At 47.5% G+C, this 70,737-nt stretch overlaps 3 protein-coding genes across 5 annotated transcripts; 2 read left to right on the top strand and 1 right to left on the bottom strand.

Moving 5' to 3' along the window:
* Positions 1-23,414: 23,414 nt before the first annotated feature.
* Positions 23,415-34,645, top strand: CST7 (cystatin F). Of its 2 annotated transcripts, none has more exons than XM_019544033.1 (4): positions 23,415-23,574; positions 31,778-31,950; positions 32,664-32,780; positions 34,267-34,645. In XM_019544033.1, exons 1-4 carry the CDS (start codon positions 23,505-23,507, stop codon positions 34,276-34,278), a joined length of 372 nt encoding a protein of 123 aa, XP_019399578.1. In that variant the 5' UTR covers positions 23,415-23,504; the 3' UTR covers positions 34,279-34,645. The 2 variants fall into 2 exon arrangements, with proteins under 2 accessions (XP_019399578.1, XP_019399577.1); XM_019544032.1 differs by having other exon boundaries at positions 23,437-23,574; positions 34,006-34,645.
* Positions 34,646-40,958: 6,313 nt separating this feature from the next.
* APMAP (adipocyte plasma membrane associated protein) lies at positions 40,959-63,462 on the bottom strand. The gene is made up of 9 exons (XM_019544031.1): positions 63,334-63,462; positions 59,007-59,123; positions 54,057-54,172; positions 51,836-51,928; positions 49,725-49,841; positions 47,218-47,392; positions 45,607-45,741; positions 42,912-43,104; positions 40,959-41,961 (listed from the first exon to the last, which is right to left on the bottom strand). The coding sequence occupies exons 1-9, from the start codon at positions 63,423-63,425 to the stop codon at positions 41,752-41,754; spliced, it is 1,248 nt and encodes a 415-aa protein (XP_019399576.1). The 5' UTR covers positions 63,426-63,462; the 3' UTR covers positions 40,959-41,751.
* Positions 63,463-63,547: 85 nt separating this feature from the next.
* Positions 63,548-65,805, top strand: LOC109316155. 2 transcript variants are annotated; one of them, XM_019544030.1, is made up of 2 exons: positions 63,548-64,133; positions 64,190-65,805. In XM_019544030.1, exon 2 carries the CDS (start codon positions 64,212-64,214, stop codon positions 65,637-65,639), a length of 1,428 nt encoding a protein of 475 aa, XP_019399575.1. In that variant the 5' UTR covers positions 63,548-64,133; positions 64,190-64,211; the 3' UTR covers positions 65,640-65,805. The 2 variants fall into 2 exon arrangements, with proteins under 2 accessions (XP_019399575.1, XP_019399574.1); XM_019544029.1 differs by having other exon boundaries at positions 63,548-64,136; positions 64,193-65,805.
* Positions 65,806-70,737: the final 4,932 nt, after the last annotated feature.

Below are 70,737 nucleotides of genomic sequence, written 5' to 3'. Positions count from 1 at the left end.
GGGTCACCACCATCAACACCACCAGCAGCAACAGCAGCTGCTGCTATTTTTGGGAACCCCCATGCCAAATTTGACACCTGGAGATGGCGCCCTGCTTGCTTCTCCTTAGCAACACCACTCTCCCCTGCAACAGAGATCCTCCCTGACCACTCTCAGTGAGCATCCACACATGCTATTAATTCACATTAGGCTTATGCACAGTAAAATACTGCACAGTAAGCCTTCCCCGGAAGCAAATCTGTTGGGAGCAGATTTCCTCCCACCCTGCTCTGCCCCCACCCCACCCCCTCACCAGCAGCCATGGGGAGCTCCAGGCTTCCCTGGGTACTAGCTGACGTCACGCTGCTATTGCTGTGTGTGAGGACCAGATAAAGCTTCGGGACTTTTAGCGGGCAATGGGGCTGTGCAAGTCCAGCTTACACGTGGTTGTAATTAACGATTAATAAGGAGCAGGTGGGATAACGAGAGAAAATCAGAGAATTTTTAATTACTTACGGCTGCAGCCGCGGATGACAGAAGATAGAAGCAAATGATGTGAATACAACCAGCAGACATGTCCCAGTAAGTATAAATGGCATCCAGGGTTGCTAGGCACGGACAGGAGGTGGGAGCTAGATGATCAGTCTAGCTTCCCCTTTTTACAATGGAGCGAAAATGACGACCTCTCTCCAGCGCGGCTAGGGGCTCCCTTTTATTACTTTGATGACTCCCGCGATGACGAGCTGATGAACGGTAAGCTTGTCCTATCATTGATTTTTAAAAGCGTGCGCTTTTTTTCTCTCCCTGCTCCCACGGCATGGGGGGTGGGACTCCTGCCATCTTGTTGCCTCATGCACGTGGTCACATTAGGGAGACATGCCCCCTTGCGCAAGGCAGCAAGATGTTCTAAATTATGGTACCGTACTCATCCTCAGGGTACGGCTCTTGTACAGCCGAACTCATAGCTGCTTTGTCACTGGGTAAACAGGTGTATACAAATGCAGATAAATGTACTAATCGTGACTTTAGCCACTGCAATAAAAAACAGAATAAACAACATATTATAATGCCAACAGAACAAATGGTTAAAGCCGTAACTGCTAGGTGCTTAAAGTGACCGAGTCCAAATACATCGAGCCAGCTAAACAGCCAGTCAGAGTCAGAGCCAACATCGTGGGCCTGGCGTGTAAGGCTGAGGGCAATGTCAATTCCCTGCAGGACGCTGGTGAGGTTGAAGCTAGCAGGGGTGAAACGTAAGCAGCATTGTAGTTGACTGTCACCTTTGGATGGAAAAGAGCCGTTGTAGATGTCATAAGTGCAAAGGCCACCTTCTGTGGCTAACAGATAGTCTAACCCGAGGCGGTTAAAGTACACGGCTTGTTGAAGCTCATTGATCGCTTGTTCCATCTTCTCAAAACCTGTTTTTGTGGAATTGCCAAAGGCCTCAAAGGCTTGGTTAAGGTACACAAGTTTAGTTAACACAAGGGGTGTACCGACTGAAGGGAATATAGTGCCTAGCCGCTCGAGGTGAGACATTTGATCCCACGCACTGCGTTTTGCACAGCCAGACTGTGGGCATTGGGAAAAAGGCGGCTCGCGATAAAGTATAAACTGTCTCATGTTGAGGGCGGTGGTAACTAACATCCACTTATAGTCGGAATCTGGCTGGATGTCTAAAAAGGCACGAGAGGTGTTAAGGTTAAGCCATACCCATCTGGGTGGTAAGGCATCTTTTGGGGAATGACTATCACAAGGAGTGGTTGCTGGGGAATTGGAACAATTATGGAGAATTAGTTCCGGAGCGTGCGCACACACTTGCCCGAAAGCCGCTGGGCTAAAGTTTGATGGAATATATGTGACTGCATCGGTACTAATCGGGTAGTTGCACTGCACTGCTGCTGCCTTACAGGCCGAGACTAAGGTTTGAAGGCCTGCTGGAAGGGAAACAACTTTTCCGAAATAGGGGGTGCTTATAAGTTGGGAAACCCATGCGGAGTGGTGGCAATTGTTATTATTAAAGGTTGGCCACCACATGAAAATTGCTTGCTGCATGGAGGTGTTACATATCAGTAATCGGTCTAAGGCAGTACCATTCTTTAGCCATACTATGGGGGCTACTGAGTTTGTTAAATTAATAGGATTTAGGGAAATGCCATCGACCGTCCTGGGACATCCCGACAGGCAACTAGGAAAGTTGGCCCAGGATGTGAATTCAAAGGAATCATTAAAAGTAAATGGGGTAAACGAAAGGCCTAGCTGCTGAACACTGGGGACTTGGTCGGTACATGCAACGAAGGTGCCATTTTCTTGAGTATCATTTACACAATTGCGGGACACGATAGCTAATGTCAGAAAGGAATTTTCTCACAAGTCATTGCTCTGAACCTGTAACAAGATAACACATTAATAATCAATTAACAAGATCTACATAATAAGTTAAGATTTACGGTAAATTTGGGTTGCGCCGGCTTAGCCAATTATGGTGCGTTAATATGCGAGTATGAGGATGTTTTTTCTTCTTATGGTATGGAACAATGTCTTCATCAGACACCTCAGAATCACCTCTGGACCTCTTCCGCTTTTTCTTAACATTTTTCTTTTTCTTTGTGGTCTTCTTCTGTACTTTACACTTCTTTTGTTCTTTTTGTTCTCTCTGTTTGTCTCCTGAAGAAACTCGCTCTTTAAACTCTGGTTCTTCATAACGTTGGGAACTTTCTTTTCTCCCAGACTTTCTTTCTTCTTGGTCCACATGATCATAATCAAACTCTATGACCATGCGGCCCAGCCAAACTAGTGGTGGCTCCCCTGGATGGCGGGAGGTAGAGGTAATCAGGTCACATACCTCTATTCATGATCTACTCCTCCAGGAAGTGCTCGTCACTGGCTGTCTTGCCAGCCCGATGGTGATCTTTGTTGTGCTGATCGGATAAGCTGTAAGCAGAGCAGGTGTCGCTGGAGGCGTGGACGCTGACTCGTCAGGGAGAGCTGACAGCTTTGGATAGAGGGCAGGTGGAGCTTCCTCTGCTGGCCCGCCTTTTGGGCCATTGTATGGAGGGGGCGGTGCTGTGGGCAGAGCTACAGGCTGCGCGGGCAATGGTGTCTCCGCCGCCTGCTTCATTTCTTCTTGGCTTTCATCGGCTGCACATTGTGCTGCAGCATAAAGCTGAGACTCCAAGTTAACATACAACTGCACCGTGTTAACAAAATGCTGATACACAATACTTAGGCACTTTGCTTTATCCCACACGGGCCCCGACCACTTATGTGTGGTTTTCCCATGTGCCTCCAAACCACTAATCAAATCTGCGGCCATTGCATGCCCCAGAGAGCCTTCTTTTAATGGCAGGCAGCGATAATTATCTGCGGGCGTATCGACTCCTAGGCTCTTTAAGTGTCACAGCCCCCGTGCCCAGGTTAGTGCCGGGGTGGGATCTGCTATCCCATACCCCTTAACTTTCTTTAGGGACACTGTGTTAGAAATGGAGTATTGTTATAATATTGTTAGAAATGGAGTGTTGTTAGAAATGCACAGTTTGCATCTCGTACCTGATAAGAAAAAACACTGCCAAGGACTTTTTTTCTTGGCCAGCCTTGCCACAGTTCTTCTTATACTAAATCACGCTCTCCCCCAGCCTCCCCCTAGCTTTTCTCATGCAGATTACAGAAGCTGGAATTCAACTGACTGTGTCCTTGAAAGCGGGGGGGATTTAAACTCTTGGTGACCTAAAGAACTTTCTGAGCATGCGCAATTAGCTGATGCATATTTACTTCTCCGCCATGCATACTTAAGTAGTTAATTATAATGTACATGCAATGGATGTAGTGATGTAACCACACATATGTTTGTATGAAACGGAAATGAGCTGTAAGAGTTCCTGTTTCTGCACACGTGCCCAGGAGGAAGAAGATAAATACAGGATGCAAAAATTCCTCAAGGGTTCGGAGTAATCTGAGTCTTTGACTCTGCTCTGACCCTATTTGCAAATACACCTTTTGTGCTGCTAATAAGTGTGTGTCTGAGATTCTTTGCGAGCCTCCAAAGAAACGAACCGCTTTTTGCATCAACTGTTTGCCCCTCATCTTGCAGACAGAACAAGGTTTTAGAGTCCGTTAACAGGCATCCTAGGGCTGAGGGCATCCCCTCAAAAGCCCATTCCTTCTGACCCTTCTTCAGGGACAAATAGCCTCGGCAGGTTTTGGGAGCCAAGCTAGCAGCATGGTAACTTATATGCACCCACAATTCAGCATCATCTTCAGTGGGGTGGCATCCCTTGCCCCACGGACACGTGGTGACCAGTGGGTCTAAAAGCCTCGATCCTGTTCATGACGCCATGTCACGCTGCTATTGCTGCGCATGAGGACCAGGTAAAGCTTCGGGACTTTTAGCAGGCGATGGGGTTGTGCAAGTCCGGCTTACACGTGGTTGTAATTAATGATTAATAAGGAGCAGGTGGGATGATGAGAGAAATCAGAGAATTTTTAATTACTTACGGCTGCAGCTGCGGGTGACAGAAGATAGAACCAAACGAGGTGAATACAACGAGCAGACATGTCACAGTAAGTATAAATGGCGCCCAGGGTTGCTAGGCACGGACGGGAGGTGGGAGCTAGATGATCAGTCTAGCTTACCCTTTTTACAACAGAGTGAAAATGACGACCTCGCTCCGGCGCGGCTTGGGGCTCCCTTTTATTACTTTGATGACGCCCACGATGACGAGCTGATGAACAGTGAGCTCGTCCTATCATTGTTTTTTAAAAGCGTGCGCTTTTTTTCTCTCCCTGCTCCTGCGGCACGGGGGGCGAGACTCCTGCCATCTTGTTGCCTCATGCACGTAGTCTCATTAGGGAGACAGTTGGGGGCTGGCAAGGGACATAGGGCTGGTCCTAATGGGCACCAGGCAGCAGTTGTCTCCTGGCCGCATGCACATCGCGAGGGGACCTAATGTGCACTGGGCTGGGAGACAGCTGCCCCGAAGGGGACAGAGCTCTCTTAGCCCCATGCCCATCAGGACACACAGCTGCCAGTAAACCCCCTGCCCAACAGGGGTTCACTGGGAACTCTCCCAGGTCTGGAGCATCTGCTGGCAAGCCTCCTGCTGGGTGGAGGAGGTGGTACAAGGCTCACCAGTAGCTGCCCTGCTGGGTGCAGTGCTGGCTGCAACCGGGGGTGAGCACAGTCTGGTTTTTCAGCTCTTGCTCGCCCCCTGGAGTAGGCAGCTCTGTGTTGTGCAGAGCTGCACTGGGAAGGCAGGCAAGGGCCAGGTTCCCTGCCCCTACTCGGCCTCCTGAGCTGCCAGTTCCATGCTGGGATCCAGGAGCCAGGACAAGGGGCAGAGAGCTCCCCAGTCCTGGTGTTGAGTGGCTCCCAGCTCCAGGGAGGAGCCAGGAGCAGAACAGCACCAGAACAGGGGACAGAGAGCTCCCTGTCCCCTGTGGCCCCCTGCTGTCTAGGCTGACCTGGAGCAAACTTGCTCCCAGTCAGCATCTACACAAGTATTGCTGCACAGTAACTCCTGCACAATGAGCACATCTACATGTTCGTTAATGCACCCTAGTTACTGTGCATTTAGTTTAGTACATCCTTAATGAGGTACTAACTGAATGCACGGTAACTAGAGTACTGCACAGTGATTTTGTGATGTTTACTACACATTAGCCTAATAAGACCGTGCAGTAGTCTATTAGCACTGTTTTTAACCTCCATGCTACTGTGCAGTTTTATTAGGTTAATGTGCAGTAACCATGTCATGCAGACATGCCCCGTTACTCTAGTACCTGTATTTACGGGTACTAGCTAACTGTTCTACTGTACAGTTCTGTACTGTACTGTTCTACTGCACAATAAATGTGTGCACATGTAGACAGTGATGCTTTACTGCACAGTAGATTAGTCTACTACATTATAAAGTTTCTTGTATAGATGCACCCAGTTACAGGTTACTGATGCCCTGAAACATGTGGTTTTTATATCCCTTCCACAACTCCTGGCTTCCAGTGTTCCTGTTACGAATATAAATCCTATCCTTTCCTGAAGATTTGCTTTCTCTTCTTAAAATTCATTGTTTACCAGACAGTTTAAAAAGTAGAAACATCCTTGCACTTGTCATCTTGTGGTGAGCTACCTGCTTTGAGGAATGATGTCTTTGGTCTCTAGATAAATTCCTTGAAGCTTTTCTCTGGGCCCTGGTATCAAAGGGAACTCCACTGTAACCTCTGTCGACAAAGGAAAAACGTTCTAAACTCTATGCCTTCCTTGTACTGACAGAGCAGCACAAGTACAATCTATTTTTTATCTCTATGTAGGCTTCTCCCTATTGTGGCTGTGTGAAATTTTGAGGCAGCTGTCTGTATTCTGGGGGTAAACTAATTAGTCGTCATTAAAGGAAGAGAACCAAATGCAGGAAAATTTACTCACTCCCCTCAAAGACGGGGGAGGATGGCTTGGGTATTGATGATTCCATGAAAAATATTTAATATCACACTGATTCCTGGAGCTTCCCTGCAGAGAACCAATGGAGGAATGCTCCTTTGGTGATGGATTTCACCTGTTTCATGAGCCTGGTGTTACCCTGTACCTTTGCAACCACAGATTGAATTGCTGAGAAGGACAGGCAAACCAGGTAGAAATGCTCAGCATCATTTCTTCGAAAGAGACAGCAGGGTGCCATGCTGCCTCCTACCTTGGCTGCAGCCATGTTCCTTGTAATACATGATTCATCTTCAGACTTTTGGCAGGAGGCTGCTTTACTTTGTCTAATCTCAAGGAGGCCTTGCTTGTTCCCCACTTCCAGGCAGTCAGGAGTTAGAAGACATCTCCTCCCAGTAAGTGCTAACCCTCTAGAATGTCCTGTGTTGCCAAGCCTGGGCAAACCAAGCCTGGGCAAACCAAAATCATAGGTCAGGTCAGCCAGGCAAGTTAAATGTAGGGTGACCAGAAAGGCAGATCAAGTGGGGGAGGCGGGAGGAGGGGTGCAGTGGTATAGGTGCAACCCCACCCTTTGATTTGTGCTCCACCCAAACTTTAAAACCAACTGCTTGGGAGATGCAGTGGCCTTTCTATTCAGGCAGTGCTGAGGGAGTCACTTGATTTCCTTACTCATTATAACTACCTGATATCTGTTAATCTCTCTTCACTTCAGGGATATTAACAACCCTCTCTCCTTTATAATGGTCTCAATGTTCCACTATTCAAACTATCCTCTCTCCTGAAATGTTGCTGTCTGTTAGTCATTCCCAGTTATCTCTTTCCTCTGTTTGACAGCCCTGCAGACTGGGCAGCTAGCTAAAAATCTCAAATGTACTAATATTAACTCAGGTATAGAAATAACTAACACTGCAGTATTGGAGGCACTGTCAAGATATTCAAGAAAACTAGATTGTGTTTTATAAATCTGAATACGAAAATTTTTAACTGTAATGACTACAGGATTAATGAAACCATATATTTTGACTATGTTTTGCCTAGTTTGCGTTTTTTTTAACTTTATATATAATCTAAGAAATCATATCATAGAATCATAGAATCACAGAAGTTGGGTCGGAAGGGACCTTGTAGATTTTCAAGCCCGACGCCCCTCCCGGGCAGGAAAAAAAGACTGGACTCAAATGAGTCCAGCCAGGTAGGGATCAAGCCTCTTCTTAAAGATCCCCAGGGTAGGAGCCAGCACCACTTCCCTTTGAAGTTGGTTCCAGCTCCTAGCCGCCCTAACTGTGAAGTAGTTCTTGCGGATGTCTAATCTAAACCTACTCTCTAATAATTTGCATCCATTGTTCCTTGTCATGCCAGAGGGCGCTAGGGGAAACAGTGTCTCCCCTAAACCCTTCTGGTCCCCCCTAGTGAGTTTATAGACAGTCACCAGGTCCCCCCTCAGAACAGGTTTAGGTCCCACAGTCTTTCACGGCACGGTCTGCCCTGCTGCCCCCTGATCATGCGGGTGGCCCTCCTCTGGACCCTCTCAATGTTGTCCACATCCCTCCTGAAATGGGGCGCACAGAACTGGACACAGTACTCCAGCTGTGGCCTGACCAGCATCGCGTAGAGGGGGAGGATCACCTCCCTGGCTCTACTTGAGATGCATCTGTGGATGCACGACAAGGTGCGGTTAGCCCTGCCAACCGTGACCTCGCATTGTCGGCCCATGTTCATCTTGGAGTTAATAATGACTCCAAGATCCCAATATGAGTGCATATTCCAGTAAAGTTGTATTTGTTTTTGCTTTGATCTTAAACTGAATAATGTAGCACTAGGACCCTAATTAGTAAAGCTCTCACCTCCTCTCCTTCCCTCATTTCCTCCCCAAGCCACCAGCCCAGACAGCCTATGAACTATCAGGACCAGAATGCCCAGTGTTTATGTGGCCAGTTCACTCAGTGAATGCCTAAAGGATCTATATCAGCCCCATTTGACAGGTAGGGAAACTGAAGCACAAGGCCGATTTGGTTCACAAAGAATCATTGGACATTGACCCACACAGAAACAGCTAGCTCCCTCTGTTTTTAGAGGGGGCTATTAAGTGTGAACCAACAGAGTTTTTGGGACAACTAAAGGAATTAGGAGAGGAATGAGGGTCAGAGGTTTATAACAAGTGCCCCATTGGGGGCCACCAAGCAGATCACATCAGCCAGTGACCACTGGCCCTCAAAAATGAGGTACAAGGAAGCTTAGCGACTGGCCAGCAGAGGGTCAGACCTGATGATCTGTTTAGGTCCCTTCCGACCCTACGCACTGTGAAACTATGATGTGAGCCCCAGTCGCCCAAGTGCCAGAGTACAATATTAACTTCTGCACCATCCTGCTTCTTGTTATTAGGCTACTAAGCTCAAACTTTACATTGAAATTACACTGCAGCCCAGATCTCTCTGCACTGACACAGAGTGACAGGTAAGGTTGTGGATGACAGTGAACTTTCAGCCTCCTGACTATTACATGGCAAACGTGTCACACAAAGAATTCCCAGCAAATTTTTTGAGAGCCATCCAGCCTGTTTCTCTGGAAAGGAGGTAGCTAGAAAGCCACTCTGTTTGTCAGAAAATGAGGTAGTTGGCTGCTTTCCTTCATTAAACTGCTAACAGGAGGAACGACAGATGGGAGGGCTCATGAGGGCTCAGAGAATTCCCTGTGCTTCATGCATTGTGGCCATCCCTGCTTTATGGATACCAGGTGTGGGCCCCCTTCCTCACCGCATATGTTCAGCAACAGCAAGTACTTGCTCATTTGGAGCATCCCAGATGGAAGCATCTGGCCAGATCCTCAGCCTGGGCAAAGCGGTGGTGGTACTGCAGTGGCATCAACACAATGGTGCTGAGCTACACTCCCTGAATCTTTGGTCTGGCTCTGCTGTCTCTAGACATCCCCTGCTCCTAGTCCACTGCAGCTGCACTGTGCTAAACCACCAGCATCACCTGCTTCTAAAGCCAACCTAGGAGGGAGCACCTAGGTGACAGGATGCACATACATGGGAGTTCAGGCAGCTAAATATAGCATGCTAGCTCTCTGATGCTGGGAAAGAGCCAAGGAAAGGAAACATGGCTGGGAGGAACAGAGGCAGGGACAGATGCTAATCCTCATTTTTGTGTTAGGCTTCCTGTGGCTGTTACAACCCAGTGTAAACTGGAGCAGCTTTTAGGCAGCTCCAACAGCAAAGTGAGTAGTCCCAACACCCACACAAAAGAAAGGCAGCTGAACGCAAAGGCAATGAGTTAAACAGCCTTTGTGTAGACCCACGCACATTCTTGGCAGACCAGTTCTAACCAAGGAGCTGTCCCCAGCAAAGGAAATCCTCAGGCAGGGATTTCAAATGCACTCAACATTAACCCAGCTTTTCCAGGAAGGCAATTGCGACTGCTTCTCTAGATGGGCTAAGAATCATGCTCCTCCCCCATCCTGTTACCTTGTTTCCCCACTTCCTGGTCTCCCCCACCTGCTACATCTCATCTTTTTATTATGCAAACTCTTTGAGGCAGAGGCTGTTATCTACTACATATTTGTACAGCACAGAGCACAGAAAAGGCCACCCTCACTGGCCACTTAGCCACTGGCCACTGTCTAATGGCCCAGTAATAATATTCCCCCACTGACATTGCTGGTAAAACTCCCACCCATAGTACAATTAAGCCAGGTCCAAAGTGTGGGGCTTTTATGGAACATATTAGCTTCCTGTCCTACGTGGCACTGAAGGAGCCCTTGAAGTGATGCCTTGCTCTCCTACATTAACACTCTTGGCTTCAAATGATTTCTCTTTTCTTTTCCTCTCTGTGTAACGTACTCTCTCTGTTCCTAGAAAGGAAGATCTCTCTAAGCCCTAAGAACAACATTGCAAGATAAATAGTGAGTGTCATGCTGGCATTTCATGTATTTTGCCTCTCACAGCACAGGCCTGACAGCCCCACTTTGAGTGCATTACCAACCTATGAAGTTTGGCTGCAGCATCCAGCAGGGGCAGGGGGGAGCAGGTGCACAGACTGCAGCTGTGGGGGAGCTGGGAAAAACCACAACCTTCTCCTGGTCCTGGCAACACAGACTGGCACAACTGCAGCTCTAAATCTACCCAGACTTAAGAGCTTAATGGCTACAGAGCTTCTCACGTGGGTAAAGACTGCAGGACCAGGCTCACTAGGAAAGCAGCCCCCATGCAAACAGCAACAGAGCCTTGGGGTATAACTTGGAGCAGCTGTCTCTGGGGCCAACCCCAGTACAGCAAAGCATTGTGGTGTGTGAGGGACTATATGGAAACTATTCAGCACCCCAGCCAGCAGCTCCCAGGATCAGCTAGGCCAATGCACAACCTGCCTATGTCACAGGTATCCAAGTAAATACTAACTAGTTTAATGGTCCTAATCCAGGATCAGGGAGTGCTAGCACTATCACTATACAAATAACCAACAGTATGAAAAAGCCTGGGGGAGGTCACAGATCTTGCAGTGCATTCTACTCTGACACTGTGTAAACCAGTTTTCAGTGATATATTAAAACGCACAAGGCTCCTTCACATGACTTCCAGCGTTGTCTTGGGAAGTGTAGGTGGTAATTCATTAAAATAAGCTTCTCTTGATCCAGCTCATTCTCTGTTTGTTTGCATTCATGCTGAAGGATCTGCGCTGACTTGCACACATTTGCATTCTGCCTTATTATATTCAGCTTCAAGACCTCCTAACAGCAAAGCCCATGTTGGGCCCATTGTGCCAGACTGGTTAATTGAACGGAACGTGAACTCGCTGAACTGTGGGGCTTTCATTCATTCATTCACTTGCAAAGGAGCCTGAGCTTCAGCTACTGAACAGGCAGCTTCTGCTGATGCAGAAAAAGCCCTTGGAAAAGATGGGAAACCGGTTACAAGTACTTAAAGCTAACAGGCCAGGATTCAAACACCTGAGGATCTGATATGATTGAATTTGGTGAGAGTACACTTGACTCTGAATAAAAGCCTTCACAGAGCAACTCACCTCAGTTGGAAGTCAGTGGGAAGGACTCCTGTCAATGTGATTGGCCTGGTGGGGAACCAAGGGCCAAGGCTCATGTAGAAACATAGTTGGGGGAGAATATTCCCAGTAGCTGCTCTTCCCTGGCAGTTCAGGCTAAACACCGGTCCCACAAAGATGTACTCACTGGTTCCATAGTGATGTACTTGAGAGTGTGGCACCATGGTTTGGACTAGAGGTCTATTCCAAAGAAAGAGTCCCGTCCCAGTGTTCCCACCCAAAGCAGAAAGATGCTGTGTAGCAGCAAACTGCATGCTGCACTCAGATCAGACCCAATTTGCATTCCACTTCTTGCCACGTGCCTCCTGTCCACCTTCAGGTGAGTGACTTAACCTCTGCCCCCCTCTCCCCTGGCATGAGGGTAATCTGAATTATTATCATTATTTGTAGCAGAATAGCACTGAGGGCTTGTCTGTACAGGGACACCAGCAGGTCCTGGCAAGCAGAAACCTGTACCTGCATCTGTGGGTGCAGTCCAGACCTGGATATTCATCAATGAGGCTTCCATAGGTTTACTCCAAGCACCTGATCTCTGGCCCACCACACACTGAGGGCTCAGAAATGAGCACAGAGCGACACTTCCAGAACAGCCATAGAGAGCTGCTTGGAGTATAACTACAGACCCAGGTGAGTGTGGTGTAGGCTTAGTGTCAACAGGACCTTAGAGCCTCCAGCAGGGGGCAGGGTCCCTGCTGTGCTGGACATTAGACATCCTCATTGTCAGTGATAGTCCCTGTCCTGAAGAGCTCACAACAGGAATAGACAATAGCCAAAAGATGGATGGTTAAACGCTAGCAAAAGGAAGGTAAGCGACTTGCCCAAGGTCACCCAGCAGGTCAGTGGCAGAGCTGGGGCAGAATCCAGGTCCCCTGTGTGTCCTCCCCACAGTCTGGCAGCCTTTAAACACCAATTAAATTGCTATTGCCAAATGGAAGTCAATGCAAGATGCTAATTTGCATCAAAAATAACCTTCAGGAGGGACAGGATGGCTGAGAAAGTTATTAATGAGCTCTGCAGAGCTCCTACAAACCAAATACTTTATATCTGATCCCACACATACTGATATCGTACTTATTCTGTCTTGATTTTACATTCTAGGAACAAGAACAAACAAACCTAGATGTGACTACACCAGCAAGAAGAGCATCTTTGTAACATATTTTCCTTTGAGTAATATCCCAAAAATAGATATATTTGCTATTCAGCACAACTTCTGGAGGCAGATGCAAACTGATTCTTGGGACATTATTATACATTTACATTCTGGTTTGGGGACTAGAGGAACTGTAGATGCAAACATATTAAAAGGGTCAGGAGTGAATGAATGTATGCATCCTGGAACTGCACAGAAAGGGACAGAGACAGAATGGGAAAATGCTCAGAGGCCCCACTCCCCCTACATATGTTCACACAGGCTGGGACAACCACCTCAAAACTAAAAGGTACTGGGGTCTTTTAAGTGGGTAGCATAAGGTTGAATTCAGCATAGCTACATGGATGTAAAAACTACCCATGTTGTATCTCCATTCTGAGGCTGTGTTAAGTCTCTAGAGGTTAAAAGAGCACCACTGACTTTAACCCAACGGGCTAGGGACAGACATTACACATAAAACAGCTTAAGAGATCAGAAACTGGCTTAAACCTGTAACAGAACAGACATTCAGGGCACATAAACAAGTGTCAAAATGGCTGAAACCAGTTTGAGATAAACCTGGTTGAATGTCCTCTCCCCCATCCCTCGATTGTTAGTCCCTCGCTCGGGCGCTTTGTATTTCCATCTCAACTTTGTCATCTTTTTCCTGGATTCCCCATCCAAAACATCTACAAATAAAAGTCAATCAGACTTAACTGATTTGGCTCAAACTGGTTTATTCAATGTCTGTCCCAGACCCCTTGCTGGTTGAGGTTAAACCAGATACCCCCAGCATCCCTGCATGCTCGTTGGGCTGGGCTGGGCTGGGCGGGGCAGAGAAGGGACAGGAAGGGGTGGGGATCTGGCGAGGGAGGGGTTTAATTCCCCCCTCTCTATCCCACCGGCAGGGTCTGCCAGGCACTCCCCTGTGCCTGCTGCAGCAGGGGGACACCATGGCCCCTGAGGAAGGGGGAGCAGGGAGGAGAGTTAGTGTCCCCTCTACCCCCGCTGGCAGCCAGGTCTGTCCGCCCTCGCCACCACGCTCCCTGCGCTCCACCCACCCCAGGGGCCCTGCCTGGCCATGCCCCTCCCCGGGGCTGAAGTGGGGTGGGACAGGGCCCTTGTTGAGGGCAGCAGCCTCAGTCCAGAGGGCATGTTTGTCCAGTTACAAACCAGTTCACCCTAGGCAGGTTAGACTAACCTGCAAAGATTGAATCATTTCAGGTTCTGGCCTTTTGAATGTCTGTCCCTAACAATGAAGATCAAGCCAAAGGTCCTCCCAACCTCGTGCCACAGAGGCTGCTGAGATTGGAGTGTGGCAGTGGCTCGGGGGGGCCAATTTAGGGTCACAGCAATTTAGAGTCACACCTTGTAGGGTGCAGCACAGCTTCTGTGGAGCTCCTGAGAGAAGTCAGGAAGAAACTGTTCTTTCTTCCTGTGCTGGGGAGAAAAAAACCTTCTTTCTCCCCAGCACAGAATGACACACTATTTCAATCAACCTTAACTTTTCATGTTCACTTTTGAAGAAAAATAGCTTTTCCCCCAAAATATATCAGTAGCTGCAGATAAGAAACCCCCAGGGAAAAAATAAATAATCAAGGAAATGACCCCAAGGAGTAAAGGCTTTAAAGATACTAAAATCTAAACTGTACCAAAAACATTTGACTTGCCATTTTTACTGCCCCAATATGCCACATAAAACAGGTCATGTCTACTGGTGCCTTGGTTATAGGAAGACTGCTCAAAAGCTATGTGTAATTTTTGTGGTTCTTTGGAGGTAGGGGGAAAGGTTGAGTTATAAGCAAAACAATATAGTATATAGATGCCCCACAAAGTGTTATCGAGGCCCCTGTCACAAGGAGACAGCAGCCTACTGTGTCCCCTTCTGATGTGTAGAGAAGGCAAACACAGGCACTCTAAGCCTATGCTTAATAAATGCATGTTTCAAATCATTGGTTCCCAACTTCAGTGCGCAACCCAAATCAGGGTCGCCGGGGGTCCTCAGTAGGGTTGCAAAGGGCCCACACACATGCACACACACATGCGTGGTCCAGGAGCAGCGGGGCCGCCGCACACAAAGGGGCACACAGCAGGACACAACTTGCAATGGTGGCTCCCCAACCACCGAGCTGCTGCCACACTCTGCTCTCAGCAGCCCCTGTCGTACCAGGTTGGAAGGTCCTGTTGGTGGCCAATTTAGGGTCACAGCAAAAAAAAGATTGGGAACCAGTGTTTTAAATGAATACATCTCCCACAAGCCAAAACTCTGCAACTGCTAAATTAAAATTGGTATGCAAACACACCCCATTGCACAGATCCCTCATTAAAACAAACCCATTGAAAGAAGCTACCCCAGGGACCACAGAAAGGCCTGGAAATGTTGTTTAGGAAAAAAAGATGAAAAACCCAAACTTGACACTGGTAAATGTGTCATAATTAAAACTTTTAAAGAGCACAGTGTTTTCTAGCTGCTTCCTGGCGCCAAACACATGCAAAAGTTAATGAAAAGTATTATTCTTGTAGTCCCCGTTGTTCCATTAATGCAATAGGGACATCCAGAAATCCAAATGACAAAAGGAGTTGATTGTGTATGCAGGTCTCAATCCTGGTGTTGCTTACTCTAGGCGTAAATCTGGAGGAGCTCCACTGGCACCAAGGGGCATTATCCTGGATTTATGCCACCAGGGATCTGTGTTGGGAGCTGTGTTAATTTATGTGAGCAGAGAATCTGAGTCAGACATTCAGAGCAAAAAAAGTTTAAGCTGGAAAACTACCTGCATGCAAAATGCAAGAAAATTGAGACGTAATGTAGTGTAGGTTTTGCTTCTTCAACAGAAAAGATGAAAATAATTGCAGCCTCAGATTAAGTCCTGCATAGAGAGAGAGAGAGAGAGAGAGAGAGAGAGAGTGTGTGTGTGTGTGTGTGAGAGAGAGTAAAATATCAGTTGCCGCTGTGACTCCCAGCAGCTAATAATACATACCAATACATGCTGAGAGCAGAGCCTCTCACACTCCCTTGCAAGATGGGGAGTCAGCTGTGGTCTGTAGGGCTCACAATAAATATCCATCATCTGCAGGAAAACAAACAAGACAGTCTTTCCGGCAAGCAATTCACCTCTGTTTAATCTCCTTTAATGCATGAGGCTTGCAAGTGTGATTAAGAGGAGGTCAGGGAGAGCTGTTTGCATACATCAGATGCAGCGTATGTCCTGGTGTAGATAATCTCTTCACCTTTCTTTTTCAGTTCATGTTCAGCCTGGGAAGCGCCGTCTCCTGTTTGGGATTTCTGCTCCTATCACAGAGTGTGACAGTATGGAGTGCCATTCACTCCATGACACGTACTGTCTGCTCTGCATTTAGTCAAAGGAAGTGTTTTGAATTGGTTTTAGCACCTAATATTTCTAGCTAAACTGGGCCAAATTAGCAATAACAAGCATTGCAGGGACTGAAATGAGGCGAGGACCTGGTTCCCTGTTTCAAATTGGCCTTACCAATTGGGTCCACATAGGTGAGACACAATATGCTTGTGTGGTGCATTCCTGATTGAGATGGAAACATGAAAAATCTCACCATTTCCTTTGGAAGCCAAGGCCCAAATTCCAGCCTCAGGTTCATGCTTCTTACTGCCAATGGAACCAGTACGAGTTGCAAGACACCTGGTGGAGAAATGCACAGCTCCAGCGCACACCAATGCACTGGTGTTATTGTCATGCTGGGTCTGAGCAGTCACCCCTCCTCACCAACTTTTCACGGCCCGGGGGCTGCTTCCCAGTCAGGATAAATGGGGGAACAAATAAATGCCACTTTGATACGTTACAGCTGGCGCAATGGAAAACCAGACCCCAAGGGTTGCAAAGCTGTACAATGCCTCGGCCATTGAGACCTATGGGCTTTCCAGGGCTCAAATGCAGTTGACTGCAGCTACATGAGATGCTAACTGCACTGTAGCCTAATAACACTAGCAGGCCAGGCAAAACCCATACTGATACGCTACTTTGCAGTTAGCTTCTGTAAAAACCCATGCACCGGCACTACTGTACAGTAGCGCAAGTTACTGCGCATTGATTTAATACTTGGTTATGCTAGTACTAAACTTAATGTGCAGTAACTAGGGCCCATTAATGAACATGTAGATGTGACCTGTGTGTGCATAAGAGAAATGTGAAAAAACAGCAACAGAAAAGAGGGCAGAGAAGCAGTGGAAAGCTAAGAGAAGGGGCTTTTCTGTGCAGAGTGCTGACTGAAAGAGGTTTGGAGCTGCGAGCAGAGAATGTGTCTCTTGTTGTCAGGTTCTTCCTCTGGTCCCAGAAATGGGCTCTTTGTATGTTCTTTGTATAAGCAAGCAAGGTGTATCTGAGACAGCTGACTCCAGCTTCAGTTTCTACTCCTGACAGAAACAAGGCATCAACCAGCAAGAACCTGAGCAAGATCTGCCAATTAACAGCTTGGGCAAAAAGGGGTCACAGTAATACTATAACTGGAGTTTTCCCAGCCTCCCTCAGAAAGCAGGGTTTGTTGCACCTTCATGGCATCAGGGACACGGCCTGCTATAAAAAGCTCACCATTGAATTAGACAAGACAGACAGAGCGAGGGATGAGACAATGCCACTGCTGTTTCACGTCTGGGACACTGAGACATGCACGGGGAAACTGAGTCAAGCTTTTAAAGGCATTTCATCACCTCACCCCCAGTGGGTTCTGGGCCTACGTGACTTGAATGAGGTCACATGAGGAGGCTGGTCCAAAGCCAGATAGGTTCAGCAAGCTTCTTTGGCAAAGTAGGTGGAGGTGGATATTATGCCAACTGCTGGAGAGCTGGGGGGCTGATTACTATTCAACACAACCCCAGCACCCTGCACTCCAGTAGTTGCTGCAACTGCAAGGGTCTGGAACATTTTTGGGAAGAGTGCCAAAAACACTCACAACTTCAACCTGTAAGATGTTGACATGCCAGAGGCACATGGCCAGGGAGCTGCGAGGGGCCTGATCCTTGTTGTGGCAGTCCAGCCCCAGCCCCCTTCCTGCCATGCAGCCCAAGCTGCTCGCAGCAGGTGGTGGGGAGGCTGCAAGCAGCTGCACCAGGGTCCATGGAGCCCCAGCCTGGCTTGTTGCCAGCAGCAGGTGCACACATGCCTTGAAGCAAGGGGTCTGGGCTGCACCGCCACAACAAGGAACTGCCCTGAGGTGCACATGCTAAGCAGAATGTGTTCACGTGCCATGCTCTGGCAAATGTGCCAGTGGTTGCCTGCCCCTGTGCTACTACAGCATCGCAGCATGGGCTCGAGCAGCTATGAGTCAGGGACAGACTTGCCACTTGACAGCTGCAGCAGCTCCATAGTGCTGGCTCCCCAGGGGCCACCCCTGGTACCCCACTTACCCCACCCTAGATGTGCTACTTGGTGTAGGGCTAAGTCTGCCCAGTTCCTACCACCGGGCACTATGATGTCCCTGGCAAAGCAAAGACTTCTGGAGGGTGCCATTCCAGCACCTCCTCTAAGTCAGCAACTTGGGCTGGTGCCCTCCTTGTTCCCCCCATCCCCATGTTATCTACTGTCCAGAGCAAGAAACTAAACTCAGATGTGCTGATTCCAAAGCACATTCCTCCACCCCAACCTTCCCCTTGCTCCTGGTCCCCAGCCCCTAGCCCATCTTTCCCCAAGTAACTCCACAGAAGCCATTTAACAAAGGAGAAGGAAAGTATGGTCCTCCCTACCCCGCTTCACACACACATTACGACCAAGCAAAATTAACACTACCACTCACTAACAAGTCAATTATTGTTTCCTTGGGAAGGAAGCATTGGAGAAACTTAATCAGCACAGTACTCAAGGGGCCATTAAGCAGCGTAAGTATTGGAAACAATGTAAATCAGCATGTGTTGTGTCAAACAAGAGAGGGGCTGTGACCAGGGCATAAATCAGCTTTTACAGATACATGCACAGGCTCCATCAAGACTCTGCTGCATTAAATACTGTGCAATTTGGTGGGATGCCATAGGAGAAGATGGGTACCAGTTTTCTCCACCCCACCCCTGCTCCATTGTGCCTTGGTGCTGTGATGGCACAAGAACCAGGATCATGTAGCCTGCTCCTTGCACCAGCCCCTTGGGGAGTGCACAGCAGGGAGCAGTGCCTGCTCTGTACAGCCAGCCACATCAGGAGAATAAAACTGTGTGAAACCTCCATCCCATTTGAAACTGCAATTGATGTGGCAATGTAATGGGGGTCAGGATAATGCCCAGAGGATGTGGCTCAGGGCAAAGCCCACACAAGCAAGTCACTCAGCACCGAGTTTGAAGGAAACACAGCCAAGTTCACAGCATTACGAGGCACCTTCCACAAAGTACCCCCTTCGCTGTCAAACCTGTCCATTCAGGTCTGCTGTGGTGAGGGACCTTCTAGCTCCCTCCAGTGGCCTATCGGCAGCTCCACAGCAGGGAGAAATTGAGAGATTAGCCAGATGGGTTCAGGCTCCATAGGAAGCTACTCAGCACCTTGGAGTTACTGGCCCAGAGGACCCCACACACCTAAGCTGCCAGTCTGCACGTTACAGGCTATGTACAGACTCCAGCACCCACAGACCTCCATGAACATCCCCTCCCCAGGTCTGCTGTGGCCAGTTCACCCCTGTCCAGAGTCGCGGAGGCTTGGGGCCTTCTTATTTCCTTGTCCCAATCATATTGAGCTCAGTCTTGAAAGGTGCAGCCTGGTTTTGATCCAGCTATAGCACTTACACACATGCCAGTTTGCAAGGACACGGCTACTCCCATTGAAGTCAGTAGGCTTCCTCACATGCTCAAAGTCCAGTCTGCTGCTGGGTTTCAGGCCAGGGTGCTGCAGACCTAGGGGACTGGGAGCCACTATTCTTACAGCTGCGCGTAATTATGTACCAATTACTTCTGTGAAATAGCTGCATCTTACTTGCTTTGCTTTGGCCCCTACAGCCCCACCTACTGGTGAAGACCTGTGGTGAGCAGGGCAGGTCGATTTTTATTTTTTTGTAAAAACTAGAAAGTGTCCAGCTTTATAAATGTGTGCCCATTGTGCAAAAATTTTCATTTTGGAAAAAAAAATTAAGTTCTTGGATATTTGAAGAGGCAAGTCTTAACATTTTCAAAGCCAAACCCTTTGTTTGGTTGGTTTGAAATGACTTTTGAGTGTACACATTCCCCATACATTGAATTAGAACGCACATTTAAAGCTTTAGATACATTCAAAAAATGTCAAGGCTCAATATTGGAATAAAATGTTTCCATCGACCCCCAACAAATATCTAAGTGTACTTGTGTTTATTTTCAAATCATTCCAAGCTGGAGTGGCATTTCTTTTTCAGCTATCAATGAACTGAAGAATCCACTTCCCCCAGCTCTGGTCCTCACCAGTCAGGCAGAAAATGTAAGGGTTTTACCTTCCGCTTCATCCTGGGGATGTGATTGACCTCTCACTTAACCAGCTCCATACCAGTGCAGAGGCCTCCAGTGTGAGGAGCTGGCTGGTTTCTCCTGCTCACTGCCAATAGCAGCCAGGGTTTTTTTGGTGGTTTGTTTTGTTTTGTTTTGTTTGAGACTGAAATCTCTGGCCTAACTAAAGCGTTTAGTCTTGTTACAGGATATCTGGGTGCTGCTGATCAAAGGGCTGCGTGCAGGAGATCACATAAGCTGATCTAATGACCAGGTTCCTTTTCCTAAAATAGAGGCATAGTTAGTTGCTTCACTTTGGCCCTTCCACTTTTGAACTCTCTGAAATCCAGTTTCACATAAGCTGAGCTTTTATCATGCAATCAGTAATGCAGAGGACTCAGTTCCTCATTTCCCTCCCAGATTCTTAACCCCAGGGCACTTGCAGTGGCTTCCTAACAGCAGGGTAAAAAAGCTGAGAACAGTCAGGCCTACATGGTCCAACTCACCCTACTCCACGGAGGAATCTGTAAGGCACTTCTGAAATTAGGAACACTGTAGTTATTAGGCCTGTGCAAAGTGACAAGTATTTGTTTCAGGTTTAGATTCAGCTGATTCGGAGGACAGTGATTCAATTCGGAGTGCGGCAGAGGCACCGTGGCCAGCATAGGACATTTACCAGTGGTAAGCTCCTCGCTTCACTGCTCTGTCGAGCTTCGCCCTGAGCCTGGCGCCATGTGCCTCCTCGCTCCCTGAGACAAGGCAGGGGCAGAGCTAGGTACCATGCAGGCTCCGCCAGCTCCGGGAACTGCTCCACTCCCCAGCCTCTTCCAGTGAGCTACTCTAACCCCTCACACATCATAACCACAGAACACTTTATGAAAACAGAAGCAAACATACCATTTGGTGTGCCACAGGTAAAACCCAGGGTAGGTAAGGACACAACTGATCCTGCCTGTCTATCAGCAGACAAGTTATTAGGTTAACATATGCTCATATGACCCCAGGAAGTCCCTGTGCTACATAGGAAGATAACCCCCACCAGACTTTGCCAGCTTGACTTGGGGGAAAAAATTGTTCCTAACCCCAAATCAATGGTTGGTTTAACCCTTAGTGGAAAAATACAATGCTCTAGCCAGATATCTGAGATGCTGTAAAGTGCATGTAGCTGCTACAGTCAAGACTCCCATTTCTATCTGTGGTTAATCTCTGGTATTTCAGAGGGAAGAAGAATGGAAGAGAAGGGGGAGAAGGAAACCCTCATAAACCACTAAAACATCCATGGGGGAGGGAGGGGTGCAGAATCCTTCCTGGTTCCTACACATGACAAACAGAAGCACTGAAGCATGGAGATATCAAAATTGGGCAAAAGTTCCCTGCACCTTATAGATGAGAGTGGGCAGGTTGGCAGATTAACCAAAGCACAGTATGATTCAGGACAGAATGTCAGTGAATTGAAACCAATTTCCGGAGATCCTCTTGGCCAAGTATACATTATGCATATATGTATGTGCACATTTATATGTGAGTATATTCAGGAATGGGCTGAAGCAGTGTACTCACAGACCAAAGCAGCATGCTTACGGATCGCTACACCTTAGAGGGAACATTAGGCTGGACCTGATGGTCTTGGGAGGTCCCTTCCAGGCTTAATGTCTATCAAATCTATGAATGTCTGTCCCTAGCCAAGAGGATATGATGCTGGAGAATGGTGGGAATGGTAGGTGAGAGTGTGGCTACTGAGGTCCATAGTTGCTGGTTTAGGAATAAAAGGCTTGATATGATAACAGTTGTCTGCTCTATTGAGCAGCCAGCAGAAGAGGGCTCCTGCCCCAGAGTTAAACTTCTGCCCTCCCCCTCTCCCCCTCTCCCGTCACCCTGCACACACACTGTGAAAACATGGGAGAGATGATGTTGCTGAAATAGCCACAGATGGGGTGGGGATGGGTGCCGGGGGCCTGACCTTTGAGAGGTGTTTTCTATGATTTGGGGGAGTTTGCGTCACAGTATTTGAATTCCTGGGCCTGGTAGCAGTGTGAATCACTATTTTTTTACACCATTTATGATTGGAGGGTTTTCTATACAGCATTGTACTTGTCTTTTCTCAAGGGGAAACTCTAAGATTGCAATTTTCCTGCAGCTGATTGTGTGTCACTAATGCCCAACTTACTATACCCGGTACTTTGACCTGGGCATTAAGAGGGACATCACTTTGGAGGAAACACAGACCAATGAGCTTGTGTCCCAATCACTCAATAATTCATTGGTTATGAATGCACTCAGATTGGGCAGGGTTCCCAAACTAACATATCCAAAAATCATGTGTCCAGTTCTACAAAATCATGGGATGGATTTACAGAGCATTTGTTTTCAAAATAATAACTTTTTTGCACTATTCATAATTTCAAGTTTTTCTCCATGACCACAAGGGATAGACATTTACTTTCTTTTTTTTTTAATGCAAGCTAAGATTCTCATTAATCACCTGACTCCAGCAGCTGGGGCTTTAAGGAAAACACTAACATCATATGGTTTGTGATCAAACTGTGGCATTTGACAACGCTGTCAAATTTCCAAATACTGCAAGTCATCATTCGTGAGCAGGCCCCAGCATGAGCTGCCTCTCAGGATGGGAGCTACCTTGCACACGGAGTTTGGAGATAAGGAACAGAACCATAATGGCATTATCCTAACAATAAAAGCTAAGATAACCATCTTCCCATTATTCCAAGCCTCCTCCTTTGAACATAACAGACATCCTTTCCAGACATGGACACATCCTAACCGTCACTGCTAAACTTAAAGGCCTCCCACTGGTATCTCAACACCATGTCCCCAAGAAGACACCAGGTCAGGTCCTCCATTCTCCCACCCCACCCCTAACACTTCACAATTTTCCTTTTCCAGGCCTTCATTAAGGGATCAGACATGAAGGGTGGGTTCCTCTGAGAACCATGAACTAGCTGTGTCTTGCTTTGACTTCTCCCTGGAGAAAATTGCCCATATTTACCATGCCAAATACCCACCTGAAGCATTAAACACCGCTTTTCTGCTCCCCTCTTATGGGGAGGTCCAGATATATTGTCCTATCAGTGTTTTTCCAAAGCAGATTGTTTTCCTATAAGGTCTAGTCTTAACTGAGCAGTGTGGTTAATTTTGCAGTAGCTCCACATCTTCTACTTTAGAAGAGCTGCTTTCTTGACAAACACACCTGTGACGTTCCAGAAAACCCAGTACATATTGGTGCCAGTCAATGCAGAGCATCAGCTCATCCTGCCCCTAGTGAAGCAACCCTACTGATCTGTCAGAAAAAGTTTTTTGCAGTTGGCATTTGTAGCATCAAGTCATCAACGAGAGAGAAAGTGGATAAGAGCTGTGGGTTTTTTGTTTTCTGGGTGTTTCTACCACCCTCAGCCAATGGGAGCTCTTGAACTGACAGCTCATCCTGAGTGTGGGGTGAAAAGCAACTTCTCTGACTGAAGAGCTCTTCACTCCCCTGCTAAAGTGGTGGAGGCAGCAATGAACTGGTCCTGGGGCTTTGCTCTCTGTTGCTACTTATCTCTGTGGGACTTCACCTTGTCCAGTCATGGTAAGATCAGAAAATCATCTTAGTCTATTTTGAAGCTTAAAACTATGCTGTTTTTTTGTAAGCATGAAGAGATGTGAGAGGTGTGCAAATGATATCCTCTGCACACCCCATCTTTCATTTTTAAAACTCTGGCTTCTTACAGCTATGATTTGAGTGGAAGATAATTATATGGGAACATGTATCTAGAGCTGATTAAAACAATTTCTCTCCCTCTAGAAAACAGCATTGTCTGAGGAAACTGTGTAAGGATATTAAAATCTACTTGTGGCTTCAGTTTATTTGTCAGAGGCTAGGTTTTGCCTGGCCTTGCTTGTTAAATGGAAAGGTAACGTGTAGCAGTTTGATTGCTAAGTACAGATTGCCACCTGAGTGATTAGCAGGTGTTAATGAAGCATTGTCTCGGCTCATTTCTCACTTGCCTAAGCAAGGAAACTCTCCTGATTATGGCTGGCCTTAATACTTTGGAGTGGTAACTTCAAAGGAGGGTGTTTTGTCTGAAGGTTTTATTCTTAGTGATACATGCATAGAAAATGCAAATAGAGTCACTGAGGGCTTGGGGGAACTCGCTTTAGATTAACCGATTAGCTCTCTGTTTCAGCTGTGGTTTCCTTTTGGGGTTGGAGAAGGCCTGCAAAGAACACAGCTTCTTGTTAAGCAACTAAATAAAAATTAGAATCATAGAATAGCAAAGCTAGACGCGGTCCTAGGAGGTCATCTAGCAACCTCCTGCTCCAGGCAGTATCAGCCCTATCTGAACCATCCCAACCAAGTACCTGTCTAACCTGTACTTATAGGCTTCCGGCCTTTACAAACTCACTAGATAAGTCTTATCCCTTGAAGTTGGGAAGGGACTCTGAAAGTGGGCCTCTTTGGAAAAAAAAAACTAAAATAAAGCTGCCTCTGATCAGCACTTCCCTCCGGAGGAACAGATTGAATAGGCACGTGTGCTAGTATCTCTGCTGCCATCACCAGTGCATGAGTGATGTTCAGTAAGGTGACAGGAAGACAAGGTTCTTTGGGTAAATATGATATCTTTTATTAAACCAACTAAATAGTTGGAAAAATTGTACTCTGCAAGCTTTCGGGTACAAACACCCTTGGCTGTCTTTCATCTTCCAGCCCTCCCCTGCCACAAAGTGCAGCCTAGGCCCAGCTGTATTATCTGGATCTGAATTTTATCAGGCTCCAAGTCCAAGGTGTCAGGATCTGAGGGCCTGACTTTGTGCCAGAGCCTCAAATTGGTCCCCTAACAGCTGCCAGGAAGTGTGTAGGCTTATATTGTGCCTGAGCCTGGGTGTGAGGGAGGTAGCTGAAGGTAGCTGCACTCTTATTCTATGTTTCTCAGGGGCCGTGAGCAGAACTCGGAGTACCCTCTGGGCAGCTCAGTCCCTGCAAAGATACCTGCACCCTGTTTGCCTGCTGCCTTCCAGGCCCTGTGAGCTCAGCTCTGCAAGCGCACAGGTCTCTTGCTTCGTAACAAGTGGTTGTATGGTATGGCTAGTAGAGGAAGTGTGGAAGCTCAAGAGCTCTTGGCTTCTCACTTTAGTACCTGGCTGGATTGCCACCCCTGTCCTTTAATGGGCCTTCTTGGAGCAGGGGGTGAGAGAGGCTACATCTATGTATTCTTATGCCACACTTCTATCCCTGGGGAAACTAGCATCTTCAGCAGGTGGAAATTGAAATGCAGACTTCCTGGCCTGGCAGAAATGTCAGGGTACCCATTTGTGAAGTGGTGGAGCCTGGACTTTGGGGATCCCTGTGCCTCATTTGCCCTCGGCCTCCAACTATGCCCTGAGTGACGTGACCACATGGCAAAAATGATAAAGGTACTGCAGTGCAGCCATGTGAGGAGAGGCTGAGGGAACCAGGCATATTTTGCTTGGAGAAAAAAAGATTAAAGGCAGACATGATAGAAGTTTTCAAATACTTGAAATATTGCCACAAGGAAGAGCAACTGTTTTCCTTTGCCACAAAAGGCAGGACGTGAAGCAATGGCTTCAAACTGCAGCAAAGTAAATTCAGATTAGGTATTAGGAAAACACTTCCTCGCTGTTAGAGCAGAGAGGCAGGGGAATCAACTGCCCAGGGAAGTTGTAGCAGCTCCATTACCAGAGGTTTTCAAGAGGAGGCTGCATAAGCATTTGACAGCGATGAGTTGGGAACAGCACATCCTGCCTTTATGCAGGGGGGTTGGACCGCATGACTTTCAATGTTCCTTCTAGCTCTGTGATCTGTGGGTATGGTTTGTTCTTCTGTTTAGGGATGGTGAGGATAAAAGCCATGTCTGGAACCTCCAACCGGTTGCTAACTCCAGCCAGTGTCTTGTCTCTCTGATAGCGGTCCCACGTATGGCCTGACTAGAACCAGCCCAAGAGCGGCGAGGCTGGGGCTGCTCTTTGGCCAGACATACCAGATGTGAGCCTTCTGTGAAATACTGCTGATGGTGCCCCATAGCAGGGAAATGGGAGCAGCAGAAAGAGCCCAGGCATGTCCCGAGGGAGGCTGTTGCTGCTGGGCTAAATTCTGATGAGCTGCAACACAAGCCCATCTCTCCTCCTAGGCCCTTTGTTGTTGCAGAATATGCACAAGCGCCTCAAGACCTTTGATATTGCAACACCCCAGGGAAGAAGGGAAATTCCTCCTCCTGTGGGCAAGCAGAGTCTCAGAGTGACTAACCCCATGTGATGGCCCAAATGTCCCCTGGGAAACCAGAGGAACAAGAGGGGACTCAAACCCAGCCGTCCTGACTCCCAGCCTGGTACCCTAACCACTGAGCACTCTGACCTGTGGCTGGTCCTCCTCTCACTTCACTTTTTGCAACAATGGAATTACTTCCCAGTTGGTCGCAGGAGCCAGAGTATCTGCAGCCTCACACAGCCCAGAACACAGGCAGGGAAGAGGTCTGTGTAATGGCACAAGGCAGTGGAGGCCAGCATCTGTATCAGGTTAAAACTGAGCTGGCCAGAGAGGCAGTGAGATGGGAGGGGAAGAACAGCTCTGACTGCTGCACTGCACATACTTTAGGATCTGAGTGGTTTCATCTTATGCTGGAGTATGTGCCTACCAGAACGATCACACTGTATTTGTCTCCAAAGTCTGTCCTCATGGGTTCTGATTCACTAGAACGAAGTGGGTGGAAACACTTCCATTATTACAGGACAACATGCCCATCCCTGTGGCACTCTGCCAGTGACCCCCCTCCTGCCCTGTGCCTTGTGTAGCAAGCATCAAGCAGACTACCTCTGGTTTTCTGAGAGGTGCCCCAGAACTGGTGTCTATGCCTCTAGAAATAGAGCAGCCCACACCGTAGCCCTGGTATTTCCAGCTCTGCCTGCTCCTGTCACTTTCCCAGATCAGAATTGGCCTGCTTGCCCAGCATCATGGGCACAGCAGGATTTTAGCCAAAGCCTCTTTAAAATTAGGAGATGCTCTGCTTTCTCCATGGGCCTTTTTTTTCCAAAGGTCACCTCTACATCTATCATGTGTCCTATCCTGGCTGAGCCATTAGCAACTGGAGTCCCTGCTCAGAGACTCCTCCTGACACTGGCCTCCCCTTTAAATGCAGCTCAGCCAAAGTCCTCCACTGTGTGCTTCATCTGATACCTCCCCTGAACAGAGAGCTGTTTCCTCACTGTTGTGAGAGCTGTGACTCAATAGGTGTGAGAGATCGTTAAGCCACAAAGGGTCTTTGTTGCAGATGGAAGAAAGAGAACAAACATCATGTCCCTCCCACCTGATAGGAGGGCTGATGTCTACATCAGCCAGTGACACTTGTCAGATTTTCCATGCACCTGCTGCCACTACAGATCAGATCAAGGTCTGGGACCCTGGTTTAGCAAGAAGCTGATAAATAATTTCTCAGAAGACAGCTAATTCCTGTTACCAATGGGTAGTGCTAACCACCTTTCCAGTGCTGCCCCAGAAAGGGCACTGCCTTCTTGATCTCTGAAAGGGAGGAGGCTATTTTAGTGGTTAGACCAGGGATAAGCAACCTCATCCAGCTGTAAACCAAAACAACCCAGCTCCAGTCCAGTGCAGGCTGGGTGGCTTCAGTGGTGCATTAGTAGTAAGGGGGGTTGCCTATGCCCACCCTGGGGTTGGGCACCTGGGAACTGCATCCACTCTGCTGATGCTTCTCTCCATTCCTTCCTGCCAGCTGCAGTGTGATTATAAAGATGGAGAAAGACTATTCTCTGTGCTGGCATGGCCAAAAAATAATGATCTTATACTGCAACAAGGGAAATTCAGTTTGAAGATAAGGAAAAACTTTTTCACTCTGAGGGTAGTAAAGCCTTGGAACAGGCTACCTAGAGAGGTTGTGGCATCTCCATCCTTGGAAGTTTTTTAAGAGCTGGTTAGATGGACACTTGGCTGGCATGGCTCAGGCAGGGATGATCCTACCTTGAGCTAAGGGTTGAATTAGGGGGGCCATGAGGGCCACCCCCCGACCTATTTTTCTGTAATGAAAATGACTGACCAGCCCATGAAGCTGGGTGTGCCAGGTGAGTAGCTGCAAGTCTAGTCTCACACATCTTATTCTGCATGTGGTCTCTAGCCCTGCAGTTATTGAGGTCTTTTGTTGCCCAGCATCAACAGCTGGGGTGGGGTAGACACTGCCACCACCTGGACAAGCTAGTAACCTGGTAGTCAGGGTATCTTATGGAAGTACCCTGTGGGGTCAAACCCTGTCCGGCTAAGTGGAGAAAATGGGACTGTCTGAGCACTCTAATCACAAGCGGAGGAGAGAGATGAAGGCAATACCTCTTGCCAGCTGCATTTAAGAGAAAGCAACTGCATTTTGGGCAGACCCCAGTCTGTCAGGACTCAGCCACCACTCAGCAAGCCAAACCTGATAAGGGCTCAGACAGAGGAATGCCTGGTTTCCAGATCCCAGTCAGACTGAAGAATAAGCTTTGTGCTGACCACCTCTGAGGCACTTTTGGATATGTCCAGAAGCAGACTTTTAAATCCCTGGGGAGCTTCCAGGGCCAACACTTAGATGACTGTAGAGTTTAGATGCCACCAGGAACAGGAGATGGCTGAGAAGAGGGTTTTAGGATTGCAGCTTTGGGCCTCAAGGGAATTTGGATCTCTAAAGCCTCCTTCTTGGGTCTGGCCCTAGGGCCCTATATTTCACCAGAGAATTAACCACATAAGACACTTCTGTCTTCTAGTACTAGTTGCTCCCTTGAGATTTCTACCCCAACTCCCTGCTCATCCTCCCTTGGCCAGGTCTCGGGGGCTGAGCCACTGTAGCTGCAGTCAAAGGATCTTGTAGGTGCCAGGATCCCTGAGCAAAGTAGGTCTGTGTGGGCAATGTGAGTGTGTAGGATGTTGGAAGGGAATCTGCACAGCCAAGCCCAAAGGAGAATTTCACTGTTCCCCAGCATTGTCAGCGAGATGTGTTTTAATTAGTTGATGATCATTTCCATGTACACTGTCACGTGCTTCTGAGCAACATGCTCTAATTGTTTTCTTGCTGTAAACTGTTTTAATAACACGTCTTGTGCTCTGTGGTTCGGTGCTAGGGGTGAGAGTTAGGTGTGAAAAATGAGTTGGAAGAAATATAAAGACTCTTATATTCTACAGTATATTGTCACCGGCGCTCGGGGAGAAGGAAAATTTAAAATAGCAGCTTCTTGGATGGTGTGCTTCATCATAAGCCAGGGAGTCTCAACTAGGGTCCCGTGAGACCCTTTCAGGAGTACTGAGACATGAGTGCCACCACTGCAGCAGCCTGGTGAAACTGCCCAGATGGCCTCTGCTATCACTCAGGATATGAGTCGGGGGGCCAGACCAGAAAGGCTGCAGCAAGAGTAGGTACTTCTGCCTGCCTTAGGCTCATCTGGCTGTGCATGAGGCACGCAGGGCCTTTCTACCCTGCACTGCAGCAGCAGCAGCACCCCAACTGAGAACCACTGAGGTACGCTGAGGCAGTGTAAGAGTGGTTCTCAACTGGGGTTCTGCCAAATTCAAAAAAGGTGTGGAAGGGAGCCCTGAATCTAAAACAATTGAGAACCACTGGCTTAAGCAATGGCATTATAACAATTAATGCTAATAGAGAGACCTACCACTTTCATTGCTTTCCCTGATTCACTATAGCCATCTAGTCTGGAAATTCCTGTCTCAGGTGTATTTTCCTAGGTGTGTTAGCAAACAGTTGACAGCTGTTGCAGGATGAAAAAAATGCAGTAGAAATAATCCAGGTGGAGAAAGGACTCTGGGCAGAAACTTATTTTGTACAACAACCCCTTGCATCCAGATTTCTGTCCACTTTGAATGATGTGTGGTATGCACTCGAAATACCTTCAAATTCATCAGCCACCAGAATGATCGCATTGAATTTACAGAGATACCAGAGTCATTGGGCATCTCAATGTTTGGGATGCAGGGATACAGATTGGAATGAGAGAGTTCAGACTGGAGTTCGTCAGCTTAGACACTTCTCTGACAACAGCTGCAATGTTGCCTCTCCAAGACAGAAAGTTGTAGCTTGAATATGTCACTTTCTGAAGCTAACAGTCTCATGAATTCTCCTTCTGGGCAAGGTTTTGCTTTAATTACCCTAAGCAACTCACCAGGTACGCCAGCACTGACACGTGGTAATAATTACTGGTAATAATTACTAAGGTTATGGTCAAAATGGAGATGCACATTTAGTGCCCCCTGCCCCCACTTTCAGCCTGTTACTTCCAGTGCCTACACACAAAGGAAACACGCAGACTAAACCAGGTGGAACAGGCCTTCACTGAAGCCAGGGCCAAAGGCAACTCCCAGGGAAGGGAGTTTGCAGAGGGTCCCTCAATTCTTGACTCAACCATATCCTGAAGAAGAAATCCCTAGGATCCAGCCCACATTGCTGGATCAAGGTCCCTAGCACTGAGGTTATTTCCATCCTCTTTGCATAGTAGAGGGGGCAACCTTAGGTCAGGATGCTGTTTCACCTATATGCCTCTGCGGCAGCAGTGTCTTTTCTGGAACAAGCTGTGCAGCAGGGGTGGAATGTCCTATGACCTTCCTGTCCCCTCACCCCAATTAGTGAGCGACATAGATTTAAAGTGACCTGGAGGGTCTGGTTTAAAAACATCCTGTCCAAGCAGGCCTCTCCTCTCCCAGAATAGGTGCCAAGTTGATCTGAAAACACGTTTCCATTCATTCTTTGCCTTATCCAGTGCTGTTGGTTTCCCTCTTACCACTATGGCCTGCTGAGTGTTTCAGTTACTTCTCTGTACCTCAACCTGTAGAGTCCTTTGTCCCAGATTAATGCAGGGGATGGGGTAGCAGTAAAGAGCAGGAGCGGGGAAAAGGGAGTGGAGTCGCCCTCCCTCCCTCCCTCCCTCCCACACACTTCTTAGCCGTTGCCACTAGCTCACAGCTCTTGTGTGAGCAGGCTGTAGTGCAGCATGCCAACCCAAGCATCTCTTCCCTGCAAGACTGCAAGTCATGGTTGTGTGGTGCTGTCCCTGCCTCCTGCATCCCTCAGCATGTACAGCACAAGCAGGGTTATGAAACAAGATGGCAAACCACAAATATTCATACAGGGAGGCAAAATGGGCAGGGAAACAAGATGGTAGATACAGCCCAAGGTGGCCTAGGCAGAAGGATGGGCTTGTGCAGTGTGGGGCTCAGAGGATCTGCATCCTGCTCCCAATTCTGTCAGACTCCCCATGTAACCTTTGGCAAGTCACTTGATTTTCCTCTGCTTCAGCTCCCCATCTATCAAACAGAGGTCTTGCTTCCTTTGTGGGCAGTGCAGACCAGGAACTCTGTCTTGCACTACCTGGCTACACTCTAGCTGGGTATTGTCATATAGGAGGCATAGACTGGGAGACGGGCTCCACCAAAGGCAATGTGAGAAGGCTCATGAGGGAAGAATGATACTTTTTGCTCTCTTTTCTCCCCAGTCTCAAAGGGAGAAATTGGCTCAAAGACACTAGGGTTGGTGGGGGGCAGGGGGCAACTTCTTGGAGCCACGTTTCATAGTAACACTGAACCTTTTGCTTCTGGTCATTGAGGAATATTTTTAGCAGTGACCCCAAGTCCTCTGTAAAGGGACATGCTCACAGGACAGCAGCTGCACAACATTCAAGAAAAGCTTATTCTAGGCCAGGGGGTGCCTTTCTGAGCAGCCATCACTTCGAAATATAGGTTAGTCTTTGCCCCTATACAGTGTGGGTAACAGGGTGTGCCTGTGTCATTACAGTTCTCCACCTGCAAAAGCCTCCGTCAACCACAAAACCAGGCTTTCCCGTCTCCATAGACACCAAAGACCCTGGAGTTCGCAAGGCAGCTCGGTTTGGCGTTTATCGATATAACAATGGCTCAAACGACTTCTTCCTCTTCAGAGAGTCTCATATAAACAAAGCCCTTGTCCAGGTAAGGGCAGCCTAATTTGTCACACCTATGCAATTCAGATACTAAACAGTCCTGATTCAGCAAGAATAAATACTCTTCTCCTGCCCATGCAAGTTGTCACAATCTAAGTCCTTCCCCAGTAAGTGGAAACCAGGACGGCTCTGCTGAAGCCACTAAACCTACACTGATTTACTCCTGTGAGGAATTCAACCCCTTAGCAAATGCAAGAGATGTGCACCAGTGACTCTTTAATAAAAGATTTCCTGCTGGGCAGGAAACTGAAAAGTATTGTCTCATAGCTGGGCTTAGTACACTGAATGGGTAAAACGAATCTTTAGGATTAAAGTGTTGTTCTCTAACCCCTGGGTAATACAGCCTGGCTTAAAGAAGTCTGACTTCATCCCAGTCCCCACGGAGACCAGTGCAATGATTACATTTTTCTTCTAACCAGTTGCTTTTCATTGCTTTAAGCTCTTTAGGGCCAGGGCATTTTGGGTTAGTTTGCATAGCACTTGCCACAATGGGTAGCTCTAACCTTCATTAAGGCCTCTAGGTGCTGCTGTTACAGAAATTAGTAACCCAAGCTCTCAGTGAGTGAGAGCACACTTTCCCAAGAAACTTTTTTGGCCCACCTAAAACGCACGGTCTGTTCCACAGCCTTCCCTTCCATATGACCCCTCCTCCCCTCCCTGCTTCCGCCTGCTGTTAACTAACCAGGAAATTACTTTCTCTAGATTGTTCGAGGACTGAAGTACATGCTCGATGTTGACATCACCCGGACAGTGTGTAACAAAAGGAACCAATCCAATTTGGACCACTGTGACTTTCAGAGGAAGAAAAAGCTGCAACAGGTGGTTCCCTTTTCTCTGACTTCCTCTTTAGGTTGTTTCATAGCAGCAATTTCAGCATCTGACCCACACCTGTTAGAGTCAATGGGAGACCTCCCACTGGCTTCCGTGGGCTCTGCGTTCTCACAACACTTCACTCCTGCTCATGGACCTAGTGATACTCTGAGACAGAGTTATGCCTGTGGGTGCTTGTCCATTTTCATCCACCTTAAGTCATTTAGATGAGAGGGGCAAACTGTCTAGTTGTAACTTCACTGTATTGCAGCCATCACAAACGGCAGCTATTTTAGCATTCAGTTTGGTAGAAATAAAGGCTGAGGTTTTTCACTGGCTGCAGTAAGAATAAAGTTGGACCCCCACTGTGCTTTTGAAAACTCCATTCAGCTGGAGTGGCTGTACCACCATGGTGAGGTGCCCCCTACCCACGTGGCAGCATCAAGGAGCACAACTCCATGCTGCTGGTGCCACTACCACCACTGCTGCTGGGCAGGGAGGGGGTGCCTCGCCATGGTGGCACAGCTGACGCAGAGCTCCCAAGCCCACATCCTCCCCTGCCCTGCACACATCTGGGGAGGCACATGCCCCCCATGCCTCCCTGCCCAGGAGTGCACACAGCAGCAAGGAGCTGCCACCCCCACCCCTCCTCCCCATAGACTTACCTGCAGGCAGCTAGTGGAGCTGCTCTCTACCACTGCTGCCTGGGGCTGTGTGCCCAGCCACGGGCATATGTGCATGTACAGATGCATGTGGCACCCCCTGCATCCCGCTCCATGCAGCTTCTTGCCAGCCTGCAAAGGGACACCTGCTGTTCCTACAGTGAAAGGAAAACCCAGATCCCTGCACTATACTGGGAATCTGGGACAAATCATGTCCTGGAGACATGCAACTTGGGGCCAGGACTTGATGTTCCCATTTTGGAACTGTCTTTCCCAATTAGGGACAGGTGGTCACCCTACCTACCTCACCTTCACTGCTCCCTCGCACCATCTGGCTTCCTGGTTAGAAGCTGTAGAGCCAGGATAATGACAGCTTTATAAAGCCTTACCTCAGGGATACTACACCTGCCTCCACAGGGTGCATATTCCTGACAGAGCAGGGTCACTTCCCTTCTGTTCCCACACTTCTTCTCTTGTATCATATGGCCCCAGTCAGTAAAATAAGAAGAGTAAAAAAAATTCTGACACAGGCCCTGAATTGGGGAGTCTAACACATTGCCTTCTGCTTGCAGATGTTGAAATGCTATTTTGAGGTTTGGATTGTGCCCTGGGTACAACGTGTCCACGTGCCAGTTGTTCTCTGTCACTGATTCACCTTCCCCAGGACCACTGCACCTACCAATTGCACCCTCACAGCCAGGATATCAGCATTGCTTTTGTGGCAGCTGCAGGCACCCACATGAAGTCTCAGGAAATTGAGACCTGCTGGACAGGTTACAAGGACTTCATTCCAATGAATCGATGATTTTCATATTTGATTTTTTTTTTGCCAGGCAGATCCTTGAAAAATTTTGCATAAAACCCAACAGGAACCATGACCCTTCAAAGAAATAAATTAAACAAATAAAGTAATAAATACAATTCAGGTTAATGGATAAGCAGGACAGTAATAAATATTTTAACAAACTGAAATATAGAGGGTATGCAGAGGCTCGCTACTCAGAATATAAAATGGCTTTTAAGTACATTGACTGAAATACATGTATTACATACAGTTCAAAAGGACTGTGTGGCCACCTATTTGAGGCTGTAAGTGCTGCATGTCAAGTGATACAAAGTAGGCAGTATTTGTACATAGCCAACAGTAATATATCTGCACCTATGCTGCTTGCCCTTCCAAGAAAAAATAAATTGTCAATCTCATTCCATAGAGACTTGCTGAGTTTTGCTTTACTCAATTTGATGACATGTTGCTTTTTATTAACCTATGCATTAAACTACCCTATTTAACATGCAGTTGTGACACTCGTGATCAGGCAGAGCTGAAACTCATGTCTCAGACCACAGATCTGCTCTTGATAGAAAAAACATCCTTTCATTGCTGACATCTGATGCTAGCAATGAATGGTCATTGACCCCAACCCAGGACCTGACACATCAAGTTTGAGTGGCAAAGAATATTTTTTTCCAAGGGATTCATGCAAAAAGACATTTAGGCACTTCAGTCCCACTGATTTCAATAGGATGGTTCCTTCCCCTTCATGATAAATGAAACAGCTTCATCTGTACCCTGGGCTTCTAGCCATGTCTGTAGTTGTCAACCAGGAAGACCCACACCCTCCCCACCTACTAGACTAATTAAAGACAAGGACAAGCCACAGCACAGCAGGAATGCCCACAAGCATAGTGCAACAGTCCCTACTCCTCAGCAACCTGTAGCAAGACATCTTGGTAGCAGGCACAAACTTCATGCACAGCCAATGCCTTGCTGTGACCCAGATCTCTGGCTGCTGCCACCTCCTTACTCCTCTCCAGATCACTCTGCACAGGGAGGTTTGGGCTCTCAGAGTATGGCAGCATCATTCAGCAGTGTGTTCTGGCAGGGAGGCTCCTGAGTTTGCCCCAAACCTGGAAATGTCCCATGGTTACACTCAAGATTTCCAGCATGCTTGACAGCAGTGGCTGTGGACAACCACCTGAGCAGCATCACCAGCCCAGTTCTGGGATTGGGACAGGAACTGGCAGGGTGTGTTTGGGAAGGACTTTGGCAAGACCCACTATGCCTGCAGCGCAGACAGGTCCCGAGCTGGCTATTGTCCTCTTTGGCTACCTATGCCCCTTGTAAAGCTTCCCTAACTCCTTCAGTGGATGGGCATGCTGATAGAACAGACTGGCATTTAACTGCTTCAAATGTAATTAGCGCTGCTTTTTCTCTGTAGCAATGTGTTCCTTCTGTTCACATGGAAGTCAGTTCTGTTTGGGGCACAGATTCAGGCATGCAGATAAAGCATAGATTTTGTATAAAGCATAGATCTACAGAAAAAGCAACCTCTTTCTTCGGTCAACTTTGAGCAACCTCATCCAGGCTTTATAGCCTGGTCTCAGCATTAAGAAGGGAGATGCTAACTGGTATAGAGAGAGAGACAGAGACAGAGAGAGCTGTTTAAAACCTAATAAATGCAAAAGCCAAGATGACAGATTTGTGCAGTTCCCAGATTCAAAACACTGTCTTCAGGGATAATGTGCCTCTATGGGCTTTGCACAACAAGAATGAGGAAACTGCAGGGACACAGCAGGTTACCACGTTTATCACATGCACTAAATATGAATGAGCACCCTGAGAACACAGCTACTGCTTTGCTAGGATAGCAGGGGGTCCTGCAACAGAAGACTGCCAAACTCTTTAGAAGGATATTGCCCGATTCCTATGCAGCACAGCATAATATGATGCAAGGTTATATCTGAAAACATCATCTAATGAAGGGACCGGCCTGCCCCTGCTGCCCTTTACGCTCAGCAGGTAAACAAACTCTCAGTTTGGGCTGAGAAAAAAGCCATGGTTTATAGCTGCTCTGACTCCCTGGGGACTAGGCATTTGTTGCCACTGGCAAATAATGTTGGATGAACAGCATCTGCCTCCTGAAGCAGATCGGGTGCTTGCCGAAAACAAGAAAGGAACAGGCCCTAAGTCATTTAACACCAAGCAGCATATTAGTATTACCTTGCAGCTAGAGGAAGGTACAAGCCTCAACAATGATGAACAGCTGTTACAGGCTGTTTACTTAACCTTTCTTAATCACACAGTGCCTCAAGCATTGCTGGGCCTGTCTCTACTCAAGGCCTGGGTCAGATGCCATCCCAAGGGGCACCTCTATATTAAAGCTTTGCATCAAGGTTAATTGCTTGCCAGCTGACTCCAAGAAGCAAAGTTGTTGTTTTAATGCAAATTTTTCGTGTTCCAAGCCAAATCAACCAAATCAGTTCCAAATCCATGAGTCAGTCAAGAACCATAAGTGGCCTTACTACCAACAAATATCCTCCACCTCCACCTGGGGCTCCAGATGTTTCCAAATCATTTGGCAGGCATCCTATGTGCAGGCCCAAGCCCAGAGGCTTAGGGTTTGGGTGCCCTCAAGTTTTGCTTGCCCTCAGCCATAAGGCTGCAGGAGCAAGCTAGCAAAGATCCTTGCTAGGCTGGTCTGGATTCCCCCAGCTGGTTGTAGTCTGGAAGAAATATGTGTATGCTATTCCAGAGACCAGCCAGTTAACTTGGGGCAAGACACCTCTAGTTCACACAAGGTGTGGGAACAGAGGGAAATCTCTCTTCCACCCAGGGCTAGAAGCAGCCACAAAACAACACATTCGTCTGCAGTGAAGGAAGAGCTCTGTGACAACCTGGGCAGAAATGTCACCTGTGCAAGAGGCACATGGATCTGACAACACAGGATGGTTTGAAAGGGCATCCAGTATTGCGTTTACATCTCACTGGCAAATGGAGGGGGATGTTTGAAAACAGCATCAATACCTGCAATGCTCTGCACATCCACAGGTATGAGGGTGCCTCACTTCCTTCAAAATCAACAGTAATGGGGCCTCAGTGGCAATGTGTAGAGGGTGCACATACACGCCGAGAGCTCTGGTGCACCCCCTGTCAGACCGCGCTCCATTTAGGCAATGGGCAGTGGGACAGGCAGGAGCACTGGTCAGGGAGTGGAGCTGCCAGCAAAAGTGGTCGTGCTGCTTCTGGAAGCAGCCACAGGACTTCCAGAACCAGCGTGGCCGCTTCTTGTTGAGTGAAATTGGCCGCAGGGGGACCCCCTCCCCCCAGTCAGCATGATTGGCCACCAGGGGAACCCCCCTCCCCAGTCGCTAACTTAAGTGGCACCAGTTGCCTATGGGACCTCTACTAAAATTTGTGAATCTGGGCCTCTCTCTACTAGATGTTTGTTCCCCATTGGTCTGACCAGGTTGGAGTCCTTGTCCCCATCACAGAAGGCCAAGCAACCCACCACGGGCAAGTGAAGGCAGAACCCTGGAAGCCATCCAGCAGTGCAGGAAAGGAGGGAGCAGAAACCTACTGCTGACACCACAAGGCAGACATAAGGTTGCATTTGCAAAGCAGGAGATGTTGTTGAAGACTTTTGCCATCCTGAAGAAAGTTTCTGCTTGCTTCAGTTCAATATTGCTGTCAAAACAACTTCCCTTAGCACAGAAACCTCCTAGGTTAGCCCCTCCACAGTACAACTAGCAGTCAAAATGCCACATACGTGGTACCACTGCTTCCCAATACCTCCTCCATTGTTGTCCTCTGGAGCTTCTTGAATCTCTTTGAAGAGGTTCTGAAAATCCAGTGCAACCTCAGGTATGTCCTGGCCCTGACTCCTCAATCCTGGTCTCTGCCAAGGCCAATAAGGGGATGTCCCTCTCCTGGTTATCCATCAGCACAGTACAGGGGCCTCCATATATAGGCTTGCACTGAAGGATGTGGGCTGGAAGTGGTCCTAGTCTGGAATAGATGGGGCCAGGTCTCCTCTGGCATCCTAAGCTTTGCTACATCACATACCTGGAAACCTTTTACCTTTTCCAAGTACTGTCTGTGGATCCAAGCCCCTTTGGGAAACGCCTCTAACCTCTTAGAAAAAGCTTCCACAAAACTTCCCAAGGGACTCCCAGATTCAACACAACAAACAGGACCAGTAAGGTCCCTTAATTCAGACCAAGCCAGAGAAAAGTATGGCCTTCAGAGTAATGGAGAAATGACATGCATGGCTCTGGCTCTGCTATTACAAGGCAGGAGACCACTGGGTTATTTTCTTCTTCACCACTGCCCTCCTCCCATCAGGCAAGCAGGGAAGAAAGCCAAGGTGATGACAGATGGCTGGTGCTGAAACCAGGTTGTTACCATATTTCTAGTGTCCAGCAGTGAAACTGCAACAGCCTGAAATGCTGCAATGCTATTAACTTGACAACAGGGCTGGATAAGGGACCACTGTGTGCAATCACCTGCTCAAGGCAGGATCATCCCCATTTGCACCATCCTAGATTAAAAAAAAAACAAAAAACTAAAATGCTCTTAAAAGACTCCCAGTCAGGCCACCCGTCCAATTTTCTTGGTACAAATTTACTCCTGAATCAGCAATTCGCTCTTGGTGGCAAGAGAAAGTGTAAAATCTAGCGTATACACATGTACACACCTACAGTAGCTGAATGCCCAAGTGCAATTGTCCTTCCCCAGCCACACAGTCAGGGAAGAAGTTCTCTCACCTCCAGTGCTTGCGGACATCAGGGAATTTTCTTGCTTTCTTCAAAAGCACTGGGTGTTGGCTGCAAGCAAGGCTGGGGATTGTGACTGAAGTGTGCTGCTGCTCCTGCTGCAACTTAAAAGCCCAGAGGTTCTTGGCTAGGGGTCTTTGCTCCACCACTCAGTCAGACCAACTGCCACATTTGGTATCAGGAAGGAATTTTAGTCTGTGCCAATCTGACTATGGGATGTGGGGGTTTTGCCTTCCTCTGTAACGGGGGACATCTTCTTCCTTACAATTTCTTGGACATACTTCCTGTCCTTGCAGCAGCTGACCATTAACAATGCCCTCTTCCCCTGCTCTAGCTATGGCAAGTTAAGTTCTTGATGCTTTGATCACTCTGCTTGGTAGTCATGGGAGACTTGTTTTTAAAAAACTTTGTGAACAAGTTAGACAAATATTTGGCAGGACTGTCCCTATCTAAACCATCCAAGTTTTCAGCAGGGGGCTGGACTAGATGACTACCTGAGGTCCCTTCCAGCCCTGCTTCTCTACTATTTTACAATTATAATTCTACAAATTAGCTAAAGCTTTTGACAGGTTACCTGCCTCATCTACTTTGCTGTTTGGCTTGACTAGAATTCCCTGTTATTCCCAGAAGCAGGGAAGTGCGACAACTGTCCTTTACCTAGGCCAGGGGACTGACTGAATTCCAGATGCAGGAGTACATACACACAGCAAGCAAGCAAGCTTTTTGAGTTTCATGTTAGGAAAGGTTACTTCTTCCCTCCTCCCCACCACAGCTGAATCACTGAAGGGCAAATTTCACTGTGTTTTCATGGGCAGTGTAACACACTGCTAAGACTCCCGAGCAGATAGAAGCTATTGCAGTGCATTACCTCAACCCATTTGTTGAGAACATTACAAGTACCAGCAAGAGTTCCCTCCCAGCCCTGTCTCAGAATGGGAACCCTTGAGACAGGCAGTGCCTGGGACTGGTGTCACTTGCTGTTCTGAAGTGCCGCCTCCTGGAGAAACCTCATATTGCAGAACTTCCAGCTCAGTGTCTTCCTCGGGTCTCCCCTGGCCTGAGATCATGACTTGACTCTCTGGCTTCAGTCATACTGGGACCATTACCCTTTTCGGAGCGGTGGAATCTCTCATCTCACAAGCACAATCCTCCTTCCGCCATAAGGGGTGGGGATCAAGGATTCAGATCTGGTGCAGCATTCTCCCTTTCTCTTGGCTATGCAGGATGTTGCAGCAAGCCTACCCTTCTCTGCACATTGGCCCCTGCAGCAACTTCTCCAGCTGTTTCCCCTGCTGTTTCTGGGCTCTGGTCAACACAGTTGAGACCAGGGCCTCTTGCAGGTCGCCACCTACAGCCAGCTGCCAACCAGCCAGATCTCCTACTCATTCTATAAGCAACTGGCGTTGTCCTCCTCCCCAGTCAGTCCCTACTCCTGGGCTCTCCTCCAATACCTACCAGATGCAGCAGGCAGGACTAACTGAACAGGCTTGCCCAGCCCCAGGCCTCTTGGCACTTAAAGGGAAATAATTGAAATCTAGTCCCATCCGACTCTTCAGCCACGGATCTCAATGTGTTCACAAAAGATCAGTAACAGTATCCCCGTTACAAACATTGTCTTGGTTTCCACATGCAAGCATTTTTACCGCCAATTCACCCAGCAAGCCAGTGCCAGATTTGGGAGAGAAAGAAGCTAGATAACTCAAATCCCAGATCAGAATCTAGTCATTTGGGCCACATTGTCATCAATACATGTTCAGCATTATTTCCCTCCCATTCTCTTTACCACTTTAAGTTAAGAGGAACTTTCTAGGTCACACTGGAGTGAAAAGCAAAGACCATATGTGCCTGTAATGTTGACACTAACAGAACAATAAGCAACCAAACACACTGAACCATCCTCTGGCATTGGGAAATGCCTGGCACTTGATGGGTATCCTCACAGGCTAAATAGTAGTCATTTAAAAGCACTATCTAAAACCCACTAGAACCAGCCTTCTGTTTAATGCTGTATAAAATGTAACATTAAATCACCAGCAAATTACAACGCTACAGAGCGAGAGAGTTTGATTAGTAGACCATTATCAAAGAAAAATTACTGTACATCAATTAACAGTCAGGTACAGTTTCATATGTTCATTATATAGGCTGGAATTGAAAAACCCTGACTGGGCAAACAAGGTTTCTAGTTAGGCCCTGGTGGTTATTGCTGCTATCACAGAAGCAGGCATGACATGAGAACATGCATAACATTTTTTGAACCATGCCTATAGGGTAGGATTCAAAACTGGAAATAAAATTACATGCAAGCCAACCTCTTCAACTACAGCATTGCTTCATTTAAGGTAACTACCTATTTCCAGTGTTGTATTTTCAACTGAATGACAATGAAATTGTATTCAACTGGACAGAGGATGCCTACTTAAGACATGGAAGGGGAGCAGTGATAGTTTCCACTGAACAAGAGCATTCGATCATATCTGCTTACTCCTCTGCTCCCCACAGATGTTAATTTTATGCATGCCACTTTCAAGACAGAGTAGAGTAGAATAGACAAGCGGAGAGAAAGGGGACAATTATAGCAATGCATACGCATACATATATTTTTTTGTTATAGCATAGCGGCTGGGGATTTCCCTGTTGCACTTAATGGTGCTATGGCATATGTAAAGGGATCTACTCCCGCGGCTCTTCCTTGGACGACCATTTGCTTCCAGCTTTCCTTTCACAATCTTGGGATGTTTCAGGATATTATTTCATACCAGCAGTTAAACATGCTCAAGGTTAAGTCTGCAAATGAATGGAGATCGAAAGGAGCCCAAGTAGAGGTATCCATCGTGTTCATGTGCTTCGCTAACATAAGCCACCACCATCCCATTAGGATCATGAAAGCTTCTTTTGTAGGATCCTGTTTCTCCCAGTTCTATGACAAGGCTATACCTGGGCACAAACTTGATCACAGTGTCTTGACTTAGCAGCTGAAAGACAAGTGAGGAAAGAAAAAAAATGGAGGGAATAAGTCTCATGTTAAAAAGCTGCTTAACCATGAATATCACCATCTGGTATACCACTACCCCAAAGATCACACCAGAATGGCAAGCAAACCAGGTCTTTGGATTAGAGGTAAAAGTTGGCTGCATAGATTTGGCACATTAAGAGACCTGACTCAGCAACTTTAAAAACACTATTGACAAAAATGTATGCCAGGGCAGAGCCCTTAGTTTTTTCTCATTGTGACACTGATGCAGAAGGGACTAAAGACCTTACAGAATTTCATGCAGTGACTGAATGTTGGCCTTCAGCATCAAACAGCTGAGATTTGAGTGTGCTCCACCCTATGACGTTGCTCATTTACTTGTGACCTGGGCCCCAGACACTGATATTCTTCACACCAGAAAAAGCCTTTTTTTTTTAAGTTATAATGTAGCATAGCAACAGAGTCACTAAGCATGCATCTCCATTCTAATGTGTATTGCTAATCAAGATTTATTCTTTGTGAGACAACTGAACTTCTGAGCTATAACCATTTTTTCGGTTTGCTCAGCTGTCCAGGGACCAAGTATATAAGAAGTCATGTTTAATAAATTATGCTTTGCTCCTCCTCTTTTGTTTACCTTGTGTTAAAAAAGGCAATCAAATGCAAACACAGTATGACTGAGGCTGACAGGCAGATCCCACAAAAATAAAAGCATTTACAGATGAAAAGGGAAAACCAATTTCAACACATCCTGTTTTTCTTAAAGACTGTGCTCCTAACTACTGGTACAAGCCAGCCTTAGTTGTAACTAAAAAATGCAGAGGACGCCTCAAATTAATGACACATGGCTTGAAAGAGCACTTAGCTCTTTTTTAGCTCGAAAATACCAACACACCCAAGGTATTTTAAGTTACCTTTAAAAAAGTAAATGTTTGTCTTAACCAATTTTACCTTAAATATAATGCTTTTAATCCAGGGTTTTTCAGATAAGAAATCCATCATAGAAAATCCAGGGTTTGGTCGGATAGCTGACATGGCCACCCAGTATCCTCCAGAGCTGCTCCGGCGAATGTTATCTGGAAAGCCAGGCATGTTTTCTACAAACATATCTGCTCCACCTTTCATAAGCCCAGACACGTAATATCTGAAAGAGTCACAGTAGCAGAATCACATCACCTGCTTACTTTTGTATGGACATAAGACCAAATAATTGAAAAAACAAGGTCTGCTACAGAGGGATGCTGGACTCCACCAAAGTGGAGTACAGTAAGGGATGAACACATTCTTCTCTTTCTGAGGACATGTACAGACTTGTGTTTGAAGTGTTCGAAATCCTAGAGCATTTAAATCCTAACACTGTGCAGACTGAGTGTCATTACTCTAGAAAACATTATCTAATCTGTACAATAAGTAGATCAAAGTACAACTCAACCTACTTACACCTGTGACCCTGATCTGGTATGTCAAAGTATCTGAAGACCAAACATCCTGCTTGAGTTGAAATGCCAAGATTTCAGTCAACAAATACAGCTCTCACACCAGGTGCTCTGCCATTGGGACTGATCATTGACATAAAAAGATAAATCCACAGAAGCCAAAGGAGTTGTTTTATTTTAACTCATGCAATGGGACAGAATTTGCCCCACATTGTATGAACTGTGGGATTGACTAAATCAACCAAGCTGATCTATTAAAAGGCAAGAGACATGTATGATGCTACAGTTAGTCACACTGACCCTGTGTTCATGAAACTGGAAAAGTAGTGGTGAGCCACAGAATAATAAAATCATAAGACAATGACTTTGCTGATTAAATTCTGGCATAGCCCCTCTTAATTTTCATAAACCTTTCTTCTCAGATAGGGAAAAAGTAAATTCTACTGTCTAAATAAATACAGGCAGATGAGAAAGTATCGATTGTTATTTTACTTGCTTATGCAAATAAAACAGAATCACCTTGTGGTTAAATTGGCAGTCAGGATAGATGTTGTGAAAGCTACGAAAACTCTATCCAACAGTTTTTAAACTTTGCATTCCTTCTTTCCATTGGCATCTTGATACTTCTGACCTTGGTGCTCACTGCATTACAAATGCAATGCAAAAAAAGCCTTTCTGGTGCTTAACACCACATAAACACACAACAAAAACTGTCCTGTAGCAAGAACAAGGATATATCTTTGAGCGTGTCTTCACAGCATTCCCTAGTACCATGTTGAGGAAGTTATGAGACATGTTGTGCCCGCTACACCCTAAGTTAAAGTTGCTCAACCTCCAGCCTGCAGGCCAGATACAGTCTAGAGGCCCAGTGTCATCTGGCCTGCACGGCCCCTCATGGATCCTGAAATCTGGTGGTAAGGGAGCAGTGATACTCCTCCCCTGATACTGGATCTCTGAACCATCTCTGCTCCAGGCCCTGCATGTCAGTAGTGCCCAGGCCCAGTATGCAGGGCTGGACGGGGGTAGCATCAGGCCCCAGGACCTAACCCTGGTGTGAGCAGCTAGAAGGGTGCAGTTCTGGCCCCCTGGGACCCAATCCTGGCACAAGGGAGGTGGAAGGGGACAGTGCCAGCCCTCTCCCAGCATTCAGGGAGTGGGAAGTGAAGGGAAGGTGTTGGGCCCCAGGGCCCCACACCACTCACCTGGCCCAAGGGGCCGAAAGATTGAGAACCACTGCCCTAAATCATAGCATAGCCAGCTTACTGCAGTGCTAGGGACACATGCTAACAAATTGCAGAAAACTTAGACATAGATCTGGTACCAAAACAAGCCAGAAATATCACTTGAGAGACTGAGTCTCCCCCTTGCTACATACTTCCCGGAGTTGAGCCCTAACGTAGGTAGCCCACAGCAGCAGGCGCCCCTGATTAAACTGGGTTGAAACAGCTCAAGTTAATTGTCATGGTGCTGATTAATGATGCCAGAAGTTGTGGGCAAGGCCTCTGCACTAGTTAAATCCAATTAGGATATAAGCAAAGTTATCCATGGCAATCAAGGGACCTACGACAGAAGAGGTTCTTGCTAGTGTTAGTAATTTCCAACACAGGAAGCAGACCTAGACTAAAGTAGTGGGAAACAACCTTTTTGGCAGGCTGTCACCAATTAAGTCCTCTCCTGATGTGCCATTCAGATCCTCCAACCATCCGATCTGCTGCTCTGCTTTCTGCTCCCTGACTGCTCTCCTGCTCCAGTTTCTGCTCCTTGCCCTACCTGTTCCTGTGCTGCTTGCTCCATCCCTAGTCTGCTGCATGCAGAGAGGTTGTCTGTCCACGCTACTTCTGGCATGCATAGCACAGGTTGGCCAGCCCTGAACTAAGGCACTGTGCAATTGTATCAAGTTACTTATAAAAACCAAACTTCAGAAAAGGGGGTAGGTTTGGGCTCCGAGGTCATAGAAAGTGTTCAGTCCATTCGTAAGACATTTTAATTTAGGAAGACTCCTCATACCACAGTAATGGAAGTTATTTATATCTACACAGACAAATATGTAAGGCTGAAATCTGCCCTGATTACTCCTTGTGCTGCCCTGCCAAACTTAGCTGCTCATCATGGAAGCATTTGGCTCAAGATTTCCTTTCATTTTCAAACCCATCGGTTGAGTACAAAAGCACTGGGTCACAGTGTCCTGTACCATCCAGCATCATGCTCACCTCCTTATTCTAGCCAGTGTCAGCTCTGCCACCAACACAAAGTCTTCAGCCGGAGAGAGCTGTACTCCATTGGGAAACCTCAGGCCCACCATTAAGACTTTCACTTCTTTGGTCACAGTGTCATATTCGAACAAGCTAAGGACAAAACACAGCACGTGTAAGGTGAAGCAAAATGATTCACGTGCAAACATGTTGCCTTGCCAAGTAGTTCTGTTTTGTTCCTCCAGCTTTTTATACAAAGAACGGGAAAGTTAAACCTGTCAGGGCACATCTAAGATAATTTGTGGATTAAAAAGAGGGCTGAAGAAATAAAACCACCTGTCTGCCAAGCAAACCTCTGTGGGAAGAGTCATCTGAAATATGCCAATTCTTTTAATTTTCAAAGCATGAACTGGGTATGCTTTTGGAATATGCATAGAGACATAGGAGATAGAAAGATATAGGAGATATGAATATTACATGTAGAAGAAAGCAAGATTTTTTTCTATATTGCATATATAGGGAGCAAATGCTGGAAAGATAAGTCTGTATATTGTTAAAGCTGTCCCTGGCCCAGACAGGCTCATAGCCAGAGCATTCTGATACTCAGTTATATGACAAGGGTTTATTTTCCCCATGTCCAGGGAGGAAGGGAAGGGGGGGACACCACATAACTTGTCTTGGCATCTAGTAAATATGCTAAGTCCTTATATATCAAACAAAAGGTTTCAGACACCAGTAAGGTGTTCTTGCTATTCCTCTCAATTTGATTTCTCTACAGTAGTGGTTCTCAACCAGAGTGCTGTGGCACACCATGGTGCCTTGAGATCCTTTCAAGGGTGCCGAGGGGTGCCACGCAACGTTAACACAATCAGGTGTGCAAACCTGAGTCACATGATAAATCCAACGGCTGTGTCTACATGAGTGCAGATGTTTGCTTCCCCAGTGACAAGAAGCAGCAGCACACCTTGTTGCTTCTTGTCCCCAGGAAAGGCCTGTGCCACACAGCAGGTTACACCAAGTGGGGTAAGGCAGGCTGGAGCCAGCAACTGTGCTTGCCCCAGCAGCCTTACCTGGGGTCCTGGGGGCCAGCCACATCACTCCTGCAGCTGGGAGTCTGGCCAGCAGCCAAAGCATGGCTCCAACAGACCAGGCTCCAGTTTTTGGCAGTGCGCGCCACTGCCACATGCGCTGCCCCACATTTTTTTCTGTGCGGGGTCAAAACCACACCCCCGCACTGCAAAGCAGGAGCTCAGGGAACACCTGAATGCGCAGAGTGTGGCACCACACATGGGTCTGTGGTGCCATATAGCACACCGCCATGCTAGTCTGGACGATGCTAAGGATCTCAAAAAGGAATCTATAGTATTAAAAGTATTCTGACCAGCTGTAGTTTTTCCAAGTTTTCTTGGCCGGGGGATACAGGGGAGGTCACAGAAAAACCACCCAAAAAAAAAAAAAAAATCAATACCACCCATACCCCCCCGCCCCAAAATTGCTCTATTATTTTTTTTCCACAGTCAAAAAATGAGTAAGAAATAAAAGCTGACATTTTCCAAGGGATGCTTCAAATCTCAAAAGGTTGAACACCACTGCCCTACAGGAAATGGAGTGCTCTGGATAGATACTTGCCGTCCATCATCTCTTCCTTCCATAACCAGGAGAGGAAAATCCCTCCTTTGCCATTTACTGCTTGAGTCCGTGAAGTAGATCTTCCTCCCATCCCGAGTCAATGTCAGGTCATTCAAAAAGGACAATTTCTGACCTTCAATCGGTGTTTTAGTCGACAATAGCATTTGCACTTCACCTGATAACAAGAAAAAAAGGGAGTTATTCTATTTCTCTCTGTGTTTTTTTCCCCACTCTGCCTTTCTAGTAATTGAAATACTAATGTTTGAGTGTGTGGGTATAGTAATATGACCTGGTATGATTTCCATCCTCAAAACAGCAGCTTTATTTGTTATACTTTAGTTTGAATGAGTAAGATGTACGGTGTCAGCACTCAACAAACAATCCAGCAGTTCATTTCTGCAATGCGCACAGACACAGTAACGGTACATTAAGTTGACAATTGTGTTTGCTTTTAACAAGTTAGCTTTGTTTGGCTCCAAACGCATTTGAAGCAAAATTATTTATGAATTCAAGGAACCACATGCCAACCCTAAAGTTTCAGTCAAAAGAGTTTTCAACTCCCCTGAAAACCCTAAACTCAAAGAAATTAACTTTGAGAAATTAACTTTGAGGTGTTCAGAAAATTAATCTTTGGCTTATGAATGCACAGGATGATTTTAGTTGTGATTAACATTTTTGCAAGTGTAACAAAAGAAATACAAACCCTACTCTGAGAGAGAGAAAAAAAAAAGCTAAGTACAACCTTAAGTATGGAGTCACTGCTGACACTCATAATGTGTTCTTATTTATATAGATACATATTTATGTATATTTAAAATATTAAAATATCCTTCCTTAACCAGAGGAAGCAGGAAATCAGCCTTGGGTGTTTTTAACAGATGTTTTTCTCCCCTCCACCCATTAAGCATTTTGATTTTTTATTTTATTTTTTTTTTATTTTCATGAGCATTGAGTTTGAGACACAAAAAGCTCCCAACTTTCACAGCTCTTGGCAGGGGATGACATTGATATCCTAAACCCAAAACATTTTATTTTTAGTACACGTGCTATTTTGAGACACGTCATTTCCCCCTCTCCCCAGAGTGAAAAGAATTGTTCTTAGATGGAGACATTCCATGCAAATACACAGCCCAGAACAAAACTTGTGGGACAATTCTGAATCCATGAAAGTGAAGAAGGCACAATAATCAAAGGTCTAAACTATAGGTGAGGGGAACCACAAGGAAAACAAAATTTTGTACCTTGCAGTTCTTCAAGATGCAGGGGGAGGGGCAGAAAAAGCCTTCAAGTTGTGAAGAAAGACATTTCTGAAAGATTTTAAACACTCTGATTTGAAGGATAAGCTAAGGGTCAAATCCTGTAACTGGATCCAGGCAAGAAGGGCTACTGCTTCCAAAGAGGGCTACTACCCTACCAGCCTATGCTAGAAGGTTCAGGGATCTGGCTAAAAGGCTTTGCTAACGGTTAGGGTGTTTGATTCAAATCAGGAAAACCAGGTTCACTTCTCTGTTTGATCACAGATTCTGTGTGTCATTAAGCACATTCCTTAGGTCCATATACTCAGATGTACTCCGGCATTATCTTTTTCCATGGCAGCAAGCTTTTGAGGATCTGTGCCTTGGTTGCACTTTATCTTCAGGCCTTAGTTGTAAAAGTACAAACAGCAGCACTTAGTAACCTTGGTAGGAATAGGGCATGAGGACAAACACTATCCATCGTGAAATTCTAATATTATAAAAGCCTAAGTCTGTCTGCCTGTCTGTAACACTTTATTTGCACTCTGAGTGGCTGACAGAAAGAGCCAATCAGAGAGCTCCAAGCATGGGGGGAGCGCCACCACGATTCTGAAGCAGCATCGAGGCCCAGACAGAGGGTGGGGGAGCTGCTGGCCTCGGCTCCTCCACCCCGCTCCCTGCAAGAGGCAGAACAGCAACAGCATGGGGGGGGGGGTTAGGTGGCAGCACTCTATCCCAGCCTCCTCCCTCCCCACCCCCCAGCATTCTTGACAAGCAATTGGCTAGTACTTCAATACTGGACAACGGGAATCACAAGACAATTTTGATTGGAGAAATATAGAACACTTATGACCTACACCAGGGATTATCAAACTCAGCTGGCTTCCCCAGCCTGGATTCAGACAGCGCGAGCAGCAGCTTCAGAGGTTAATGCAGTTGTTGCTCACCCCCTACCACAAAAATGTGTCCCCAATGGGACACTGTATCCCAGATCCCAGATTTCTACATCTGGCCACAAGTGCTTTATTAAGTAAGCATCAGTAGCTATCCTTTTGCGGGTAGAAACCCAAAAGACACAAAGCAGTAATTATATCTAAGTTTTCCCAGAGCATTTTCATCCACAGATTTCAAAGTACTTGACAAAGGAGTTCAGTATCATCCCCATTGAGTCATGCAAAATCAAGTACAGAATTCAGGTTGCCCCCACTTACCTTTTTGCCTAACAAAGACAATTTACAGGGCTTTCCAAAAAAAGAAAATGAAAAAACCTACCTGTAACAGGATTGATTTCATATATTCCATAATATGCGTCTGCCACAAAAAGGGTATTATTTGGCCCCACTCTGATGCCAAGAGGTCTCCCGCAGTCGGGCTCATCTTCCCTCGTTCCTTTGGAAACAATTTTAGAGCTGTGTAACAGGCATACCATCTTCACAGAAAAGCATTTAGGGAAGACGGCAGTACAAGACAATATAGCCAGCTATTGAATGACACTGTTCCCTAGTGATTGACCCAACAAAAATATAATTATTCCACATAAGGCTAACTAATTTTTTTAATTATTATTTTAATTAAAACAAAGTTGTCATAGATTGCTAGAAAATATATCTGATTTTTCACTGGAACACCCTGTATTTCCAGAGAGTCCATTAGGATTATCCAAGCATACTGATCTTCAGGACAGTTTAAACACAATTAAATAGAAGTGGCCATATCTTCAGTGGCTGTAATCAGAAAATACATAATTAGAGGATCTCGCCCAAGTGCTATGATAAGTAGTATAAAAATGACTGGAACAAATTAAAAGGAATTCAGCATAGGGGCTGTAATTCCATATGCCACCTCATGCCCAATACTGCAAAATGACTCCTGTTTTTACATAAAATAAAGCTCTCCCCAGCACCAACCTGAACACAGTACAGAGAGGAAATTTTGTTCTGAACTTTCTTGACTTGGGGAGGGTTTAAACCCGGACTCAAAGCAGTGCTTGTAGGTTAGGCATTGAAAGTAAATACTTAATACATTTAGGTAACATGCCTAGCCCAATAAAGACAACAAAGAACTTTTAATATAAAAAATAAATAAATAAATCACACAATGGGCCCCTAACTAGGTCTATTTCATATTCGGAAAACTGAACTTTCAAGAAAAATTACCTGTGGACCAACTTCATCTTGCTTTTTATTTACACACGTAATGCCCATAGAGACTAACTGGTTCAGAGAGGTATGAGCTTTCATAAGTGAAAGCTTATTTCAAATGAGAAAGCATGTTCCTCAAGCAACAGGGAGGCAACACTACCTGATCTGTACACAGATTGCAGGATGGTGTACAGGGGACGACGTATACAGCATTCCCCCTGGGTCCACACAGTTGTTTAAACAGCTAGGTATAGCCTGGTTTTGTACTATATAGTGGCAGACTGGACTTACCATCATTGTCTAGGTGTTCCCCTATTTAGTATAAAAAGCACTGTAATGCCTTTTAATAAATCATATTTTAGGGACATGAACAACCACAAGGATGTTATATTACCCAAAACACTAAAAATAAGTGCATGATAAAAGCACAGCTTCAGCCCCAGTACTTCACAGGTGATCTGTGCTGTCACTGGCTACATCCACCACCACAGAAGTATAACAGAGCACATGTGTACAGCAACAGTCCTGTCAAGCAACACCCCATATACCAGGGGCAGCCAACTCATGACACATGTGCTACCCATGAAACATTCCATCTCTGTGTGTGACCTGCAGGGATGAAGGCAAGAAACAGTGGTAGATCAGGCAGGGAACAAAAAAGCAGAGCAGCCAATTGGGCAGTGGAAGGGGAACAGTGACACTTGGAGAGGGTGTGCATCTTAGCTCCTGGCACACCTGCCAAAAAAGTTGGCCTCCACTGCTATGTACCATGATGCCACTGCCTCAGTACTGTAAACAGGTCCCCACATCTCTAATTCTTAGCCAAAATTTTAGCTCTTAAAACAACTCTACTCACATTAGCAGCACCTAATGGCACCAAGAAAGATGATAAGTTGTGCATACACCAGCCTTGCTGCTAGCTTTGTTTTGAAGTCGAGTTTAATATATTGGTATTTCACTGGACTCCACAAAGCATACAGCAGTTACAATTTAGCATGTCAAACCAAGGAAATATTGAGCACCAAATGCTGTGTCTTTGTTTACCAGATGCATTGCTGTCTTCTGAAGTTCAGCTTCTGCAAATGGGCACTGTGCTTTCAAAACATATGAAGGAAGCACTTGCATGAGAGCACCAAGATCAAATGCAAGCTTTTTCTGCAATTTTGCATTGCAAAATTGAACCCAGGGATTTTCAAGGGCTTGACAAAAGCATACTGAGCTCAGGAAATATTATTTACTTACTGCAAGGACCATGGCCAAGTTGTGCTAATGTCTGTATCTCCCCATCTTCAATTTTTAAGATCTTTCCATCAGCTGTCCCAGTAAACAGCACATCTGCAAAAACAATGGATATAATTAGCAGGGTTGCAAAATATATAGGAGCTTTTCTGCAAGTGATAAATGCCAAATGGTGACACTGAGCACCAAGTCTGCAAACCCAAGCATTTAAAAAACAAATTCAGTTGAAGATAGCCATCTTCCCATTTATTCTTCTACCCTAACTGCAGAGGAAGGGACAGAGCAAATAACTGGACTTCTAAAAAGGAGAGGGATGGAGTATCAAGAGGGTATCTATCACCATCTAATGGCGTCTCACTTCAACAACCAGATTTCATCACAACTGAGACAGATAGGCCACCCTCATTCCTCTTTACAAGTCTCAACAAAAAGGGTAGAGCTGACAGCCTCTCTCGCTAGAGCAGATTCCTCCAGGCCTGAAGCACAGTGGGCTGGTTATATTCCTACTGCCTATGCTGTACCCATTCTGTGGAAAGATTGCTTCAGTTCTAAGGAGTGTTAATCCAGCTGGAGCTCCCCCAAGTCACTGTTGCTAAACAAACTTTTTTTGCCAAGTGATGTGAAAGCAATGGGACAAACTAGTTTTAATAAGAGGTTAAGAACTTAACCTCCTCTCTGAAAATTTCTATAGATCTAAAAGCAGCAAATGGAAGATGGTTGAGTTGCATGAAGTTATAAGTTGTCTGACCTGGATGCAAGTAGGAGAAACAAAACACCGAGAGAAACCACATAGAGAAACAAACCACCGAGAGCTGGTCTAGGCAGAAGGAAAAAAACAACAGCCTTATGCAACTCAACACTTCAACAGAAAAAGTCTGTAGTCAAGCAGCTATAGCAGATATTGGAAAATGAAGGAGTTTTGTTGTGAATTGCTGGGTGCTTCTTTAACAGGTTAAAGAAAGGTATGGATTTAAAATATCTAATTAGTTTATTAGGAAATACAGCAAGAAGTGAATGAAACATGTTGTTATTGAGCAATTCTTGTTTTAAAGGAGGCTCTGGAGAAACTGTCTAAGCTAGAATACCCCAGCTCCAGCACACTCTATTTGCTGTCAATGTTAAAATGTTCAAGGACAAATTTAAATACTAAAGCCCAAACTTTGCCCCCATCTGGACATATTGTAAGATCCATCTCTCCATAGAGGCATTCTCCCAGCAAATGGGCATGGTGCACATAGCTCCACTCAAGTCTAACCCTCCTGATAAGGAGCCACCATGCTGGTAAGGAACAATCATAAAGACACACAGGCACATACAGTAAAATAGGATTCTGTCCTAAATGGCTGCTTTTAAGCTGTGTAACTGACACTCAAGGTACTTACAGTACAAGTCTATTCTACATGTTGTATATATGCTTCATTGTTCATATGGCCTCTGAACAGGGGCAGCAGGTTGCATTCTGGCTGGGGATGGATGCAGCTTTATGAGAGTTACACTGGGCAAGTGTCAGTCACAAAATTATACCCACAACTCGTGGTTGTTAGACACAGGAAGAGGAGGAACAGCATCACCCTGACTTCCCAGAGTGCTCTAGCCACCAGGCCACAGATCAGGCATTATCCAAGCCCTATTCCAGCCCTCCCTTTGAAACCAATCCCTTGGACCACAAGGACAGGGTGAAAAGCCAGACAAGGAGGAAGAGAGCAAGTTCAGAGAGATGGATACTCTCTGGAAGGGATGGAACCCCAACTTCTAGCCTGGATCCTTGCTCCAATGTGGCAATCCCCCCCACTGCCCTCCACCCCTTTTATTCAGTAACTATTAAATGAAGAATGGTCAGCTTTCATGAGGATGGCTGGAGAAGGAACTGGGTAACATGTGACTTGTGGCCTTAGCCCTGTTCTGGGAAGTCAGAGAAATGTGGGTTTGAATCCTGCCTGCAAGAAGGGGGCCTAGACGATGACGCTGCTGCTTCTTGGGCAAGTGCCCTGATCATTAGGATACTTTGGACTAAAACATCAGAGGCCCCACAGTGCACAGCAAGTAGGATTACAAAGATTACAGAAGTGGCCAAAAAAACTAACTTCTGGGTTCATAAAGTGAAACTGGATTCTGCCCAGAGAAGCTTCCACAGTTTTGGGGAAGAGAGATCTATTTCTCAATTAGCCTCTTAATGAGAAAAATAAGTGTCACAATAAATTCCTATGGTTTCAACAGTGCTTACCACCAATATTAACAATGGATTCTGGTCCAATGATCTGATTCTCAAACAGCCTTTCTGCTTGTCGTAACTTAATATTTGGCTCCAGCACACCAGTCAGAAGGGGAGGTTCTTTGAAGCTGCAGAAACAAAACATACATCTCATGAGTTTCCCATAGAATATGTGAAAAGTGTAAAACACTCTTGAGCAACCAGTTGAGTAATTTTTCTACTATACTTGTTATCTCTGGAAACATGCCTTGTGCCTGGAAACCAGCAGTCACACCTGCCATCTAGTCAGCAAACTGCAATGTTGCCCAACTTACCACCCAACCACTCTCTGATGTTGGTAAGACAGTAGTTTGGTTTTTTTTCCTCCAAATGCGCTCCAGTTATGAGAGAGTACCAAAGATTTCCACATCAGCTCTGAATCACCGGGAACTCACTGAAGCATTCTCATTTCATCTTCCTTGTGAAACGTGCTAGACCAATGGTTTTCAACCTGTGGTCTGCAGACTCCTAGGGGTCCATGAAAAATGACTATGATCAATCAAAAGTATGTGAATACACACACTCACAATTCAAAGGGGTCCACAGCTCCACTCAAAATTTCCAAAGGGATCCACAAATGAAAAAAGGTTGAAGACCACTGTGCTAGACTAAATGTTCCAATGTCAGCACTGTAGAGTTATGGTTTTTTTCTTAAATTTGTGTGTGTTAATGTTTGTGCTGGCCCAATGATTTTTTCTAGCTTGACAGTTGCACGTTGGTCCTCAACAAGTTTACAGTCATTTTTAAATCAGGTCCAAACTTTGCAGCTACATAAAACTGGAAGAAAGTCTTTAAAAAGAAATAAACACCAAGTCCTTTCTAACTGCCATATAATGGGAAACCTGTGAGAGAATTAAATGTTGTGCCATTTTTTATGGGTATTTAAGTATGTAACATTTGATATCATGTTACAGCATGCATTAGTTCATTAGACAACCTGAAAGCACTGGAACAGAGAACTAGACTGAAGTCTCACACAAATACAGCACCATCCAAGTAAAAAATGTAACAATTTCATATGAGACTCAAACAAGCAAGAACTTACCTGAATAAACATCTGTGCTCACGTTGGCTAAACCACAGTGTGACCAAAACACTAATGTTAAGATTTAAGGTTCTAAGGCTGCTCACGGTAAAAATTCCCTTTTCATTTCAAAGAGAACAAGATCAGATCCTAAGTGCACCTTAATTTTTGCCCCTAAAACAGCCTTAATTACTGGGACAAATGCTCCAGCAAATGCAAGTTCAGTCTCTCAGGATTCACAGGTGAGGAGTGCACAACTAGATTCCTCAACCTGACCAATGTGTACAATGCAAATACATACCAAAAAGCTGCACACAGAACATGTAAAATTTCCATCATGTTCATTCATACATTCCATGCAACAGGCCTCCTTTGTGGCAAAAGTGTTCCTTGTGGAAATGTTGCTATCTCCCTGTAAATACCAGTCAGGTATGACATGCAGCCCTGACCCAGCAAACTCTTAACCATTTGACTACAGTGGAATCACTCGTGTGCCTGGTGTAAAGCATGCATATCCAACTGTGTTTGCAGGATCAAGGTCACCTTCACTAATCAGTTCATCTCAGCACAACAGCTACAGATAATTAACATGTTGAAATTTCTTGTGCGGGTGCACGGGGGTGAAACTGAAACTGCAGCAGCAGCCTGCTGAAACCCAATGCACAGATCTGCAGGCCCACAACCCCTCCAGGAAGAGCTGGGGAAATGATCAGAGAATTGGGGGAAGCAAACAGAGAGCTGGGGAATCGAACTGGGCAGTAGGCAGCTCCAAATTGGATTCCCCAGCTCCCTGATCGCTTCCCCCAGCTTTTCCCAGAGGGTGCGGGTCCCCGGATGATACAGATGACACCAAGCTGCCGATGCCAGCTGGGACCAGCACTGGGTGCAGCCCGTGGTAAGTGCTGGGAAGACTGGTGCTGGCCCCAACCAGCAGTGACAGCATGCTGTCTTCCCACACACAGATCCAAGGACCCACACCCCCTGGGAGGAGTCTAGCACAGCCACGCAGTCTTCCCAGGGGACGTGGGCCCCGGATCTCCATGCAGGATGACAGCAGGCTGCCACTGCCAGCTGGGGCCAGTGCCAGCACTGGGTTCTTCCCAGTGCTCAGCAAGGGCAGCGCCAGGCAGACTCGGGTGCTGGCGCTGGCCCCAGCCAGCAGTGGCAGCATGCTGTCATCCTGCATGGAGATCCGGGGGGCCCACACCCCCCAGGAAGAACCCAGCACAACCCCGCAGCCTTCCCAGGGAGCATGGGCCCCAGATCTGCACGCGGGATGACAGCAGGCTGCCAGTGCTGGCAAGTCATGAGTTTTGCTTTGAACAGTTTGAGGTGCAGTTTCCCCAAAACCCCTGCACCTATCTCCTTGAAACTTGACAGGCTTCATGCCCCCCAAAGGGGCTATCATCCCTGCAATTTTCATCCAAATCAGGCACGAATTGATAAAGTTATAGGCATTATAGGCAACGCCAGCTGGGGACTGCTTAATTAGTTAGAAAATCTAGTGCATGGAAACACCGATGCAATGCTCCACAATAAACAAATTTAAACTTTATAAACCTATTTAATTTAATAAGGACTAAACCCTGTGATGTGTGCAGGTGCCTATATAATCTAGATACAGTAGGAACCAGTGGTTTTCAACCTTTTAGACTCAACATTCCCCTCCAAAACTTTTCAAAACTTAGCAGTAGCCTATTTATAAACTAGGATAAGTATTTTGAATATTACTATTCATATAACTATAATCTTTATATTGTATGTTATTAATTGATTTGATAATTATATTTCATTCATGCCACTGCCACCACAGACAGGCAGAACTATACCAACAACTCCTGCAGAGCCAAGTCAAGAAGCAGCTGTGGCAGGTGCATGTGCTCTACCATGCTTCCACAATATGGAGGCACACAGACCAGTTCCACCCTATGGTGACACCAGCCTAGAGATAAATTCGACAGCTACTAGGTAGCACTGCACCATACACTGTTTTCAGGAGGCACGTCATTGCCAAACCAAGAACAGCTACAGCAGAAATGGTGTACCTGCCTGTAAAATGTAATGCAAGCATGTGCATCTTTCTGCTGCAGCTGCTTCTCAGGTCAGCTCCAGCATGCCTCAAGAAAACAGAGGCATAAAAGACGGTTTCATCCTGCTACAGCAGCAATACTTCTGGCTGGCTCCTGCAATACCCTGTTTGAGAACCACAGGTCTATACAACACTAACCTCTATGTGGAATCCAGGATGTTGCCTTGAAAATGCCAAACACTAACACCGTCTTATGGGCTTTGTACAATAGAAATTATTTTCATGTCTCATTTTCTAGGCAACCCATTTGCTGGGAAATTTGTGCAGTTTTCTTTGTACGAGTTGCTTAAAACACACTAATCAGGGCCTACAGAGATCTAATCAGATCTACATACAGAGATGGTCTTCGTATGAATTGGAGAACTAAAAATTTAGGAACTCATATGAATTTAGCAAGAAAATTTAAAAAAAAAAGATAGAAGGGCTACTGGTACATCTCACCTCCAGTGCTTTACTAGAATAAGAAATCCTTCAACTAGGGACCAAAACATCCGTAAGTTCCTTCATTATTTAGGCTGCCTGCCTTAAAAATAGCAATTTAAATAGTTTAAGACAACTTCATACACTGAAGGCACATCTACACATGTATTAATGTGCTGTTGCTATGGCACATTAATTTTAGTATCTCTAATATGGGGTACTATATAAAATGCACAGTAGCAAAGGCACATAGCCTTTTTGTGATGCTTAACATGCAGTAGACTAATTCTGCTGTGCATCAGCATGGTTTTCACTGCGACGCACTAATCTGCAGTAGAATCAGTCTACTACGCATTAAGCATCTCATGTAGCTGGTCCCTGAAAGGATCAATTCATCCAGCAGCAAAATGGAGCTGGATATGGAAGTTGGGTAAGGGCACACAGGCACATTAAACACTGACTTTGGGAGCAAAGACTAATTTATCTAGCTGTCAATGAAATGGTGAACTTAAACTGAGTGCAGTTACCCTAAGCTGGAGTTTGACTAGGACTCCACAGCAGAGTACATTTTAAAAACAGTGCTGTATTTCTGTACCAGTACTTCAGAAATCTGCATTTAAATATGTTTTACTGCTGCAAAACAAAGTGTGAAGTTTAGCATTAAATTCTGTATATTGGCAGAAATGTGTAATAGCTTATTACCAAGAGGCAATCAACGCTACCATGTCATGTTAACAGTCTGTGTGAATGCAAGAGTAATATTTATCATTTCCCTTTCACTACCCTGTTAAATATTTATCTAATCAAAACAAGGCCCCTTGCATTCATATATCTAAATGGTATATTTCTCACATCCTCCCAAAGGCTGGGCGCCCTAGGCAACACAGTGATTGGAAAAGGCAGTGTTTCACTTTCCCAGCATCCTTACACAAGTCACATCTTGTCAGGTTGCTGATTCACCAGGACATTTCCCACCCAACACGGAGCTCCTACACACTTGTTTGGGAACCCTAGAGAGAAGAGTCAGCCAGAACTACATTTGGTTGCCACACTGGAGACAAAGATATAAAGGCCTGAACTGCAAATCTTACTGACAACTTGGACATTAGAAGGTAGATATCTACAGTGGTGAAGAAAGCCAGTCTTACAACTCCTTCAAATGACGACCCAGACAAGCTGTGTAGACACAAAGTGATGTCAGATAACAGAGAAACAACAGATTCAGCAGGCAAAAAAGCAGCAGCAATTTCTGAAACTAGGATCCCCCCCGGTGTCCTCTTTCAAATTAGAATAACTTTCCAAAGTAAAATAAACCACGTTCACCATTTTAAAAGTGTGTACTAAACATTACTATTCAACATAATTCGTTTAAATATTAAGCACTGCTCACCTTAGAGGTTGAGGATCTATGGGACACTCCAGCAGAAGAATTGCTCCAAGCAAGGGAATAATTAGGGTCACAGCCAATGTCATGAAGGTCACACGAAATACCTTGCTGCTGTATGTACTGCAACAAACACACACACACACACACAAAAATTAGGATTACATTTAAAACACAACCTCAATATTTTAAGGCTTCTTCTTATTGCATAAAATTTTGTTTAAGAAAACAAAAACAAAACAAAATACAACACAAAATATTTTCTTACCATCCCTCCCCAGAAAGCTAAGCTTTGACTGACAGCTGGCATCAAACTGTGGAGGTAAAGATGTGCACACTGAGCAGAGTCACAGACACCGTGGCAATGGTGCACAGCCTGTGGGAGCCCACTGCCCATGGAGGATGCGACCCCCAGCCACTTGGAATGCCTTATTTCAGGGCTGTCCAACTTCTATCTGCTAATAGCTTGCCAAAGACTTCTTAGCTCTTGAATAAAAAGAGCACAAGCATAAAAATCCTTGGAAGTTAACCAGAACTCATTTGTTTTCAAAGATAATAGCCAAGGGGCTTCTCCACAAGGTCCAAAGAAAAAGTTCAGAGCTTCAAGTAACTTACACTGGACTCCCAGGATAGTACCTCTGATGTGGAAATGACAGGTCCCTCAAATCCAGAAATGAACTGATTTTGAAAATGCTCATGCTCTAGACAAAAAGAAAAATATACTTTTCCTTTTCTACAGGTCCACCCCGAATATCACCACCTCTCTCAATATGAATGTGTTTATTTATTACACACATACACTTTGACTGTAACAAAGTCCAAAATACAAGGAAAGGGCTTATAGAGGGAGAAAAAATACCTATAGATGTTTAGAACACCATGTCTTGAACTAGAAAGGCAGCTACTGAGGCTTTTAGTCATGGTCTAAAACAGTAATTGGCAAATACCCATTCTCTTTGCAGCATCAAAGCAGCCACTAAAAGCAGTGCCTGGTTATGGCATATACAAATCCCTGGACCCCTTCCAAGGTGCTGTCCTTTATGGGCCACCATTAAATAGGAGAGAAATATGCAGTGTACAAACGCCTCTATGATTACAAAACAGTTATACACAAACACACTGCTAATGCCAGTCCTCAGGGTAACCATTGAGATTAACTATGCTGTCTCTTCAACAGAGATCTGAAATAGAAGTAGCGTTGGTTGGCCCCCACTGGTATATGAGCACCCACAAGTCTCAGAGCATGTAACCCATCAAGTTTCTTTCATAGCAGTATAGTAAGCCTAATCCCCTGATAAACCAAAGATATTTATTGCTATTAATGTGAACAGCTGCCCCTGGCTAACCTATGAACGTACTGTACAGTGCCCAGTCAGTCAAAATGGTGGAGCACACAGCAAGGCGTTCCGGGATACTGGGTTATGCCAATGTGACAGCTATGTAGCCTACTCCTCATGGCAGTGTTGAACCATGCCAAATATATATCTACTGCCTAACACAAGGCTACTCCAAGATGGCAGCAGATAAGCCAACTGGTTTGCCTGGATGCTGCAAGAACTAGTCCTTCATTGTTCTTCAGCACGCGAGGTGCTATCCATGGTGACCAACCCCCTGGATGATAATTCCTTGGTACTCCTCTGTATTGCAGTTCACCCGAACCCCCAGGCTCCTGGGGCAATTCCTCCCCTCCAATGGCCTGGGCACTAGCATCAGCTCCTTTCTGCCCCTCAGTAATTTGGGATATTATGGTAGTGTCCTCAACACCAGCTGCACCATGTGCTCAATGGCATTACAGCAGCCATCTCTGATGATTAGAGGGCTACTTAAGTTGTGGTTAGACTTACCCATTTCCATGGTTTGGTCGCAGCAAAAAGCAAATTCTGCAGACATTATACAGATATGCTCTGGCAGCCTCACCCTGCAGGGCTGATTAGCAGGGAGGTCCCACAGAAAGGAGGGACAAAGGGGTGGCCATCATCTAAACTGCTGGCTGCCCTTTATGTGGCCCTACCCCACAGCACCAATTGGCAGAGAGGTGCTGGGGCAGGCAGAGGAAGGATGAGGGAGTAGTAGCTACCTTTGTTGTTGCCCTTCATGCCACTCCGTCAGCCAGCACTTTCCCTTCCCAGGCAGGCTGTGAGGCTGGGCTGCACTGCCAGCAAGGACTACTGGCTCCCACTGGGGAGCCAGCATCTTATTTTTATTAAGGTTTTTTTGTTGTGAAATCTGAGATTATCTGCAAAATCAGCAATTTGCACAAAATCTGCAATTTAAGCAGACCCCTACTGATGATACAAGCTGAACAGAATGGTTCAAGGAGTACCTGCCTTGTCTCCTTTGGGTACCAGTTGTCCTGCAGACATTACCACATGTAGCCCCCTCTCTTTCAATGCCAACTTCCCCAGGGCACCTAAACCAAACCCAGCCTCCTTACCCACAGTACTAGAACTGAAAGCCTGGCAAGAAAATGCAAGGCAGTGATATAAAGCTGCTGCCTTCTGACACTTTTCCCTCTGTAGATGCAGAGAGTGAAAAGACTCTGATGCAGAAAATAAATGCTCAGTGTCTTCTAAAACTACTATCTGAAAAATACTCCAAGCTAAGAACTGTAACCCATACTTCTTTGTGACACTAAAGACAGCCCAAAGAAAGAGAGGAGAGGGGGTTAGAGCTCAGTTGCCAAAACCTTAAATCTTATTTAAATCTTGCTTTCCAGAGTAAAGTTCATATACCTGGCCCCAGCTAAGCTTTCTGATTGGACAGAAGTACTGACAGAGCCAGAGAGGGTGCAAAGGTGACCTGAAACTTCACATCCACCTGCAGGACCTAGTAAGGCCTATATTTCCACTCCTCAAGCTGCAGCAGCTAAAGCAGGGGTAGGCAAAATGCAGCCTGTGAGCCGGATGCAGCCTGCCAGGCCATTCTATCTGGCCTGTGGGACCCCTAAAAATTTTAGAAGATTAACATTTACCTCCCCCGGCTGCCTGTCATGTGGCTCTTGATGGCTTGCCGAAACTCAGTAAGCAGCCCTCCACCCAAAATAATTGCTTGCCCCTGAGCTAAAGGCACTACGGCCAATCACCTGCTAGGACCTTAATTTAGAAAGAACAGAAAGGACACAAGCAACTCTGGATACCAGAGAATAGACAGTAACTAAGTGATGAGCAAGAAGGCATCCTCACAGGATTAGACTGCCAGAACTGCTCACCTGGAGGACAAAAATCTCCAGCAAGAAGCACAGCAAGACACTGCTTATCTTGGTTGAAAAGGAAGAGACACCCAGCAGCACAGAAGACAGATCAGGGGAAAGAGGTGGCTGCAAAGGTCTGCTACGACTTGCCTTAGCTACATCACGCAGCAGTGGGTAAAGTGCTGAACACAGTCAAAAAAGAGAGAGAACACTGAAGGCATTGCAGCGTCACTCCTTTTAACTCCCAGGTCCATATTAGGTAACGACACACTTACATGCTTCAGGACGAAGTGGCAATCAGGGCTCCTGGACAGAAGTGATATCTTTTATTAGACCAACAAGATATTTGCAAAAAAAATTCTTTAATTACAAGAACGGGCGACTGATGCCTCCCGAGTCTGGGGGGAGCACCAGATGGCCGATGAGGGGGGTGTCCCCCAGCCGCCAATCGCCAAGCCAATGGCAAAATCAGAAGTGCACTTCCAGCAGCACTTCCGGTTTCATGGCTGGAGCTTCCAAGGGGCGCACAACCCACCTCAGGGGGTGCACATGCACCTGCATCCACCCCCTACTCATCGCCAATGATTGCAAGCTTTCGGGCACAAGCACCCTTCATCAGGCATTGGAGAAAAGACTGTAAAAGTTCTCCTGAGTAGAAGTGAAAGCTCATATTTCATAGGATTTCACATAGGAGTCAACAGATGGAAAAGTCCTAATTTAGCCCCATGATCACCTTGTGGGATAAAGGAGGACAAAGGAACAGGTGGCAACACTGTAACAACTGTCACCCTCCCTCCTGGGGAGCAGGACACAGGCACAACATTTCCAGGCTATTCAAAAACGCCAGTGTTGGAGAGAGCTGTTGCAGGGGAGAGGGGGAGCTTCGCACTTTTGCTTGTACACAAACACCCCCCGAGATGAGATGCACCTTGCTTTTCAAAGAAAGAAGAGGTCTAGTCAGGACGCTGGAGCAGGAAGTAACGAGGGACAGGCACGAGGGAGCCTGGCAGGTCCAGCGGGCCCTTTGTGCCCCCCTCCCCAGGCTGCCGCTGCAGAAGTGGCCGTGACCGTATTTCCCTGCTCCTCACACACCCGCAATTCCCAAGCGGAGGCGGCAGCAGGAGGCCGGGGCCCACCACCCACCTGCCATCCTTGGCGGCCTGGGCCGCGCTGTCCTCGGTGACGACCTGCGGGCGGAGCGGGCGGCGCTGCCGCAGCCCCTCGGCCTCATTCATGCTGCTGCTCGCAGCGCCCGGGACGCCCCGCCCACAGGCCACGCCCCTCCGAACGCGCCCGGCTCGCAGAGATGACGATGAACAGCTTTGGACGCGGGGTGATGATGCGATGCCCGTTCTCCAGCGACCGGGTCCGGCGCGGAGTGCAGGGCGCTTCTCACTGCCCGCCCCGGCCCTGGGCGCTGCCTGCGCGGACACACTTTCCAACCCGGTGCAGCTTGAAGCGCGTTCCGCAGCCTGCTTAAAGTGACAGCGTTGCGGGGCGGGCGCCGGGTGGTGACACTGGGCAGGCGGCAGGGAGAACTGCGGCCCGCTGGGTGAGCCGGCCCGGGCTCCGCCTGGGTCCCCCCGCGGCTGGGGGCCTGTGCAGGCCTGGGCCAGGCACACCAGGCCCCTGCACCGTGGCTGATGCCTCCATCGCTGTGGGAAGTCAGCTGCTGACCACCGCCCTTCTTGCGGGGGGGGACTCCGAGGCCTTCCGTGCACCAAGAGTCACAGGGACAATGTGGTCAGGACCCCCCCGGCCCCGATCCAGCAGCCCCTGCAGTGAGATAGAGGGCTGTGCCCAGCCATGGCTGTTGAAGGACAGTGGGCATTCAGCAGGTGACGTTTGCTGGTAATGTCCTGGTAATTTGAGCCCGTAGTCCAGAGGGAGCCGTGGCCTCACACAGCTGCTGGTAGAGGAGCAGGTACGCCTCTTAGTGAGTACCCCACTACTTCCAGCCCTCCGTGCTTCCTGGCCTGCTGTCGTCTTGCTGTGCGTTCGTGCCTTCCTGCACCAGCACCATGGCTCCTCACTTCCCACACACAAGCAGGGAGACACAAGAGCTGCGTCGGGTCCTGCTGATTGCCCTGCGTGACTCTCGCCGTAGGATACGGTACATCACACATGGGCTGCTGACCCTGACACGGCAGCGGGAAGCCCTGGAACGTGTCCTTTTGCCAACACGTACCGAGCCATGTGTCCTGCCTCTGCACCCCTGCCCCCCGAGCATCCATGACTGTGTGTCCAGATTCCTCCTGGAGGATGATGATGAGGCCCTGCTAGATGCCATGAATGCCGGGGTGCTCTGGGACCACCTCCACACTGTTGAGCGCAAGGTCTGGGCACACCCCAGCAGCACTGACTGGTGGGAGCGGGTTGTCCTTGGCACCTGGGATGACGAACTGTGGCTCCAGACCTTCCGCATGCGACGGGACACCTTCATGGACATTGCCGCCCAAGTGGCCCCCCACATTGCACGCCAGGACATTGTCATGCGGCCAACCCTCAGTCCAGAGAAGCGGGTGGCCATTGCTGTATTGAAGCTGGCTACTCCTGGCAGTCTCCGCTACATTGCCAACCAGTTCGGTGTCGGCAGGTCCACAGCTGGAGAGGCTGTCCGGGAGGTTTGCCTGGTCATCCAGGATGTCCTGGCGAATCGCTTCATCCGCCTCATCAACCCACAGGAAGTGGTAGCTGGCTTCCGATGCATTGGCTTCCCCAACTGTGTAGGGGCCATGGACAGTACCCACATCCCAATTGTCTGCCCACCCCAGGGTGGCCAGGCATTCATCAACCGCAAGGGCTACTACTCCGTCATCCTGCAAGGCGTTGTTGACCATCGAGGCCGTTTCACCCACATCTATGCTGGCTGGGCAGGCAGTGCCCATGATGCCCGTGTCTTCCGAAACTCCCCTCTCCCCAGCCTGATGGAGAGCGGGCGCTATGCCTCCGGGCTCCCTGATTGTGTCATTGGCGATGTTGTCATCCCCCCCCTCATCATCGGTAACCCAGCTTACCCCTTCCTGCCCTGGCTGATGAAGCCTTACGAGGGCCAGCTGGACCGTCGGAAGGAGCATTTCAACCAATGCCTGAGCAGGTGTCGTATGGCGGTCGAGTCCGCTTTTTGCCGCCTCAAGGCACGTTGGCGGGCTCTTAGCGCACGCCTCGAGGTGGACAAGGAGAACCTGCCACGACTCATCAGTGCTGCCTGTGTCCTACACAACATCTGTGAGACCAGAGGGGAGGTATTCCTGGAATCCTGGGCAGAGGAGGCACAGCGCACTGACCGGGCATGTCAGCGTGAGCGCACACGGCGCAGGGATACGGATGAGGGCGAGCCCTCCGCTGCTGTTGGGGGCTCTGGCACTGCACAACAGCAGGCTGGCCCTATCCGGGAAGCCCTGGCTGACTACCTAGTCACCCTCGCAGACCGGGGAGCCGAGGAGTAGGGGCAGCATGCTCTTTCTGCCCATTTATTCGCAAGGGGCTGTGCTTCATCCCCTGGTCCACGAAGCAGGATTTGCTGGAATGGGGTATGATGATGACACAAACCTTGTTTTATGCTTTTGTATTTGTAAAAAATGTGTTATTAATAAAGAGAACCTGCAGAACATGTTCCCTCCCTCTTCCCAGTTCGCACCAACCAGGGGAAACTTTGAAGGGTGCATGGGGGGTGGGATGGGGTAGAGGGGGAATGGCCATGACAGGACAGATTAGGACAGGGGTGGGAGATGGTTAGAGAGGGGTGCAGTGGGGTGGGGGTCTCTTGCATAAGGTCAGAACTGAGGGAGAAGAGAGATGGCACAAAATACAGAGCCTCTCACCAGGGACATGGCACCCTCTCCTGGTTCTCCTTCAAAGGACCCTCTGCCCAAGTGCCCACGACCCAGTCTCCCTTTTCAAGTGCTGGCAGCCTGGCTGTCAAGTGGGTTGGGCCCCCTTCCTCCCCACTAACCTTGACTCACTCCTGCAGCACTTTGGGGCTAATCTGAAAGCAATTTGGGGACCTGCACCTTTGGGCCAAATGCCTGTAGCAGGAATAGTGGGTAGAGCTATGAAGGTCACTGTCATTCCCAATGGTCCTGGCTTTTGCCTCAGGGGAGTGTCTTTAGGGCATGGGTCAGTAAGTTGTGGAGGATTGGATGTCTGCCAACCTTACTATTCCTGTGTGGCGGGGCTACTTGTTTCCCATGGGACAGGGCACTGGTGCCACTCAGGGGGACATATGTAGCTGCAAATCAGTTCAGGATCATGTAGCTCAATTCCTTCTTCCAGCAAAGCAACTCACTAAGCTCTTCTGTGGTACAGTTTGCCTCATCCAAATTGTGTTTGGCTATCTGGAGCCCCTGCTCCTGCACCATGGTAGCCTGCTTCTGAGCCTGGACCAGCCTATCCATTTCCCTCCTCTCATGCTTAGCTCACAGCTGATGCCAGGAGTCTGTGGTGCACACCCAGAGGTCACAATGAGACCGGAGACTAGCATTTTTAGTTTACAGCCTTCATGACATTTCTGAGATGCTTCATGAATTCAGCAGATATTTGCCAGGCTGGCCTTGAGGTACCATCCAGTCCACTGAGCCAGCCTCCCATGCACAGATGCAGCATCTGCAGTCAGGAGGCACAGAGGCTTTGTGTAAGTTTGAAACTTTTGGTGATAACTATTATAAAGACAAGCTTCCTGGACCCTCTCATCACTTGCCTGGATACAAACACAAACACCTCAACAAGCCACGGTGAGTCCTATGTCGGCACCCTAGAACCTCCCCCTACAACCCACAGGCTAGTGCCCTGGATGGAAAGGGGCAATCTGCTTTAACAGCATCCTGGGGGAAGCCCGGTTTGCCTTCAAATGTGAGAATCCACCTCCAGTGATACCTGTGACAGCACTATGAAGTGCTTGCGCTCCAGGATGAATTTGCAATCGCCAATGCTATTGACAGTCTGGTCAGCCTCTGACCTGTCCAGATGGGCAATTCCCAGGATCCTGTCAAGAGTCCTGCCATGCACCCACTGAGCCTTTGAAGCCCTTGTCTTTCCAGCAAAAATTCTCTACTTTGGGAGCAAGTGAGGAGGGAGTGAGGTCACTTCCTTTCAGAAGTTTGGAGTAGGAGGAGGGGTTTTCTCCTGGGCTGGGATGGGGCTGTGGTTGGTATATGGGGGTGGTGTCCCCATGGGAGCTGAGGGTCAGATTTCAAATTTCCCATGCAGAAAGGGAGAACCATTGGCAGGCTTTAAATCAGGAGCAGGCAAAATATTGCCCATGGGCCAAAACCAGCCACAAAGCAATTTAATCTGGCCCACAGGGGCCCACCAATTAATTGACCCACGCCAAGGCCACATGCCTCACCCCCACCCTCATGGGCAGAAGGGCCTAGTCCAGCCAGCATGCAGCTTCTGGGCAGGGCTGCTGCTATCTTTGCTCTAGCTACCATGGGACCTGCTCAGCTTCCCTGGCATCCAGCGGCTCCTCCTCGTCTCCCTGCTGCAGCGCTCACTCCAGGCAGCATGCAGGGAAGCAGTGGGTGGGAGGAGCTGCAGCTGGGCAGGTCAGGGAGCATGGGGCTGGTGGGAGCTGCATCTGTGGTGTGGGGAGCCCTGCACGACCGAGGCAGGCCAGCCTGGCTGAGCTCCTTGCCACCATGTGCAGCTCAGGCTAGAGCTGCACACCACTGGGCAGAAGTGCCTGCGCGGGCCACAAGTGCCCTGAGGGCCCACAACCTCCTGCTTCTGCTGCTGCTGCTGCTACGAGCAGCAGCAAGGGCTGTACACCATGGGAGGGAGTGTGGGGAGGTCCATGCACCCTGCCACTCTCCCTCACACCCCACAAACCCCACACACCCACACCCCTTCCCTCACAGCCCCCAGATATGCACACACACCCCCTATGCTCCACCCCATACAGCCAAACCGCCTCACAAACTGCCCCCACACCCTACACTCCACCATACACACAACCGCCCAGCCACACCCCACACACACCACATACAATATACAAGAGAAAAGCGTTATTTTTGAGCATTATGCAATCACCTCTCTATATACTACACAAGCACAAATCATGACAAAAATATTTTTTGTAATAGAATTAAAATATGTTATAGTAGGTTTTTGGCTTTTTGTATATGATTTGGGTTTTGCTATTTTAAATGGCAGCCCCTCCTCAAAAGGATTACTTTCGGGACAAGAGGAGGGACTCCTGGTGGTAAAGGGGGTGGGACTTCTGGTCCCAAGATGGCAACTGGGGGCAGGGCACCTATCAAGGGACGGGGCTACCCTTGCAGCGCTCAACAGCTCACCAATACTCATTAAACGGCCTGCCAGCCAAAATAATTGCCCACCCCTGCTTTAGAGCAAAGGGGATGTGGTCTTTCTTGCTGTGGGGAGGCTGTCAGTTATCTGCTGTCTGCAAACATTTTAGAAATTGCCTGCAGTGCTCAATAAATGCCTTGAATGCCTTATCCAGTGCTGGCTGGTGCTACTGGTTCTGTCCTGGCTCCCAGTGGCATACCAATGGGCAGGGGGGTGGGCCATGCCCTGGGGCACTGGCCTGGGGTGGGTGCTGGCCGGGCCCTCCAAGGTGTACTTGGGCCCTTGGTGGCACTTCCGGTTTTGCCTCCTGTGTTTCTGGGCTCGTCCATCGGTCACTGGGGGATGCCCCTTCCTCCTCCCCTGCTCAGTGACCGGCCGTGGACAGGGGGCACAAATGCAAGCATTGGCTCCCAGGTGCTGGAGTCCCACAATACGCCACTGCTGGCTCCTCACAATGTAAACTCACAATGAACATGAGAACTAGCAGGCATTGTATCAACAATTAGGCATGTTTCTGTTCCCACTGAGTGGGAGGTGCTGTTAATTGCCTATCCTGGCTGAGGGCTGGCTACTGGCCCCTCTGCTGTGCTGAGGGATTTGGAGGGAGATTGAAGGAGGGAGGTGATCAGTCTCTGATCAATGCTGAACCTTTACTTCACTTTGGTGTCTGGCCTGCCTTATAGTGCATGGGCAGAGGGAGCAATTCGCACAGGGAGCAATTCACCCTACACCCCAACCAGATGAGATTCTGGTGTGACCATGGGCTTGATCAGACTTGGCTGCAGCTGCCACTGCTAATCTTTTCCTCCTGATCCCTCCCCTTGTCCCCTGGGTCAGTGCATGTACTACCCTGTGCCCTGGGTCCTCCTGATTATGTGGAGCTGTGGCCAGCCATGGTCTCCAGGGCTGACAGGTGTCCTTCTTCTGGGTCTGAGTCACCAGGAGAATGGTGGGGAAGGTTGGTGGTGGGTCACTCAGTCCATGACCCCTGTGAGAAACATTGCACTAGGGTCCATATGCTTGGCCACAGTCTGATGTGGAAAGGTCAGAGATGGGGGATGCTCCCATGTGGTGGAGGGCATCTCTCAGGAAGCCAGGTCCTGCATCTCGATGTGGTCTCACTCAAGGGCAAGAAAATGTCCCGAGAGCAGATTTCCAGCTGCTGCTGGATCTCTACTCCCACATCCTGAGATGAAGCAGGGACCAGCAGCAATGTGCTTGTCTCCTCAGAGGCTGGCACCAGCATCTGTGCTCTTCCACTGTGTCCCCTAAAACTCCTTCCTGGGCATCTGCTGACACTCTGGGTGTCCCATCAACTCCTCCTCATCCAAAGGGGCCCCACCACCAAATCTTCTATGGCACCATAATTGTGCGGGTGGGAGGGTCCTAGCCAGGTCCATTCTTCTTAGATAGAGGGTGCCCAGTGCCTACTGGCACTAACTCTGGGTGTGCAGATGCCACCCCTTCCTCCACTGACTGACTGGCTGCCTGCCTGCCTCTGTGCAGGTGCGCAGGCGGGGCAATGGAGCCAGCAACTGGGGCTTATGGGGGCCTTGGCCAGGTCCCACCCTTCAGGGACAGTATCCCCAGTTCCTACTGGCACCAGCTCTGGGGGCAGATAATCTGCCCAGAGCCCCACAACCCACAGCACATCAGGGCAGGGCAACTCTGGCTATCTCCCCACAACCTGTTTAGGGAGAGAGTCCCCAGTGCTCCTTACCAATTTCCCGGCACCCCATCCTCCCCAGGATGCCAGCAGGGCTAGTCGAGCCTGGCCTGCACAGGAGTAGGGCTCACCATCCCCCAACTCTGCCCCCTCCTGCCCACCTCCCTGCTACTTCTTATTAGTTTCAGTGCCTGGCTGGGCCAGCTGCTGTCAAGAAGCAACAGGTGGGTTGGAGTATGGGTTCTGAGCCCCCCAGCCTAGGTCTGGCACTTCCCCACGGCTTGTGTGGCATGGGGGCTGGCATCTGAAACCCCAAGCCACCAACTGCTGTTACAGCATCTCTGGACAGTGTTGGGGTGCAGCTGGGCAGCAATCAATGATGGGGTGGGGGCTAGTTGCCCCCTCCGCAGATCGGAAAAATATCCCTGGTGCCCCATAGTACTGGAAAGGAGGGGGCACACTCTCTGAGCCCTGCCCCACCCAACAGGGAATGTCTGCTGGCTCAGAGCTCCAGCTGTTTCCCAGAGGGTGGGAAAGCACATGAGGTCACTCCCTCCCCTCATGGCCAGACA

This window comes from Crocodylus porosus, unplaced genomic scaffold, assembly GCF_001723895.1.
Source record: "Crocodylus porosus isolate Cpor-Errol unplaced genomic scaffold, CroPor_comp1, whole genome shotgun sequence".
In the NCBI taxonomy this organism is placed as follows: domain Eukaryota; kingdom Metazoa; phylum Chordata; order Crocodylia; family Crocodylidae; genus Crocodylus; species Crocodylus porosus.
The sequence above is the reverse complement of the archived record's forward strand: the minus strand, read 5'-3'. Positions and strand labels throughout refer to the sequence as shown.

Excerpts from the sequence above, each read along its gene's own strand:
- CST7 (XM_019544032.1), top strand. The coding sequence starts at position 23,505 with ATGAACTGGTCCTGGGGCTTTGCTCTCTGTTGCTACTTATCTCTGTGG. Across the intron at positions 23,575-31,777 it reads CTTCACCTTGTCCAGTCATG|TTCTCCACCTGCAAAAGCCT; the intron begins GTAAGATCAGAA and ends GTGTCATTACAG. Across the intron at positions 32,781-34,005 it reads GGAAGAAAAAGCTGCAACAG|ATGTTGAAATGCTATTTTGA; the intron begins GTGGTTCCCTTT and ends TTCTGCTTGCAG.
- APMAP (XM_019544031.1), bottom strand. The coding sequence starts at position 63,425 with ATGAATGAGGCCGAGGGGCTGCGGCAGCGCCGCCCGCTCCGCCCGCAG. Across the intron at positions 54,173-59,006 it reads ATAGATCCTCAACCTCTAAG|CTTCAAAGAACCTCCCCTTC; the intron begins GTGAGCAGTGCT and ends TTGTTTCTGCAG. Across the intron at positions 49,842-51,835 it reads ACTTGGCCATGGTCCTTGCA|GAACGAGGGAAGATGAGCCC; the intron begins GTAAGTAAATAA and ends TTGTTTCCAAAG.
- LOC109316155 (XM_019544030.1), top strand. The coding sequence starts at position 64,212 with ATGGCTCCTCACTTCCCACACACAAGCAGGGAGACACAAGAGCTGCGT.